The 60,948-nt window shown below is 41.6% G+C and overlaps 5 protein-coding genes across 5 annotated transcripts in view; 2 read left to right on the top strand and 3 right to left on the bottom strand.

Annotated features, from left to right (window-relative positions):
- The window catches only part of tmem88a (transmembrane protein 88 a), a 2,976-nt gene extending 353 nt beyond the window's left edge, over positions 1-2,623 (top strand). Inside the window, exons 1-3 of the mRNA XM_069700463.1 lie at positions 1-64; positions 1,215-1,541; positions 2,117-2,623. The exon at positions 1-64 is cut by the window's left edge and continues 353 nt beyond it. Coding sequence (XP_069556564.1) covers positions 1,233-1,541; positions 2,117-2,404 — 597 coding nt within the window. The 5' untranslated portion in view covers positions 1-64; positions 1,215-1,232 and the 3' untranslated portion in view covers positions 2,405-2,623. The remainder of the gene's footprint in view (positions 65-1,214; positions 1,542-2,116) is intronic.
- Positions 2,624-6,596: 3,973 nt separating this feature from the next.
- On the bottom strand, positions 6,597-12,829 carry pcolcea (procollagen C-endopeptidase enhancer a). Its single transcript, XM_069700639.1, has 9 exons — positions 12,668-12,829; positions 10,295-10,403; positions 9,945-10,203; positions 8,072-8,196; positions 7,843-7,979; positions 7,453-7,751; positions 7,301-7,378; positions 7,019-7,189; positions 6,597-6,921 (listed from the first exon to the last, which is right to left on the bottom strand). Exons 1-9 carry the CDS (start codon positions 12,757-12,759, stop codon positions 6,791-6,793), a joined length of 1,401 nt encoding a protein of 466 aa, XP_069556740.1. The 5' UTR covers positions 12,760-12,829; the 3' UTR covers positions 6,597-6,790.
- A 4,473-nt stretch (positions 12,830-17,302) lies between these two features.
- LOC138622114 (vesicle-associated membrane protein 2) lies at positions 17,303-29,265 on the bottom strand. Its single transcript, XM_069700647.1, has 5 exons — positions 28,846-29,265; positions 23,811-23,913; positions 23,329-23,487; positions 22,777-22,828; positions 17,303-22,554 (listed from the first exon to the last, which is right to left on the bottom strand). Coding segments are annotated over exons 1-5 (333 nt in total). The 5' UTR covers positions 28,848-29,265; the 3' UTR covers positions 17,303-22,537.
- Positions 29,266-34,251: 4,986 nt separating this feature from the next.
- Positions 34,252-43,529, bottom strand: mpp1 (MAGUK p55 scaffold protein 1). Its single transcript, XM_069700601.1, has 12 exons — positions 43,171-43,529; positions 39,207-39,335; positions 39,043-39,121; positions 38,625-38,710; positions 38,433-38,501; positions 36,643-36,839; positions 36,437-36,540; positions 36,272-36,352; positions 35,888-35,968; positions 35,595-35,797; positions 34,620-34,694; positions 34,252-34,525 (listed from the first exon to the last, which is right to left on the bottom strand). The coding sequence occupies exons 1-12, from the start codon at positions 43,291-43,293 to the stop codon at positions 34,349-34,351; spliced, it is 1,404 nt and encodes a 467-aa protein (XP_069556702.1). The 5' UTR covers positions 43,294-43,529; the 3' UTR covers positions 34,252-34,348.
- A 9,165-nt stretch (positions 43,530-52,694) lies between these two features.
- tmlhe (trimethyllysine hydroxylase, epsilon) lies at positions 52,695-60,709 on the top strand. Its single transcript, XM_069700602.1, has 7 exons — positions 52,695-53,158; positions 53,271-53,447; positions 57,254-57,533; positions 57,645-57,764; positions 57,952-58,188; positions 58,499-58,637; positions 58,771-60,709. Exons 1-7 carry the CDS (start codon positions 53,002-53,004, stop codon positions 58,906-58,908), a joined length of 1,248 nt encoding a protein of 415 aa, XP_069556703.1. The 5' UTR covers positions 52,695-53,001; the 3' UTR covers positions 58,909-60,709.
- Positions 60,710-60,948: the final 239 nt, after the last annotated feature.

Below are 60,948 nucleotides of genomic sequence, written 5' to 3' on the forward strand. Positions count from 1 at the left end.
AAATTCCCTTCATTGGCTGCCACCATCCAACTGCAGCAGGGCAGATCATCAGGTTTCCCACACCGTGAGTACAACACTGTCCAACATGTTATAGATAGACGCATGTTAAATGATCAGAATAGTGATAATTCTGACCTCAGGCAAATTAGTTCAGTTTACTTGAATGTGAAACACAACTCAAAACTTATGGAAAGTTCATTTCGATCTGGATACATATTGATGATGTCATCTACTAAAGGCAAGTGTTGGAGCTCCACGATTGAATGGAAGGTGCTGACACAAACTCACAAGAGGAAGCACTTTAAAATTTAAAAAAAATACAAATAAAATGTTCTTTTGGCTTTGGGATTGTGGGATAACCTACAAATAAAAATCCTCCACAAGATGAAGAAAATGTTTTATTGTCATTTATATAGTCTAAAGAAAAAAGTTACATCATTTCTTGGTTGTTTGTTCATGTTTAAATGTGTCTATAATCATATGATGTGCATGTAGAGTAGATTTTCTCTTTATGAAGCACCACAACTAAATTGACAGCTGATGGAAGGAGGTGGTTTAAGTGAAGGGCAGACTTCGCATGGTGCTAACACAGGGAAATGGTGGCACTGTCATTTTTTTAAATCAATTAATTTGTCACGTGGAAAATGTGTGTAAACAGAGGTCATGTAATGACATGAAGTGTGGAAATAAGGGCTCAACACACAACATGAAGTTCTTTCAAAAATCTAAGTCAGGGCATTGTTTGACACTTCAGTGATTGAGAGTTTTCCAGCTCAGCTCCGGGCTCTTTGTTCTGGGAGGTGGTTATCCTGGAGTTTGGAGGTGGAGTCAGTGGAGCCCATTTCCTCGCACTTAGAACAGTGCAGTTATCTGTGTGTTGACTTTCCACACCTTTCACCACATTATTTAAGGAACTCAGCGCTTAATGGTTTAACATTCTTGGGCTTTCCACCGTGAACGGACTGAAATATCAGGGCATGCAGGAAAGATTTTAGTGCAACAGAGAGTAGATAAGTTGCCCTATTTGATATTTTTCACCTTCAAACACAAGGGCAGACACTTAAAATGCTTGGCACACTCAAAAAAATAATGTCAGCATTGTGAAACACAAACTTTCATTTTAAATATCAAAGTTAAAATGACATAATAACCACATGATTGATTCATTTATCACATGAAGTTATTGGGCTAACACTGTTTTGCTTCCCCTGCAGTATAAACCACAATAGAAGATGAGTCTGTCACGGAACGGGACGCTGGAGAAGACGGTGTCCGAGCAGGCCCACTCTGAAGCACGCTCCCCGTCCAGAGCGGGGTCAGGGGTCGTGGTGCCCCCTCCTTACTCCCTTGGAGGCAGCGAGGCCCCGGACACCCCTCCAGAGTTAAGGGGCTCCCTGGACTGCTGGGCGTGTTCTGTCCTGGTCACTGCACAGAACCTGATCATCGCACTGATCAACACCGGGCTGGCCGGCATCGTGTTCGGCACCATCCTCACCCCGGCTCTTGCCATGATCATATTCGGCTTCCTCTGCCACTCCACAGTAAGACTTTCTTTTATTCATTGACACAGAGTGCAGTTTGTTAAGCTGCAGAACAGACCAGAGCAAACATACAGTAAAAACAGTGTCTACGAATAACTGCAATATATTTCTGAAGTTAAAAGCCTGTATAGCAGTGGATCAATAAACTTTTAACTCTTATACCAACAGAAAATGATGTACCCTGTCAATCAAACTGTCATTTTGGAATGCCACTACCAATTAAACTACACAGAGAGAAAGGAGAAATGTTTTTCCAGAGATTTGACACTGCTTTTCCAAGGTTTTCCTGGCGCTTAATTTTAATTTTTTGCAGCTGTGACTAAGCTGCTCTAGTTCCTAAGTGCAATGCATTGTGGGACTAAAGCATACAGCAAAAGCAAACTGAAAAATCCAGCAGATTTAGAACACCTACTGACTGTAAAATACCTCACTGTGCAACCATTGTAATGTGGACACCCTTTGTGCTACATGTGACCTAAGTAGCACAGTGGGGATATTGTTAAGAGCTGCAGGTAGTTTTTGTGTGTGTGTGTGTGTGTGTGTGCTTTATTTTTGCATCCATGCCATCTCTCCAGGTGCAGCCCCATGGAACATCCCTGTACTGCGCAGACCTGCTGGATGACGGCGGCTGCGTGGCTCTGCTGGTGGTGGGTTTCCTGCTCCTCACCCCTCTGCTGGTCCTGGCCCTCGCCGCCTACTGCCGCCTGGCCCGACACCTCCAGCTGGGAATGTGCTTCATCCCCTACAGCCGTGCCGTCTACAAGAACATGCCCGCCTCACGCCACCGGAGGGCCGGCACAGGAGGCTGCTGCGGCCAGCAGGGAGGCTCGGAGAGGGAGGGGAAAGGTAGCGTGTGGGTCTAGGAGAGGAGAGGAATAGTGTACGTGGATGTAATATGTAGCCAGGTTATTTTTTTAATTTTTTTTTAAAGCAAAGTATTTCTTTTTCCTAAAGCCATTGTAAAAATCCATCTTATGTCAGCATTTAAATTGATTGTTTGGAAGTCGGTGTTGCTTTCTGTATCCGGTATTTACCTTTTTATATTTTATACCTTTTTACAATAAAGTGTCTCTGGAACTGCTGACCTTTGTGTTTTACACAGAAACTGGACATGAAGTGAATATGAAAATTAAGGAGCAGGAGGTGGTTGAGGGTGCATGTGCTACCTTGTTCATAGATAAGAGTTATGGTCTCTTCATTCACGATGGACTGCTTCATAAGAAACCACAGACACACACTGCATCAGTGGAGGGGGAAGTACTCTCATCTGACTTGAATTTAAACAAGTAATAATGCAGTAGAAGTACTATGTTAAAAGTAAAAGTCACACAACAGAATTTAACTTAAGTAACAATACAAAAAGCATTGCAGAATATTATTAAGTAATAAAACTAATGCAGAACAGCTGAAGTTAACATGACTCGATATGTAATATTGTATAAGTATCACTTTACTTTTGCATCAAGAAAAACTGGATCTAATTTGACATCATCGTATGTCGTCCAAAATGTCATAAAAATGTATGTCGTCCAAAATATATTAAAAAAAAATCCATTTTTATATGTATGTTGTTCAAAATGTCATTAAAATGTCATACTATAGTATATAGTTCATAATGTAAAAAATTGCCATAATATAGTATGTCGTCCAAAATATCAAATAAAGTCATACTATAGCAAAGTCTGCATGTCCTCCAAAATATGAAAAAAAAAGTCATATTGCATGTCATCCAAAGAGTGATAAAAAAGTCATGGACATGTCATGGACATGTCGTCCAAAAAGTGAAAAGAAAGTCATACTTTATAGCATGTCATCCAAAATATGAAAAAAAAAATGTCGTACTTTGAACGACATGTATGACTTTTTTTTTTTTTTTATCACATTTTTGACGACATTAAAGAAGTATGACTTTTTGGTGCTATTTCTGACAACATGCTATAAGTATGACTTTCGTTCAAGTTTTGGAAGCCAGCATAGTGGTGCAGTTGTCAGCGTTGTCGTCTCAGTCTTGGGTTCGTTTCCCACCTGGGACTTTCTATGTGGAATTTGCATGTTCCTGCAAAACTAATAACCTGAAAGCAGTTTGTCGTCCATAATATGGATGACTAACTTATGCATGTAGTCCATAATGTAAAACATTACATTCAAGCAAGAACATGCAATCCTCCACACACTAAGTTCCAGGCACCCTGTTGAACCCAGAACCTCCTGATTGTGAGATGACAACGCTGGTTTGGAAGTGCACCATTTTGCTGCCTTTTGTTGCATGTTTGTCTGACTAATATGACTTTTAAACATCTTATGGAAGAGTGATCAACTTTGCAGTGGTTGGCATGGTTGCCTCCCAGTCAGAAGGTTCCAGGTTCGAGACTCACCCTGGAAAGGATGACATTTACATCACAGATGAAAAGCCACGTCAAGGGCAAGAATTGAACCTGGAACCTTCTGACTGGGAGTCACCAATGCACCACCGTGCTTTCTTCCATAATATGTTTGAAAGTTATATAAGTCAGACAAACATGCAATTAAGGCAGCACAATTTTGCAGTTGCTAGCGTTGTCATCTCACAATCAGGAAGTACTTGGTTCGATAGGGGGCCTGGAACTTTGTCTGTGGTGTCTGTGGAGGATTGCATGTTCTTGCTTGTGGTGTGACTTTGTCACATTTACAACTATATGACGCTTGTTTTACATTATGGACTACATTCATAGGTTAATCGTCCATATTTCACTTATGCAGGAACATGCAAATTCCACATAGAAAGTCCCAGGCGGGAATCAAACCCCAGACCTTTAGACTGTGAGACAACAACGCTGACAAATGCACCATTGTGTTGCCTACTATAACTTGAACGAAAGTCATCAGAAATAGGACAAAAAAGTCATACTTCTTTAATGTTGTCCAAAATGTGAAATAAAGTCATACTATAGCATTTTGTCGGAAATATGACAAAAAAGTCTTACTATAGCATGTCCGAAATATGAAAAACAAGTCATACTCTAGCGTGTCGTCCAAAATGTGACAAAAAGTCATACTATAGTCATACTATAGCATGACTTTCTTTTGTCCTTTTGAGGACATGCTATAGTAAGACTATTATTTCATATTTTGGACGACAATACAAAGTAATGCTATAGCATGTTGTCCGAAATATGAAAGAAAAAAAAAACGGAATATTTTGGACGACATACTTTGATATTTTGGATGACTTTTTCATCACTTTTTGGAGTATGACCTTTATCTGAACTGAAATGCATGCCTTAAGTTACTTCCTACTGTGAGGCAACTGCTCTAACCAGTGCCCCACTGTGTCGTACCATAGCATCTTGTCTGAAATATGAAAAGAGAAGTCTCTTTTGGGGGATTTGTATTTAAGTTTCGTATTGTGGTTGACCTTTGGTTTTGTGTGACCGCATGTACAAACCTGAACCTATGTGTCTTACCCTTAGAGGGACTCGCCCTCCATGAACCATGTGTAATACCTGAGCGGGGCTCGAACCCATGTCTTTGAGGTCTTTTCTAGCTCAGAAGTGGCATTGTAGACCGCTGGACTACCTTTGGCAACAGAGAGCACGTCGCGTGAGGAGAAAGTGTTGCACGGAGTTCACTCAGAGCTTTCCAGTGACTCAACCAACAGTCTGGTTAACTCAACAGGTAAAAGATTCCACTTCACCAAGGTTGCTATTAAAGGTTCAAATTCCACCTTGGCCTGTTGATGGTGGTTCAACTTTTACTGAAGTTGAAACGTTTGGATAGTTTTGTATACACAACACATTACAGGAAGATGTTTAATATCACTGCAGACCCCCTTGAAAACACATATATCTACTATCCAAAGAATGTCTGTGGCAATTTTGGTTGCATTTGAATGAATATTTATATTTATGGATGGTGGAGTTATAGGTTGCAGTGAGCCAAAGATTTGTCACAATGCTGTTTAACTCCTGGGAATAGATGGTGCAGTGGTTAGCACTGCTGCATCTCAGCTAGAAGGTTTGGGGTTTGATTCACAGCTCGGTAAATGTAACCTCCGGGGCATGTCCTTAGGGGGCACTAGCCAGCTATTTGGCCACCCCCACTTGTGACTCCACTAGAATAAGACATTTTCCACTGAGAGGCTTTAGAGAGGTGGTGTAAAATGGTGTTGAAATGTTTTTTGACACTGAAAACCACAAATATATCTTTTAATGAGGATGTCAGGACTATAAATAAAGCAGCAGAAGCGTTACAATATGGGACCTTTGAATTAATTTACTCTTACTATAATGTATATCTTCAGGCCAAAATACAAATACTGAAGTACCTTATATTTGAAAAAATTGTGACCTACAGAATAGCAGTAAATCTACTTAGTTACACTCCGCCAATGCACTCTAAGTGCATGAGATATTATTGGTTAATGTTAACAGCTTTTATTCTGACAAATTTAATTAATGACTGCTTGAGTTGAGTCATTAAGACGCACTCCCCTGTCCATGTCACATAATGTCTTTTTTTTTTAAGGTAATAATGTTTTCAAAGTTAGAGTAAACTATTGGTTTCAGTAAAAAAGATAATAAAAAGATGGGGGTGGGATATTTTACTTTGACCTTCCTCAGCCTCTGATGTTGGCTATTGGTGAACTTTGACCTTTGGACTGCACTGACCCACTATGTTGATTTCTGAGTCTTAGGTTCATTTTTGTGAAAATGACTTGAACAACATGTTTATACACATGACAGCCTTCTTATGTCAGGGTAAACTAAAATAAAAACTAAATATAAATGTATTTTATTATCATAATGTACAATTGGAATAGTATCAATAATGAGAAGTCTCTGCTGTAGTAATAATTGTAATTAGGCCCCTTTGTACAATCCAGGTGTGTATTTTCTGTCAGTTTGGACCACCATAAGAAAACCTGATGCAGTTTAAATGAGTAATTGTCAAAAATCTATCAGAAACCTTGGAAAAGGTAACGATCAGCTGTTACCCTTTAAATCCACTAGGTGGAGTCATAAACATCATTCTAACATTTAAGTCTCAGTTGTAGTAATAAGTATGAGGTCAGACATCTTCAAAGAGATATGAAACCTTTATTCAAATATAAATTAACAAGGTTTTGCAGGTGTTTGAATAAAACAATGATTTGTTTTCATGGTATTGGTATAAAACTGAAGTTATTTTTTTTTTCCTGTAATACTGTGCTTTAATAGATCTGAATTTCACATTTAAGTGTCTGGATTTGTGTGTTTGACAGACATGTGAGGTTAACATGGCTGGTTGTTGATATTCATTAATAATCTGTGGTGTTGCGCTTTGTATGGAGCTGTGAATGCACCAGGTTCCAGGGTACCACGTCCATCTCCATCCACTTGACCCATGATGATGAAGTTGACTCCTGTCAGAGAGGGAGAAATATGACCAGAAGGCTAAATCTGGGTTATGTTTTTTGAGGTTTATTATCTGTGGTGAGTGTGAGTTCAAGACGTTCATACCTCTGCGGAGCAACGGGCACTTCTTGCACTGTGACACCAGCTTCACCGACATGGTCTCTCCAACCTGTGTGATGGTTAGCCGACCAGCCTTGTAGGCCTTAATGAGGGAGACGCCAACGTGAAGAGTACCTCGGGGCCCCGGGGAAAGAGAGGTCACCTTCCCGGTTATCACTGGGAAAAAAGGAGAGCTTAGTCAGAACACAACATCTGATTGGTTGTTTTATGTGTGTGTGTGTGTGTGTGTGTGTGTGTGTGTGTGTGTGTGTGTGTGTACACGCTTACCAAATTCGCTGGCACAGAAACTGGTCTTGATGGTTCCATCTCTTTTACAGGCTTTGGCACAAAGCGGATTTTGAGGGACTAAAAAACATAGAGAAAGTGCATTAGATCCTGTAAAGACACCTTCTGACACACGTGTACACACTTTCACCCACCAGGCCTCTTTCCATTTGGTCTCGACACGGTCACCCTCCTGTCCTTGTCTGTAGTGCCCTGTCCTCGGCCTCTCGTGGGCTTGACCGGTCTGATTCTCTCGGTGGGCTTAGGGGGAGGAGGAGGTGCGTATTTGGTGGTGGGGACGGGCGGCTGTGCGTTGGTGTACCTCGTGCCGGCTCCTGGTTGCACGTGAGAACCGCGTCGAATGCTGGTGTAGTGGGCGAGGAAGCCGTCAGATGTCACGCTGAGGTCAGACACAAACTGGACCAGCAGCACGTTGCCGCTGGTAACGAACGGCCTAGACAAGACAAATAAAAATGATGAGGTGTAAAACTGAGAACACTTGTTTTAGAGGTATTTTAAAGGCTTTAGAAATATCTGCCACGTACAGCGGGGCCTGATCGCCACAGTGTCGTCCAATAATACGTGAGTCATCTTTCTCTCCACCATTGAAGAATGCCACGTAGTCAAACCGGCAGTAGGTGTCCGCCTCCAAGACAAACTTATCAAACTTCACTTGGATTACCTGTTGCCCAAATAGAAACAGAAATATGACTTTACAAGATCACTTAAAGTAGAATTAAATGTTTGCATGCAGGGAGTGAGTGTGCCACCAACCATCTCGGGTTCCACGGTGATAAGCCAGGAGCAGGTTGTTCCCGGTGGGTATTTCTTGTCAGGCCAGTTGGGCGTCTTGATCTCTCCCTGGGCCTTTGTCATCTTCCCTCCACAGAACTGTTGGTCTGAAACAAGTCACTGCATGAGGATAATGAATGAAGACAACATAATCACAGATTCACGCAAAGAACTGACCTTTCACCCAGAGTTCACTGTTTATTTTTCCTGATAAACTTTTGACTTGGAATCGGATGCATTTTTTTTAACATGTGTCAAATGAATCACACTTTCTTGGAAGTTAAAGCTCCTAGTTGCACAATGAATCTGTCCAGTTGGCAGAATCCAAAGTTTTCATTGGCAAAAGTCATTGTGAAAGCTCCTGGATTGTAGTATGAAATGTCCGAACCTGTGTGATTCTCCGCGCATTACATCAGTTTTCATGACTGTACTAATAACTTTCCTTTCCTTCTATCACAGTAGACTGTAGAAAGACAACAGGACATGTGAGGAGAGGGAGGTGGAACAAATGGGATCAGAGTTCATGGGTGGCACCTACATTTCTAGGACACCAAGCTGCAATCCATTCATCAGTCCACTTATTATGTATATAACTGCTTTATCCTAAACAGGACCACGGGGTCTGGAGCTCATCACAGCTGATACAGAAAGACGGATAACTTCTCACACTCATACTGACGCTAACAGCCAATCTAAAATCAACAAACATGCATTACTTTGGACTGTGGGAGGAACCTTATTGCTGTGAGACGACAGTCCTAATCACTCCCCACTGCCCCTACGTATAAATAACTTAAATCTGTTATTAATTAGGAGTATTAGTATGAACTTTTTGTATCACTTTTGAGTATAATCAAATCTGTGATATTTTCTTCATGGGTGTTTAGATCTCTGTCCTTCCAAGCAAAAGAAAAGGTGACAAAAAGCTATATTTCCTGGCCTCATAGAGAAAGCGTTATTGTGTTCAATGATAAAAGGAAACTCCACAAGATTTCATTACATTCACAGTGCTAGCAAGTTGTGTTTTCCTCTTGAAGCGGAATGCCTTTCAGATAAAACTTCAGCAGAAGTCTCAAATGGTTAACGACCAGCAAGTTAATCTAAACTAAGCTGTTGGGTAGCTTCAGTCAACTTTTGTAAAACAGGTACTTGCAAGTTGTGTAAACCAGATGCAGCCCCAAGAGGCTCCAAGATGTTTTGGTCACAAATAATCATCTGTCAGAAAGTTTATTTAGCTTTCATTAATAATTTGCTAAGGGAGACTAATAGTGTAAAAAGAGGGCGGTCTCCATGTTCGGCCTCTAGTTAGTTCCACTAGTCTCCTCACTACTACAGCTAACTGTGTGAGCTCGGAGAAGTAGAAAAATCCTTTTTTTTTTCTGCACTGTAAACACTTCAATGCTTCATTAACATTATTATAGGCCATTAATAAGAAAATATTTGGGGGTTGCCACATTGTGAAAAATCCCATTGGCTGGTATTTATCATTACTATCAGATAACAATGGAGTAATGAATATTGTTGAGGTATTAATTTATTCTAATAATTTGTTAATAAATTCAAATTTGGGTCCAGACTCAGCCTCTGCAGTCTTTTCCCAGAAGGAAAAAAAAACAACTTTTTAAGAACCTGGCGACCCAAAAGTTGCATTAAAAGCTTCTTTGAAAAGCTTTAGTAATTATAACTCATTTAAGCAATAAATCAGCATTTTGGGAAAGTAATTCACATAATGTAGAATCATACTATTTACATTAATAAAGCTGTTAGTTCAAAAGTGCAAACGCTCGGTGGACATGACACACTAATGGAAAAAAACAAAACAAGTTCATCATCAGTCTAAAATGTGGCCACATACCATCTACATAGGGTTTGGTTCCGCTGAAATAGGCCACAAAGCCTCGACTCTGCGCCGCCTCATCGGTCACCAGCTCCAGCATCATGGTGTTTGTGGTAGAAATTAGAGTACCAGGCCGGAAAGTTCCACAAAAACGACCCAGTTTTTGCACCAAGTTGGATTGGCCATTGTAAACATCCAGATAGTCATAGCGACATTGTGAGTCAGCCTCCAGGTCAAAAATGCGGAAGGAGAGCGTGACCACGTTTCCCTCTGGGACCTGTAAACCAGAGAGATCATCCGTGAGTCAGAAACACTGGAGGACTGAGTGATGAGGGAGTCGGGATTTCAGACAAGCTGCAGTGACTCACAGTGATGTGCCAGGTGCATTTGCTGTTGGGTTTGTAGAAGCTTGGGAAGCCTTCACTGCCAACAAAGCCTGAGTCTGAGACCAGGTCTCCTCCGCAGTAGAACACAGGCCTGTGATGAAGACAGTGGAGGAAGAGGAGTGAGCATTTCAGACAGGACTGAGGCAGTATAGGTCATAGAATCCGATCAATACAACTCCACTGAGACTTTCTGAACTCCCACAGATACGACAACCTTCCTGCCGGCTGCGTCTTAACAGAGATCTCACTGGGAAATTTACTGGGAGAATTGAGAGCACTGATAATAAACGGGGAATTTCATTATCTGGTGATTAAACCACAAGTTATTTGCTTGCAAAGGGAGTCGATTTATCCTGGCGCTTTATTTCCCTAATTAATATGAGCAGTTAAATTGCTAAAGACCAAAGCAGGAAAAAAAGGAAACAGTAATCAAACCATAACTAAGTCAGAGGCGACAGTTTAAGCTCTGCAGCAGGAACATACAGTTGATTTATTATGACAAACCCTTGTTTCCTCATACTCATCCATCTCAATCATGTCATGACATCGCCTAAGAGTAGATTTGGGGTCTCACTTTATTTAATGCTGATACTGGAGGCTATGCATGGAGCCCAAAAGGGTTCAATATTAAATACAAAATTAAATAACAGTTGATGGGGGAAAAAAATTAAACAATACTTTTACAAATATGAATAATTGGTGAAATAATATCAAATGCAACACATCACTCTTATTTTCATAACAACTGAGGTTCACAGGAGTTAATTTCTGGCTAACTAGCCTGGTAGGGTTTTTAGCTTTGTTTATTTCAGCTAATGTTAGTTACGTCTTTTTGATTCTGAAGATGTTCCTCTGAGCGGGTCACCTTGTTAGCCAGCTAGGTAACAGTACCAATGAAGATTTTAAAAACTAGAGGTTTAGTTTCTGAGTATTGTGTTTATTCATAGCATATAATTGGTTGATTCATGATGACTGACAGAAGCTAGATGGTTAAATTTGGTAGCGGTTGTTGAGCTTGCGAGATTAAGAGAGGCAGATGGTACATGATTGATTTAAAAGTGACTGTTAACACGACTGTCATCAAAACTGAGACTATGAACACAAACCTTTTAGAAGCAAAACTCTTACTATGAAAAGAAATGATTAAATAACATTTTATAGAAGTCAAACTGAGTTCTCTCGAGTTGCTTCATTCATATATTTACACATTTTCTGTTATAAATATTGCCATTGTACATTATAAAAAGAAAAGAAAATTTACCACACTACAATGAGGTCACATTTAACTACAATTTGATGACAAAAAAAATAAATAAAATGATACAAAATTATGTTCAAACTAATGTAGCAGGGTTTGAAACTAGCCATGAACTTCTGCTTTAGAGCCACAAAAAAAACAAAAACAAAGAAGAATGAACAAAATGGTGTCACGGCTCTTGAATTTTTTTTTACTGAGCTAACCGACGAGCACATTTTACAGCTGACTGACTATTTCAACCTCCTAGTTATGCTGTCACTTCACCTAATACATTTTGTTGCTTTCTAAGCCCTCACTGAGCTCACTGAATGTCAGGGCTCATTTCACAGAAAGGAAAATTTCCTATTTCAGGCCTGCTGCCAGCAGGGACACATAAAATCCATTTGTAAACATGTGAGCAGAGAAGAATGTGCTTGATATTATAAAGCTTTTTTTTTGGAGGGGTGGGGGGCTTTTACCGTCTGTTTGTGGTGTGCAGAGTTTTGCAGAGTTTTTGGCTCACCTGCAAAAATTGTGTTGTTTTTTTATGAGATTTATGAGATTTAAAAAAAAAAAAGTGGGAAAAAATTTTCTGCCATCCAACATTTGGAGAGTACACAAACTGTCGGAAGTAGTAAACAACAAAGTGGAAGACCAAACTTTGACGCAATGGAAAAATATTTTCTCTCAAAGTGAGCGCTCAGAAAGCAGAACCCCAGCAAAGTCAGACGGCTGCTGACTTGAGCCAAAATATCCAAAGACAGAGCCAAGTTTCTGTGATTCGACGCAACCGAAAGCATTAACATCTGTGGCAGCTCAGCCACCGCAGAGTCAGCGTGCCTCGTATCATGAGCCAGAAACCAACAGGATGACTTTGTGCCCAATCAAACGGCGAACTGGAAAGAATGTACTTCCAGCAACAGGACAGCCAGCCAGAACTAGACTGTAAAGAGTATTTTGTATCCTCAAGCTGCAGGCTGTTGTGAACTCAATTAGTTGATCTCTATTAAAACTAAGAAAAGTATCCTCACCTCAAGTGTCTACAAAGTCAAATAAAGGAGGACTACAATTCATTTAAAGAAGACACTTTCTACACGTGACACAAACTGCGAACTTACCTGCTGTGATTTGTCTGCTGAGCTTTCGTCCATCCTAAACTCAGAGACAGGAACACGGAGAGACCCCAGACGCAGCCCACATGCATCATCATGATGATATGCTCACAAAGCAGAGCAGGCTAAAGGGAGAAAAAGGGAGATGGCAACAGGAGGCAAGAGGTGAAAGACAGAGGAGGGGAGGAGGAGGAGGAGGAGGAGGAGGAGGAGGAGGAGGAATGAGGAGGAGGAGGAGGAGGAGGAGGAGGAGGAGGAGGAAGAGGCCATTCGCTCGGGATGGGCGGAGAGAATGAATGAGTGGGGAGGAATCAAAGACGGATGGAGGGGGGGTCGTGAAAGGATAAGGAGAGAGACAAAGATGCTGTAAGGACAACAGTGGTGAGACCGAGCCGGAGGGGGCGTGGGGGGAGGGAGGGCAAAAGGAGCTCTAATTAAAGCCAGATGTTTCCTTGAAAATAACCATCAGAGAAGTGGCATCGAGGCAATTAGGGCACAGGAGTCTGGCATCAGAGGTTCAGTTAAAAGAGTGTTTTTAAACAGCAGATGCCACTAGTTCTTCACATGCTTAAACCATCAGGTAAGAGAAGCTTGAAATTTGGTTTGAATGGCCGTTAATGTCCATCCTGTGTCTGGCTTGATCATTATGCGGGGTGCACGCACAGGTGGAGGCAGAGCCTGAGGCACTAGCACTCAAAAAGAAAGGGCCATAAATCTTTACATTCCTCAGCCGGCCGGAGGTGAGGCCTTTCATTTACTGCACACAATGTTTTTCTTCATAAAATCGTCAAGTCAGGCCATCTAGTTCAAACAAAATACGCACAGGATCCAAAAGAAGTTGTAAAACGATTTCTAAAGTGTCATAAAACTAATGATCTCTCTCCTCATGTTTCCTGAGCACCAGGAGCTCCTTTAGCTCCACAACTCAGAGAGCGTCTGTTTACCCTTCGCAATCCACCATAGCAAGAATAACACTCAAGATGGGGGAGTATTCTGTCTCTGTTAAGATTTGATGATGAGCCAACCCTCTGGCCTACATTACTGAGGCCTGTGGAGGGGATGCTGTCGCAATGATGCCATAAAATCTGCCACTTTCACAGAGAGGACACACCTTCGATGAAAGCCTGGAGCGAACAGGACAGACAAAGGACAGAGGTAAAAGCACAAAGCACAAAGAGAGTGTGTTTCCAGCTGCATGCGGCCCACTGTTTTAGTAAGGTCTGATGTTACATTCTCGTTTGGGCTCTCCTGCTTTGCTTGAAATTGTTTTGGTGCAGCAGGTAAAAGATCTGAGACAGCTTTCATCAAGGAGCAGGAGAAGTGAGCGTCCCCTGCTCCCGCCGCCTTGTGTTTTGCCGTTAACCCCAAAAGTCATGATAAGAATCAGCAGGAGCAGGAATGCACTGGTGTGCAAGAGTCTGCTGGGGGGCGGGGTGGAGGGTGGAGGAGGAGGAGGAGGAGGAGGAGGAGGAGGAGGGGGGGGGGGAGAGCGACTGAGCACAACTGTGCAGCCACCGCCATTATGTGTGGGAGCAGCAGTGACCTTTACACTCAGCTGTAATCCAAACCCAGAGTGTAGGTTTCTGCAATAACTCCCGACGAACCCTCCAAGCTGGACCCACATTCCTTTTCGTGGAGTCAAAAAGGGAAGAGCAGCGGGGGAGTGGATGACTGTTGTGGAGGGATGTGTAAGGGAGGAGAGGAGAGGAGGGGCCGGTTAGGTCAGTAGAAATGGAAGACAAACTTAAAACGATCGGACAGAACGACAGTCTGTAACGAAGTGAAAGCTGTTTTTGAATGCACCCCGGAGGCAGGTCATGTTCGTGCCTCCCGGAGCCAACACATGACGGTTATTGCTCCACACACTCCCCTCCGCAAATCACTCTCCTATTATGTCCGAGCTAATCTCTCTGGGATTCATGAAAAAACACAGTTCAGCTGTACAGTGACTGATGCCGGAGAGGAGGGAAACGAGATGAAAGTAAAAGTGTGCGGCCGTGTGAAGAAGGTGATGGTCGTACACGGATCGTTTCACAACAATCTTCGACCCGTCTGTTCTCTGTAAATTGCGGTTCCTCTCAAATCCTCTCTGCAGTTTAAAAAGAAAAAAAAAAAAGATCCGTCTTCCAATTATGCAGCGCGGCACAGTTACAAGCCAAATTTCACGTGGTCTCAACAATAAATAGAAACAGATGCACCGAGGTGAAGATGGTAACCTGCTTTGTCTGCTCCCACAGATTTAAGGAGGGGAGTCGATGAGGCGTCATAACTTTTTCCCGGATTCACTTCATGAGAAAAATATGATAGTGTACGAATAATGTGCCAAAAAAAAAAAAAAAAAACCACGCAGCACCTAATCTGGCACTAACAGGATGTCACACTGAAGTCCAATCGGACACCGAGGGACCCTGACAAAGCATCATACTTCTCTCACAGATGATGAGGCAACACATACTCTTTTGCCATTAAGTCCGGGGTAAAAGTAATGACAATATCACAGCTAGGAAAAAAAAAAAAAAGAACATCCCTTTCACAATGGAAACAGCAATGAAGCCTCTATTTTTCTAAATTTGCAAAAAAAAATGAAAAGGACAGTGGAAATGAGAGACATCCTCCAGTCATGCTTCGTGACTTTGTGTTCACTAATTGGCCAGAACATTGTGGTGGATGTAGTGGAATTGATGTTCCAGATGCTACTTGCAAATAAATATATTTTTTTAAAGCAACAGCTTTTCCCACTTTGTATACTTTCTCCGTGGATTTTATTGTATAAGTCAGACTAACAGATCTAGAAAGTATCGACCATCTCAATCTATATTTTTGATGAATGTTCATCATCGCCATCCTCACAAACGTTTGTGTTAAATATTGTGGTTTTTTTGGGAGTTTTATTTTTTGTTGCTGTTTGCATGGAGAGACCCGCACATGAAGACATACGCGGTTATATGTAGAGATGGTAAATAATGGAGGTGTTATGGGGATGTTTTGTGTGACAGAACTAAATCAACATCGGGCTCTGAACACTGGCAGGCAGTTTTAATATCAGTGGATTCATTACGCGACACGTCTGAAACCTGAAGTTTTTCCAGTGAAGTGGTGACACCTGGTGGTGAAAAATGTAAACATCTTGGACGGTGGGTTCGTGACTCCTGGCTCGTACGGTTGTATTAATGCTCATCCCCCTCACCCCCCACACCCCCACACACACAACCATTTAAATCATATAATATCGTTTAATACCAATATGTTCTATAACCAGACGTTGTAATGTCATTTCGTGCAATAGCAGTGTGTTAGTGTTGTGCTTTGGACCGGTCGACCGGATGTGGAGTTCGTTCGTTCATTCAGCCAATCAGAGAGTTTTGTTGCTGATCGAGCAAATGACCAATTGAGAGAAATGCCAGCGCTGCAGTCGATGTGTCAGCTGTTCTTCACCAATACGAATGAAAACTCGATACGTGTGCGAAATGAAACGTCACTTTTTGTGTGTGTGTGTGTGTGTGTGTGTGTGTGTGTGTGTGTGTGTGTGTGTGTGCCTATTTGCATTGCATTAGGGAGAGCTCGGCGGTGTGTGTCGGTTTAGACGGTCTATATGAAATGTACGCGTTACGGAGTAAAAGATCAAACGAAGGGAGAGCAGGAAACGTGGCTGTAGAGCTTGCCCGCGACGTGCGCTTCAAAATAAAAGTCGCCGGAAGTGACGCTTGAAGATGTTACGTTTTCATTAGACAGTTAAGGCCGTTGGGATGTGGTCTCATAACTGTTGTTGCAAGATCAATTTGGTTAATAGTAATGAAGTACAAAGGGATAAAACGGTTTATTTGTTGTTGTTGTTTTTTTTAAACCACTGCCTTTGTGGAGATGGGAGTCATTATAGGTCTGGCTCACACCGGTGTTTAACCAAGCTGTGACCTATCATAATGTATTTTCATGAGTGTTATGAAGAAAGGTTTCCCCTTTTGGTGTTCAAGGGCTCAAAAACCTGATTGCTATTAACGAAAATGGTTAAGACACAGAGGTGGTCACTAATGTAAACAGGGGTTATAGCACAGACTGCGGTGCACAGGTGGGTCTGTGATGCAACCCAGCTGGAGATATTAACGTAATCCTTTGGTGTCACAGAATCCGACAGGTTCAAGATTGTGGTTTATCGAGATACTGCGGAGGCACAGTTTTAGGCTACAGTACACTGTATCACTGCATTTAGCCTGATTTATACTGGATCACTTGGAATAGAGGTTTACTATCTCTCTGTAGTTGAAGTTTAAAACCTGCATAAACATTTAGATTACACACAGACACAGATCAGTTAAATACAACTATTGTGCGTGCTGTGAAGATTTCAGTCACACGAATTTAAGAATCGGTTATCGTGACCTCCATCACGTTATGGCTCTTCTTACTGTTTGAGAGAGGATTACAGTTTCAACAGCAGATAGATGGGACGTACCATTTGTGCGTTTGAGTGTGTGGCCTCATAACTGGTGTACGTGTCAGTCTGTGAGAGTGTGAGTTTTAGGGTGTGAGGGTCAGTGACGGACTATAAACAAGACTCTGGACGAATGCAGAAATGTGCACTTTTATGGCTCCAGGTCTTCATGTATTTTTGGCACACTTACAAGGATCAATTAAGGAAAGAGGTTTATGTTTGTAATAAATTTATGCTTATTCACACAGGTCAGATAAGGTCCCAGAATTGCAGTCAAAATTGCATCTTCCCATTGTTGCACACCCACAAAAGCACATGAAGCACACACAAAAGTACAAGTTGTCATAGTTACTGTTTTTCCAATATACATATATTTCATGATGTTCATCAATATAATAAGACATTGATAGATTTACACTACAATTATTTTATGTACTTTAGTTTTTCATTCAGTCTCCTCTCCTTTACGTTGAGTCAACCTTGTTTAGTTTCTAATCCCATAACCAAATGACAGCACAATAAATCTATCAATAAATAAAAGAAAAAATAAATAAATAAAACTTGAGCACATTGCCCGTGAGCCTCCAGTCCTGTCCCTCCTGTAAGACCAGATGAACAGGGGCAATATGGGCCTGCATCCCAAAACAAAAACAAAAACAAAAACAAAAACACTTCCCAAGAAGAAATCAAAGTCTTTCCTCAAAAATAAACAGATTTAAACAAAAAATAGATCTTGTAGATACAAACGGCAATTTGATGTAAACTGTAGAATCATTCCAAGCGTTCTGGACAATTGAAGGTAAAAATACTTTTCCCCCTCCCCCCCAATAACTTCCCTTTTTTTTAATTTTTTTTTTTACCTTTACCCATCAGTGCTGACACATAAATAATTCAGTGACATCTGGAGTTGTTACTGGACGGATGCAAAATAAAAACACAATATTCGGTTCAAAAAAATAAAACATGTTAACAGATGTTGAGCAGAATATTGTACGTTTATAGCCAGCCGGAGAACATTCAGAGACTCAAAAGGTTCCCTCCTGTTGCTGCGTTCATCCCTTTTGGGGGTGTTTGCTAAATGTTGGGAAGCATCCTGCACATATTACACTATACCTTTGGGTCTTCTGTCGGCCTCTTTCTTTCTGCTCGTTTCCTTTCAAGTTTGAATTACAAGTTCGCGAGTCATAACTCAAACCTGGATAAGACTTCTTCCGTGTTAGCGACCCCCCCAAACGACCTGAATGCGGCATTGAGATCGCTGAACAGTCCTCGAGGTTGACATAAGACAATATCCTCCATCGACACAAAGTTCCCATCCCTCCGAAATGAACGAATCACAACAGAAAAAAAAAAAAAAAAAAAAGTGCCACGGTGTTAAAATATATGCACTTCTTTTTCATACAGACAATAAAGCAACAGAAAATAAAAAGAGAGCACTCGCTTCATTTTCACTATTGTGACCGAACTCGGTTGAGCACTCACAGGACAACAGTTGGATTTATGGAGAACACAGAAGTCCTACCCCAATCAGTAGTGTTATTTCACTTCAGTCCACTGTGTGGTTAACCCCTGTAAGATGGCTAAAAGGACCACATTTATAACCCTTTAAGGATTTTATATTGCCTAAAAAAAAAAAAAAAATCTAAAAAAAAAAATCCAATTTTACAGTTTGCTTATATAGTTTTTGTCCTCATATATATTTTGGTAAATTGCTAAGACCTTAAACCTGAGGATATAGGACCCCCTACCCCCCAAAACACCCCCGTATTACAACACCAAACGATGCAGATTTGTTATGCTTTTCTTGGTTATGTCTAATAGCTATAGTTAGTTTGTATGTCTTTTCCTTTGAAAACATGGCAGCACTATGGAGACACAGAAAAAAGAAGACTTGTGCTATAATTAGTTACAGGATCATGTGTCTAAAAACTTGTTACGGATTAAAGAGGCTCCTCAGACCTGGGTACACTTGATGAGGGGAGACTGTATTTGAGATTTGAAGCATGCAGTCCTCATGTTTTGGTTTAACTTGCATATGTTCGAATGGCACACTCACAAGCCAAACTGACGCGCCACAGAAATAGTGTGTCGTCGTTAAAAGGTCCTACAGACAGGGTCACGGTGTAAGCTATTTAAAACAGACTGGGATAGGTCAGATAACCTGTTTCTCTTCGCTTGTTTTTGATGGCAATAATTGGCAGCGTAAGCATGGAAGTCTGGTCTTTGGTAATCTTCTGGAGTTTACTTTTGGAGAAAATACATGTCGGGGGAGGAAGGGGGGGGGGGAGCGAAGGAGGAGCAGGCTTTGTTAAGGTTGGATTCCTTTCTAATAGAACTGGCCGGCAGGACTGCAGCCTCTCTGCTTGTGTACTGCAGTGATCAAGGAAACAACACGCCCTCACTGAGATTTAAGCGGCCTAAGCTGTCGGGATAAACTGGGGATATTCCCAAGACAGAGCTATTCTAACACACACACACACACACACACACACACACATTGAAGCACCTGCACACACACACACACACACTGAATCACCTGCACACACACACACACACACACTGTAGGAATCTGAATCAGTGAGTTGAGCAAAGGGGGGCAGGTGTGTCTACTCAGCTGGTGGTGAAGATAAAAAGTCATGTTCAAAAGAGACGAGGCCACCAAGGCTTTACACACACTTTTTTTGTTGTTGTTGAAATATTGTAATTCTTCCTGTGTGACTTAAAAAGTACATTTATACAATTAAGGATTGTTAACAGTGGCATTAGTGGCCGTGAATCTTCCTGCACACTTAAGAAACCTCCATTTCACCAAACATAGATTTGACTGAGTAACTAAACTGCAACTATTTCAGAGCTTTGATTTACCACAACCACAAGAGAAACTTTGAAGTCCTGCTGTGGTTGGAAGCAAAGTGGTTTCAAATCCCCCCCAAAATGCCTTTTTCAGTTTGAAGGAATTTCATATTCATGCCTTCTCAAGCTCGTGTGAAAGGCCTTAGTTTGACGCTGCGTCCAAAAAGTCCAAACTTAAGTGCATCGTATCGCCCTGCTCTCCTGCTCATAAAGTAGCCAAAAGGGTATTATACACAGGAGAAGATGCCGAAATAAAAAAAGTCAGAGAATAGTTCAAGACCAAACCAGTGAGGGCACCAATGAGGGAAACAACTGCAATAAAGATAGAAGCCTCTCCCTTGATGCTTGGCAGTGTATAACGCACAGAGCTGAATTACAAAAAACACAGCAGACAAGCGGTAAAGAGGAGCTCGCTGCTGTCGGCAGCAACTGGTACTGATCGCCCCACTTCCTCTTTACCTGTCTGTTCCACACAAAAATATACTATAATTAAAAAATAGAATCTATTATATTTAAAAAAGAAAAAAGGCCTTAACTAGAGGGAGAAACACTGAGACAGAACCACTGCGCTAGCAAAACACTCTTCTTAGGAATGCTACCATTTTATGAACAATTGCTTCTTGTCGCCGAGCTTTGACGGCAAATTTCTGAACCTACCTCAAAGTTAGCAGACTGCTGGACTAAAACGCAAACTGTGAATTCTCGTCACTAGCCTCCGTCCCTGTTCCTGGATCTGCAGGGCTTAATTGTCTCTCTCTCTCTCTCTTTTTTTTAATTTTTTTTTAAATTTTTTTAAATGTGCTCTTCATGTGGAGAGGTTTTGCTGCACCAAGATCTCCTATGGCCAGGCTATGGACCAGCCAGACAGCGCCATCAAAAACAAGGTTGTTTGTGCATTTTAAACAGATTACTTTTCTGCAGTCAGCCACTCCCCCGACACCGACTAAAACGTGCGGAGGGGTGCTTGACTGGAAATAACCTACAGTAAGAAATGACTGAAGTCTAAGGCTTTTCAGTGTCCACAAAGGGGAATGGGTGAGATTTAGCCTTTGCTTCGCGGCAATTAATCAATCAGCAATTTATGCAACGGTACCGTTTCATCCCCTGGCCTTTTTCCAGCCCATATCCACAGTTTAATGTGAACACATCTCCACAGTATATTGTGTGTAAAGTGTAATGTTGAGATAACATCACTAATATTACAAAAGAAAATCCTTTGGACAGATTGAAAGGCTAATCCCGTCTATCCAAAATGTACCCTTACAGCTATATAACTAGGACTATTTTCTCCTATGGTTTGCATGACCGACGTTTTCGACACAAGTTTCATCGCATGTATTTTTTTTTTTTTTTCCCCTCAAAGATACTTACACTTACATGTGCTACAGTAAGAGCGTTTGCACTAGACTGCAATGAAGGAATGTTTTCGAAATAAGACACTACGTAATATTTAAATAAATTAAAAAAAAGAAACATCTACAGACATTGGTCCGACTGTACTATGGCAGTTTTGAAATTATCAGAAGAAATTGAGGTGTCCAAGCATGCCGAGAGACAGAGGAGGATCAGGGCGTTAAAGACACTACAGATGAATGGCGTTAAAGAGAGAAATGTCAAAAGACAAATGGAGGCAATCAGATGGACGGGGATGATGATTGCTAGAGATTAGTTTCACAATTCATGCAAAAAAATTTTTTTTATGTCTGATCATTATTAGGGAGCATTAACTCTCTCAAAAAGCCACAAAAGAAGCTAAAACTTGATTTTTTTTTTTTTTAATGGTATCAAGTTATAGAAAACTGGAGCTGAACTCAGGAGTAACCTGGGGAATTTTTAAGGGCAGTTCAGTCTGTAAAATAGCTCCAATTACTGTGGCTTGATACCGGAGTTTTTAGCACAAGTTTTAGTTCTCTGACTTATTATTTTGGACTGTCTTGGTGGGTACGAGTAACACAGATTAAAAAATATAATTGGTATTCCAATTAAGTTAAATGGAGACCGACTCCCCTGTGCAAAAGTACACCAAAAAGAGAGAATAAGCAGGAGACAGACGGATGATGAGAACATGCAAAATACACACTTCTATTAATAGGCAGTAGTTAACGCTGAAGCATACGTAAAATTAATACAAAAAATAAAAAGTACAAAATGCACACACACACACACACACACACGCACACACACCTACAAAACAGTATATATCAGAATAAAACTCTACAAATAACTATATATATATATCAGTTATGTAACAATTATCGCCAATCGTTGTTTCCTTTTCTGTTGTTGCGTCGTCACAAGTGTTTGGTTCTCAGTATGGCAGGTTAGAAAAGCCAAGAGTACCCAGAAAGGAGACAGGGCCACACACTCACAGGACAAATATTGACAGGGGTCCAGAGGCGAGGTGGTGGAAGTGGGAGAGCCATGGGGCCCTGAAGGGTTGAGGGGTGTTATATCGAGGCTAATCGGGGAGATATTTATCTATATATATATATCATAAATTAATTATCTGTGGTTAATTTCGTCATCAATTCGAGGTTTTTTTTTTCTTCTGCAGTAAGGAAGTTGGGATCAGACTGGGGTAGGAGCAACTCTTCTTAGGTGCTGAAGTACACTGTGGAAAGAAAGAGAAAAAAAAAGAAGAAGAAGAAGAGGAAAAGTGATTCAGTCTAGTTCATCATTTTGTATTTTTCTGCAAGTAAGAAAGTGAAAAGCCAGCGAGGCAAACGGTGTCAACAACATTGTTTCGAGAATTTAAAAAAAAGCTATTAAAGCAACATGTACTTTACCGAGTAATTCCGTTGAGGTAACTGCGTAAAAATCAATGTGTTCTTACCAATAATGACGATGAGGACAATCAGGCATATCACACCCAGGATAATCATCATCTGTAGTCGGTGAATGGTCAGAAAAGAAGTCATTAGAAACAAAGTCTCGACCACCACTTCAATCTACGTAAACAAAGTCTTAAAAGTACCAAAAACATGAAACCGAGTCAACCGTAAACTGTATGTAGTTCACTCCTTCATTACCATGAACACATCAACATCTCACCTGCCCGAGGGAATTCTTTTTCATGCTCATATATTCTCAATTTCTCTCATCTTTTTTGCTCCCTGGCATGAAGTGGCAGCACAGTGATTCTTAGCTCATGCCATTGTGTAATCCCACGATGATGTAGATGATATATTTCAACCTTCTACCCCACAACAAGTAGTTAAAACAAAAGCGATGCTTGTGATCGAAGCCGAGAGCAGAAATCGACATCGGCTACACATTCCTGGAGCCTCTGCTGTTTTGTTTTTTTTATATTATTATTTGTAAACAAGACAGTCTGAGGCGGCTTTAATAAACCCATATTCCTGTAAGCATGTCTGCATATCCTCACCTTGGCGTTCTTCCACCAGTATTTATTCTTCAGTTTCGCAGCGCTGGTCTCAAACTGAGAGGCTCCAGCCTGCAGGGCGTCAGCCCTGTCGTCCAGTTCTGACAGCTTCTGATCACGCTCCAGAACCTTGTCCACGTTTACACGCATGATGTCCACCACCTGGGGAACGACACGGGAAGCAATGTGGCGTACTCAGCGACCGAGACGGGATGACAGCGTGCGAGGGTTCGACAGGACGGAGCAGGACTGATCGACGCGAGCTGCGACTGGAAGTCGCGCCGATCGACAGTTTGAATCAAGACGCAAGCGATTTACAGTCGAACCCAGATGTGTGTGTTTATGTTCAGTTTGTTTAAGTACGTGGGGAAAGCAGAAGACTGAGTTACCTCAGGCTGTTACGTGACCATTGAACGGGGGTTGTGGAGGATCTATCCGGGATCCTGACTTGACAGAATATGACTTTGTGTTCGCCGCGTACTCACCTCGTCCACCTGTGCCTGCGTCTGCTGCAGACGGCGGTTGCTGGTGAGGTTGGGAGGGCCCTGACTCCCTCCCTCTGGTGCAGGAGCTCCGGCTGGGGCAGACCTGATCATAAACAAACAAACAAACAAATACAAATATTTAGTTATTCATATTGGATACAACATAAATGACTTAACGACGCAAACGAGAAGGACCGATGTTCTCCATTCACAAAAAAGGAAAGGCTGCAACAAAAGGAGAAAAAAAAAGAAAGAAGAAAACGTTTGTGCTTATTACAACATGTTACTTGATTGCAAAATTGTTTCAGTGTGCAATAGCATGTCTAATTCCGCCTGTCTCGATTAAACAAATAAACTTGAAATAATTTTAAAAAAAAAACCAGCTTTAACACAAAGTAACCTGATCAATAGTGGGAATACATATCAAACGTCTCAGATGGCTTTGCCCCAGTGTTGCGCTACATTACATCATATAGATGATACACCATACGTTATGTACTCCGGGAAAAGGTGAAGCACAAAAGGGGAGGTCACAAAACACATCACTTGAGACAGTCCTCATTTAATACTCTTCTAGTTGTTATTTAATTTGTCGACAGAGTGGGGAGTTTCTCTGTGAACTGAGCAGCACTGGGAGCTTTACAATAATGGTTCTGTAACTGAGACACGACTGTCACAGTAGCTGTATCAGAGGGAGGGAAGAGCGCTCACAGTAACATGGTGACATCGAGATTTAAGGCTGGATCAGGTCTAATTTGGAACATTTTGAGTCTTCACCGGGTCAAGCAAAGACATTCAGCAGGATTTCATCAATGTATTGGCAATATCATCAGGAATATGTGGCAGAGGGCGACAGAGTTACACTCTATTACAAAAAGAATCAACAAGGCTTTACAAAAGTCAAGTTGATTTGTCATGAGCTGTTGTATTGTGGCCTACATAGACCTATTCTTTCGGAAGCACTGTGCAGAGATAATGACCTCAGTGAGAGACAGAGTTTAAGTGAGAGTGTCATCTAACACTGGAGAGTGAAAGCTCCATGAAAAATGCCTTTCCCTCATGTTAACATGGTTCTAGTGCCAGACTGCTCTTTGCTGCAAGAGGAGCAAATACACCAGAACAATTAAGGACATCTACCATTCATGAATGGCTTTTATTTCTTTGTTCTTTTCTTTAGTGGATTTGAAGGTGAATCCTTTTTTCATCAAACATCTGTCTTTGATTGTGTAAATCGTACGTGAATGACTGAAAAACAGTAACTATAACTGTCATGATCCCAAACCAATGAAAAATACAGAGCACGTCATCATGTAGCAACTTAGCCACCATCTTCCTACACAAACAATACTGTTCTCCTGATTCTCTGCCAGGCTATCCTTTTTTTAAACATTAGAAATCATAGAAATGCACTTTTACTTTTATTTTTCTTCAGAAATGATTATTACCTGGATTCATATAATAATAAAATAAAAATAAAAATTCAAAGAGGTCACAAAATGGGTATATAAAAAAAAATACTATTCATAGCCATCCCTAAATATACGAGGATGTTTACCAGTGAACGTTATCTTCAAAATAACATCTCAGCTTTTGTTTTTGGAAAGGACTAGAATTTGTCCTTGATGATACCAAATGTGCACAACATGTATCTCTATTTCCAGGTAAGACTCTTTTCTGTACAGTCGTACGACTGCTGGTGGAAGCATTTTGTTTTTGTGGTAAATCAGTAGAGGCACAGTTGTCTAATTTAAAGATGGGAAATTTCAGCCTGCATATTATCAGCGAGCACAATTACAACCACACAAAGCAAGCATAAAAACATCAAATACATTTTCTATCAATAATAATATGAGTCCTTATCACATAAAACTCAATAGAGCAGCAGATACAAGTACAAGAAACCATTAAAAGCCTTAAAATACTTCCATTTTTTCATGGCGTGTGGAGCTCAACATGTTTAATCCGTCATATATTTGTATTGTTATCTATCAATCCAAATGAAATCAACAATCACAGAGTGAAACTGTAAACGTGCACTCTATGATAAAGCTATGGCCATCCTGATGAATATGCTGGAGTTGTAACTGAACCATTCTGGTAGCGCGAGACAAAACTCTGTATAAAGGTCACCTTTACACGCTCACACATTACTAATCCTCTAACAACAACAAATCCCTTCAAATAGTAGGCCTGATGGTGCTGGTGGTCTCGATCAGCTGCCAATCAGGCCAAAGAAAAGGACACAACAAAACACTCCAGGCTACTTTTGAGAGCTATATTACATTTTTATTTCTTAAAAGACTTTGTATATGTAGAAAACATATAGTGCAAAAAGCTAAAGATTTTTTTAATTTTTTATTATTCCATTCACTGCTTAATATTAAACTATATAACATCTATCTCATTAGTGTAATTCTTCTATCCACTTGCCAGCAACGAGTTTTACCATAAAGTGTGTGCAGAGGTTGACACCGTCATCACACGTGACCTGGCACCAGGAAGAGTTCCTAGTGGAGGTGACAAGGTTTCTCACCAGCTTCCAACATCCTGTGAAAACCGCCTATTGCATTCATTCCAGCCGGGTGGATTAACTGTGTCTGATTTGTGCCACTGATGAATAATCTTCACTTTTAATTGAGGATGATGTTGAAATGATACATTTCTTGCTTTGACATCTTGCATTCGAAATATGTTTAAAACAATTTTAAAAAAAGACACATTTAGGCCAGAAATTGCTCTATGTGCAATTGTTCAGGTTTTACCCCATTTTCCAGATAATGGAGAAAACAACAAAACAACAACGCAAACAAAATGCAACAGGAACTCTTCTCTTGCTAACCCTGACACGCTGGGTCTGTGGGGTTTCACATCTTTCTCTCTACAGTCCACTGCTCATGTCAGATTTGCCATGAAAGCTAAATATATTCAACCTTCTTCTTTCAAGACACAGCTTGTATAAATAGCCCTGGCCCGTGGTTTCCAGAGAGGGCTGCTCCAACATTGACGGTTCTATTTAAGAGTTTCAGGGGCCTCTGATGAAAAGAGTTTCAACAATCACTGTGTATCCTACAAGAATAGATAGATAGATAGATAGATGGATAGATGGATAGATAGATAGATAGATAGATAGATAGATAGATAGATAGATAGATAGATAGATGGATAGATAGATAGATAGATAGATAGATAGATAGATAGACAGACAGACAGACAGACAGACAGACAGACAGACAGACAGACAGACAGATAGATAGATAGATAGATAGATAGATAGATAGATAGATAGATAGATAGATAGATAGATAGATAGATAGATAGATAATAAAAGTCAAATCAAGCCCTCGGTCTAATGGATGTGGGTTTGGATGGTCACTGTCATGGAAAAGCATGCTGTCTGACTTTCAGGACTGGAGAGCGACATTTCAGCACTGGACAGCGCCACAGCAGCCCAGACAAGAAACTGTGCCATCCCAGCCTCTCTGGGCTTATTCTGTTTGATCCGAACCCACATGACTTTCATTTCTGACCATCTCCACACACACACACACACACACACACACACACACACACACACACACACACACATCACGTCTACATAATGACCTGTGAAACGGGACGAGCACGACGGGCCTGTAAAAAAAAAATACACCTAGCACATCGAGGGGCGGGGAGGTTCCTCTGGGGGGGGTTGGATTGGAAGCACTGGGATGTACAATCATAACCACATTTGGAGAGGATGTTCACAGACGTGAGGATGATGCCACCGTTGAATGGTATGTCGTGTCAGGCCGTTTCAACCCGCCTGCTATGAGAGGACTGACAAGACGAGGCTGTCACTGGCTACCTCTCCTTAGCCTTTATACATTTGCATCATGTCCAGTGGAAAACATAAAAGGTGTGTGTGTGGGGGGAGGGGGGAGGAGGTGAGAGAGAGAGAGGGGGGGGGCAAACAGGACAAAGGAAGAACGACATTTTACACAGTTCGTTTGGCCCTGAAGACGCAGCCAGCCTGAAATATGGTGAGATATATAGATGTCCGCCCTCGCACGACAATCGACGACATACAGTAGGAGGCTCGCTACCCTCCCTCCCCCTCCTCCCCCTCCCCCTCCCCCGCTGTATAGGGCTGCACATATCACTAGGCCTAAGCCTAATTCACGGCTAATAATATCAGCGTCCATACCCGACGTCGAATAATGGCGACGCTCTCCGTGTCCAACAGGCTGCGTTGGAGACAGAGACAAGACAGACAGACAGAGACAGACAGACGCTGCTGAAGCAGCTGGTGCGGCTCGTTCAACATGATGTCCTTGCTGTTTCTAACAATTAGCCTCTAATCGTCACCTGTGGTTCAGCACCACGAACACGAAGCTGTGGAAATGTTCGTCGAAGGTGTGTGTGTGTGTGTGTGTGTGGGGGGGGGGGGGGGGGGGGGGCTTCATTTCACACGACGTTTTCTGCCTGTAGTTTTAATTAGCCTGTGGGTAATCACACCGACGGTGTCCTTTTCAACTCGAACCAGTCCAAACTGGATCAACAACAAAATAAATAAATAAATAAATTAAATTATTAAAAAAAAGTGCGTGCGTGTTGCGCTGGCTCGAGTAGAAACCCACCTGACGACCAAACGATCGTGAAAATAAGGAGACGATCAATAAACACGGAGCTCGTTCACCGTGTTAAAACCCGCGAGACAAATAAGGCCAATAATGTGCACCGCGTCGGATGAAGCCTCCGTCTGCTCCAAGGTTAGGCCGACGCGCTAGCCTCACGTTCGGGTCACATTACGACACAAGACAGCTGTGAAATGATATCAACAGCGATATTTATTTGTATTTATTATTATTTATTTTTTTTAATTTACAATGATTTACAAGACAGCCGCGAAATAGCCGCAGTGTCCGAAGGGGTTTAGAAACACAACAGCCCCGTTCAGACGCGGCGAATCCAAAATAGCCCCGTCGAAGAGGACAACGCTCGTTCATAATTCAATTAAAAACACGAATAAAAGCTCTGAAAACAACGTCGCACTTACATGTTCCTGGTAGTGGGAGCTGGACAGCTGCGCTTTGAAATCCGGACTGGAAAATGTTAGCGCGGACTGAGCGGCTGGCAGATGGATGTGGATGTGGATGTGCGTCCTGCGCTCCTCTCTACCCTGTGGCAGCCTTCGGTTTGGTTATCGTGGCGTCTCCCTGCCTGTATATCATCCGAGGAGGAGCACTGGCTTGTATCTGCCTCTGAGATGCGTCCCCTCGCTATAAAAGCCTATTTATTTTCTTTTTTTTTTTTTTCCGGTACTCCTCCTATTTCTACGGCGATGCGGCACCTCGCAGGCTGATACTGGAGCCCGGCGCTGTCAGGAGTCCGTGCGGTAATGAAGGTGTAATAAACAGCCGCCTGGATTAGGTGGACAAAGATGGCTCGGTGACGTCAATCGCGGCGAGTTTCATGTTGAAGCGTGTGGCCGGAGATCTCCAACACACCGTTTTAAAGCGCGCTCTTTTATCTGGGGGATGGCAGCTACTGGGAGACAACTGTGGTTTTTTTGTTGTTGTTGTTGTTTTTTTTTTTTTCCCCCAGACATTACATGTCACGGTCATGCTTGGCTTTAATGCTTCCGCAAAAGGGGGATTATTTTGCATCCAAAATCTGTATGTCAACAAAATGGCGTTCCTCGAAAGGGGGTGTGGCGAACTCCGCAGTTGGGTGCCTGTTATTCCTCATAGTAAATATGGACGTGGACGGAGTGGAGAGTACACCCTGAACGCAATGTGCCAACCCTTCGTCCGAGGAACAAGGTTTCCCTGTTTTTACATTAAGACGAGCTCTTTTCAGGCATCGTGTTCTGGAGCTTGCCCCCCCTGCCCCCCCCTGGAGGCCCCGGGGAGCCGTCCTGCTTCCCCGGGAGGACTTCCAAGAGTTTCTCAAGAAAAGTAAAACAAAAATGATGAATGTTTTTTTTTCTGATACCCGTATAGATTTGTAACTAAATACTGGGAATCATTACAACTTATTTGGAGAATGGACACAATTAATTTAAAATAGAATTATTATATTTACATTCAGGGACTTTTTGCTTTTGAAACACCTCTTTTACAAAAAATTTTAAAATGTGTTTTAAAAATGATGACGATTGTTTAATGATGTGGTATATAATGATTTCTTTTTTTTTTATATATATTGATGTGTGTCCAATTGATACTAGAAGACATTGCACAAGGCCTATAGTCTTTAAGGAAGTTATCCAGACCAGCCAATAAAAAAAACATTACAAATATTCCTTTATGTCTCTATTTTACCATCGACCGAGTGTGATAACTAAATTCATTATCTTCAGAAATATCGCAGGGAAAATACAAATAAAATATGACAATGATTTTAAGAGGCAGCATTGTTCTCAACAGATTTTTTTTTTTTTTTTATCTTTGGCCAGTATCATGTGTGTTTACAGGAATAAATACACGAAGATACAAAACCGTTTTAAAAAGCCAGCACTGAGGCAGATGTTTGAATGCCGGAGTTGACGAGCCTAAATCAAAATGCAGATAGTGTAATTTGTTTTTGTACATCCAATTGTATGATGTAACAGGTAATTAACATGGGAGGATTCAGGTTAAATCCAGTAATCCAAACATCAAGTTACATCAAACCTACTCAACCTAACTTGACCCCAATTGTCACATCAGCTGCTTGTTCTGCAGCATGAGTCACATGGTGCGACTACACAGACTGAAATCTCTTGCAAGACTGAACATAAATGTCGGAGGTTTTCTGGAGGGGTTTCTAGTGTAGTTTGCATAGCGTCCATTAACCTTATGTGGTTACACATTACGGTTTACCTTATAATTTTACCTGATGTTTGTCTGTAATAAATGACAATTATTACTTTTCAAATTGTATTTCTTTAGAAAGAAAACGTAAGCTTCTCTGTATGGTAGAATCAAGATGAAAGCGTTACAGGTAGGTAGGTAGGTAGGTAGTTACTTTATTAATCCCCAAGGGGACATTTTTTTCGCTACAGCAGCATTTATAGATACAGGAAAGATGAAGATGAAGACTAGAACCCAAAGGAAGACAACAGTGTGTGTGTGTGTGTGTGTGTGTGTGTGTGTGTGTGTGTGTGTGTGTGTGTGTGTGTGTGTGTGTGTGTGTGTGTGTGTGTGTACTCTGTTGTCTGTGTAAACGTGGGCATGTAGCACATTTATTATTCCCAGGATTTTTAGAGCGGTGTTGTTTGGACAGAGAAATCAGAGGCTCCGCATGGTTTTTTACATCTAACAAATAGCCACTCAGTGAAACACATTGGATGAATGTAGGGTTATTAAAGGAGGCTTCGCTATATTGGAAAAATGACTGAATGTAACTAATGATTAAATATAGGCTGTCTTTTTTTAAACCTGTATTTTTAAGATTTGATTAATTCAGGGATCAATACAGTTAACTAATTTCATGATCATTAAACAAGCAAGTGAGATCAAATCAGACATTGGACCTTTGAAGAAGCAGCGCAGATTTGAAGCATTTCTACATTCAAATATGTACATGTGGCTAAAGATTAAGGAACAAGAGGGGCCTTGTTGCTTGAAGTCAGGCAGGTGGTGTTTTTGAGTTATATCTTGCGCTGCTGCGGGTTTTATTCATATTCACCTCATTTAATTGTCCATTTTTTGATAGCATACATAACCCAATTACATATGCTTCCTGCAACTACAACAGGTCACGACACATGTTGGTGGGTGTTTTTGCCACCAGTGACTAATGGCCTTTTAAACTGGCAATATATTCTCTGGGCAGCTGTGGGAGTGCAGACTCGACCACATGGTGGCACCAAAGGACAGCTTTATTCCACCGCCTCCTCCCTGAGAGTGGGCGGATGTTATGAGTAACCGCCCCCCTCACTGTGGTGACCTCAGCTGCACAGCATCCTCTACATCATCACATCTGCCACATCACAGACATTTAAGGTGCCTACAAATTTGAGCTGACTCAACTGGTTTTTAATCACGACTTTGTTCTGTTTGCATTTGTTTATGTAAAGAATCCTGAGACCTGAAGAGAAAATACAACACATATTTAAATCTTTGCAAATTAAGCTTAAATGTTTAAACTGTTGACGTTGATTGACGTTTGTAAAAATTGAACTTTAAGTTGCTTGCAATCATGGTTGTAGCTTTCCTCGTTCTCCATGCGTGTACAAGATTCTGGGCAAGAAATATAGACCACAATTGCCAATAACGATCAAATTTGAGGACTTCTAAGGGAATATCCCCTAATGTATTTACATCCAGTACATCATGTGCCTGTTCAAATGCATACTGAATATAATAAATTCTTCCAAACTAGACAATGTCATATGTATGTATGATATTTTCACACATTTACAAGGAATAATGTAGTTTCATTTCATTAAATATACATTTATGATATTTCAACTAGGTAATAGTGCAAAGCTGAACTGGATGGAAGCTGTGATATTGTCATGCATAACCTGTCACTATTTCTCACACTGTGAATGAGGGAAGAATTGCAATGTTGGAGATGCAGGTGTGCCACTTGTACCGTACACCTCGGACACGCACGTCGTGATCTATAATTGATCACAGCCGTGAGCCGTGTTGCTCTCTGAAAATTCAGGCAGATATGAAGCCCCTGCCTCCATATTTCTCCAGAGTGCAAGCAGAGATTTGAGGTATATTCTGCTCAGACGTGATAAACCAACATGGGCATGAAACGTAAAAAGTCTAGGTTATACAACACGTTGCCGAAAATAGAAGCCTTAATAGAAGCCTTTAGAATTCAGTGAAGTCTCCTCCTCCTCATTGACACTGCTATGTGTTTTCTTGTCTGATGTGGGACTAGCGGGGAAAAAAATGTGTGCACTTTGGAGATTTCCCCACAAAACAACCATAATAATTCCTTAAATTGTCTAAAGGACAGGCCTCAACATGGAACACATTCCAAGACGCAGCTGCCACAGACCTGGGACATTTATTTCTTTGTTTAAAAGTGCCTTTACAGTACCCCATGAGGTATACAATTTTGATGAATAAAGTGAGGTTGTCAATGACTGACAGGTTTTGTGCAGAGGTTATTATAGATGTACGGAGTTACACAGACTGCATGAACAACAAGGTTCAGAATCTCAGTTTCATGGGATGATCTCATGAGAATAGAAAAAAAAAAAGATAATTATTTCCAGAATCAATGTTGTGATAGATGTACATGATAGAAAATCCTGTAGGTTGATATTGCGGACTTCATTCACAGTTGTGGTCCTGTTTTGCATTTACTAATGTTCCAACAATCACAAGGATGTGCAGCACCAAAACTTAACCCTTAACCACTCAAAAATCCTGAAGCATAAACGTCTAAACAACCAAATATAACATCCCTGGAGAGGCGCTCGAATTTTCTCAAATAAACCTTCCTATATATTGCTTATTCTCTGAATGCTTTTGTGCAAAACAAAATAAAATCTCAGTGACAATTAACATACACCAAAAGGTAACACACACACACACACACACCCACACACCCACACCCACCCACACCCCCCCACACACACCTGGGACATCACTAACTCAGAGGTTTTGTTTTAGGAGTGATATTGCACTGCTTTCCTTTTTCTTTTCTTTTTTTGACAATTTTTTTTTTTTTTTGGCATTTATACTTTATCAGCGAGAGTAGAGAGAGAGGAAAGGGAGGGGAGAGGGGAGGACATGCAGCAAAGGGCCTGGGCTGGATTTGAACCCAGCTGCTGCTGCTGCAAGGACTCAGTCTTTATATGTGGTACAAATAGCAAGCTGTTTGATCATTCACAAAGCCAAGTTTGACTATTAATTATCAATGTCGCAGTTACTTTGTGACTTGTCAGAAATTATATTCAAAATCTGACATCAGTCTGACTGGTTAAAAACGACAATGTCCCTGAAAACAACACTCGACTCGTTGCACATATTAAATGACAATTGCAGATATGTGTAATTCAGTTTTGACTAGTCCAAAGATTTGTTATTGATATCTCAAACTCCATTATGACGTGTCTCCAGACTTGTGCATGGCGCTGCTCATAAGAGGCTTTCCACTGCATGTTGGGCCAGCAAATCTTTTGAGCAGCAGCAATGGCAACGGTGTGTATGATAGTTTGAAAATACCATGAAATCAAAAGAACTCATCATCAAAGAATTTGTGGCTGCTATCGTGCTCAGTCAAAAACCCTGTCAAAGACTTTAGGCTGCTCTGACATGGTGGCGATGTCATGTTAATATGAATAACAAGCCACTCCCACCTGTTGTAGCTTCTGCAATTGAACTGTAGACGACTGATGAGAAACCCCATGAACAGCAAAAGTGACATCATTAGTCCTAGGAAGAACGTCACCGTGGATATCTGCAATGTTCTTTGTGACTAGGAAGAATTGAATTCCAGATATCCTCAATACACATCCAGTGTAGCTCTTTAATGTTAAACAGCTTGCCATTAGTACGCCCTCTACCAGGTGAGCACTGCTTTTCAACAAACAAAATAAACACCTCTCAGTACACCCAAGATACAGGCACCCACTGTGGGGTGGAGGTGGCACACTCCATGGCCTCCTCCACTCCTTTTACACTTTCATCCACGTCGTTGTTGACGAGCACCACGTCAAAGAAGTGTCTGTACATGGCCAAAATGGCGTCCGACTCCTTCTGGATCATCTGCAAGTTTTCAGTCTAGGAGAGGAGGAGACACAGGAGGTTAGTTTGCAGCAGAAGCAGTTTGGTGTTATTAAGGTACTTAAAGTAGTTCCAGATGAAGATGTAGCACCTGAGGAGCTGTGTTGGTCGGAGCAATGAACACCACCAGCGGTGCAAAGTCAGCAGTCCGCACGATTTTCAAGATCTGCAGGAAGAATTAGTGTTAGATTGATAAACTACAGTCAAACAGCTGGTAGAAGGATCGTATCTGACATTTTAAACAAGAAAAAGTATTTTAGATGGGGTTTCAAATGTAATGAAAATATAGAGTATATAATACATATATTACATATGTATGTTGTAGATGTGTGTGAAAATCAAAGAGACAGCTAGTTTTATGCATTAAGTATGTGCACAAAAACTATAATATTTGATTATTTAAGTGGAATCAGTCTTGTCTTAATTACAGTTGGCTCAATAAATCATTTTGAAAAGATAACTAAAAGTGAGTTTTTGTGATATTTTATTTGCCCATCAGCCACTACTTTATTCTTGCAAATGGTCAGAAAAAAAAATCATGTTCAAGTTTGTTTATTAGTATTTTATTACATTCATGTGTATATGTTTTCTATTGTTATTGTGTGATGTACACTGTATTTTTGAGTGTCAGCTAAGAATCATCTTTACGAATCCATTTTCACCTTAAGTTGTGCATCTATTATTCTAACGGTATTGCTTTTTAAGTGAAATATTGAACAGAATAATTAATTTTGGGGAATCATCCTTCATAATTCCATCTTTACAAACATGTACCTTTGCTATGCAGTCCTCACTGCATGTATATGGGAACAATAGCAGCTCAGTGGAGGGGATTATTAGTGTTACAAGCATTGAAGGTGCACCTTCAAGGGGAACCATCAGTATACGCGTTTCTTTTTTTCTTTTTTTAGATGGTTTCAAATTCCTGAAGGAGGCATAAAAACATCGACTGACTTTATGTGACTCTGGCTGATATTGGAACAGTACTACAAGTGGAATAGCAGTGATATTTTCCTTGAGTCACATCTATTGCTTTGATGTTATGTGTCAACCTGTCAAAGCTAACCTGTGGTTCTATATCCAGCACAGCGATTTGGCCCTGCTCGTGGATCTTCTGGATGGTCTCAATTTTGGTACCAAACATAAATCCCTGGAAGCTGCCGTACTCCAGCAGCTCGTTCCGAGAGATGCACTTGGTCATGGCTTCATTGGAGATGAAATAATATTCCTGTCCGTCCTCCTCGTCCTTGCGCTGGGGTCTGGTCGTGTCTGTGCAGGAGGAGAGTTAAAGAATTAGCCTTTGGACAGTTTGGTAAACTCAGCTGCTCTTTGTGAAGAAAAGGCAGCGGGTCTACTTACGTGGTGCAGGGTAGGAAAACTGCTCGGGGTATTTTGTCAACAGTGCATTTTTAATATGGCTCCTTCCTACACCAGGTGCACCTAAAAACAGCAGAATTTTCAAAATAAAATTACAGTTTAAGGCCATTTTAATCAAACATTAACCTTAATGTCATTTGCAGAGAACAAAAAATTAAACCAGTTACACTGTCAGCAGCTTTGGTTAAATGTAAGTATAAAGGTCTGTTCTTATTTAGTTTGACCTTTGTAACGATTAGACCAAACTACATGTGCACTTTGAGATAAATTGTGAGACCAAAGTTCCACAAATGTACACATGGATCAGCGTTGATGATCAAAAATGTCACATAATGTTTTATAATGTAACAGAGTTATGAAACTTACCAATCAGCACCAGTGTTTTCCTTTTAAAAGCAGGGAGCTGAACAACCTCCTCATAAGAAATCACATCCAGCTGGTCAAAAACTGCAAGAGAAGATATATTGTTTTAGATAAAGTCATACTAGAACACAACTGTGTGAAAAGAACAAAAATCCTGATTATACTCACTGGAGCTGTGTTTAGCGAGGTACTTGTCTTTGCACTTCTTTTTCTTTCCAAATGGGCTGCAGGACGGAGTGCCCTCTCTGGCTTTGCTTTTACTGGCCACCCTCCTGCAGGAACACAGTTATTTAGGTTAAGCTGAGAACATTTAGCACAGTTCTTACATCTTTGGCGTGTGATGGTGACTTCATTCTGCAGAGGTTAATCTTCACCATTCTTGGAGCTCCGGGGAGGGTATCAGTCCGGCGAAGTCAGTGGCACTTCTATCCACTCTGCCCTGCCACCAGTTGGGATCTTGCTTGTTGATGATCTGAATGATGTCACCGGTTTGAAACTTCAGCCCTGCCTCTTTGCATGGGATGAGGTCGTCCTTGGCAGGATCATAGTCAAACTGGGCCCTCATGTACATCTGCAGAGGAAGAGCACATCTGGTGAACTCCCTCTAAACCAAACATCTGCAGTATGTATTTGTTACTGGACATTACTGATAACCCGTTGACCTGTTCAATAATCTCTCATCGCCTACTGTAGGTCAGCCATGAATATAATCTCTAACATCCACAAATTTGTTGCTGCTGAGCAAAAATTTTGACCCGACTTTTTATACTTAGTTTACAGTAAACAACTTCTACAGTTTCTCCGGATTTCATTCAATCTCGTCTAAATAATACCATCCTACTCTGCCAGTTGAATCACGGTCATCCTTTTGAAATGCTACAAATATACAAATACTTCACTTTTAAAACTTGAAATACTTTACAATTTGTTTTCCTTAAACATTCAAGCAAATTTAAGAAAACAGTTAGCCTGGAGTTGAGAAGCTTTTTGCCAGTGTCTGCAGAACATGTTGCTGTAATGGGGGCAAAATATTATGAACAATATGTACCTGCAAATGATGGACTCGTGTACATACACATGAATAGGATTCCCTGAGAATAAATATTCACAGTGGGACTTTAAACACGTGTATTAAATGTGAAATTCACCCTTAAGCATAATATACGAATTGATTATATGATCTTGGACAGCTCAACTGAAATGGTGTAAACAGTACGTTTTCAAGTCGAGACACAAGCTCTATTTGTGCGGACCACTATTTGGTGTCCGATTAAAATCCTAAAGTATCCTTGAATTCTAAGTCTTTAAGTACAAACCACGGCCAAGCTGTCAAAGACCACAGCAGGAACACGTGTATATTCTGCCCAGGGTGAATTATTACCAGTGTTAGTAGCATTCATGAACATTTGTGGATTCCCCAAAGCACTCCAGTGGCCGTAAACACAAAAACAATACAACAACTGGGAGCACTGGAGTGCTCTGGATCACCAAAAATGATCTTCTCTGAGCATTAGAGTGTGCAAAGCGTGTTAACTAAGCCTACATATTAATGGACTACAAGCTTTAGAGTAAGATTGCCATCACTGACCACAGCAAAGACAGAGCTTAATGGAAAGTAGCAACATCACTGAAGAAAATATAGTTTCTCTGTGCGGTTATCAAAAGCTCTTTTAAATTCATGTCTGCTGTACTTGATCGTATTTCACAGGCTTTTCTCTAGTATGTTGCTAAACCAAGAGCAGCCATTTATATTCCCCATGAGGTCCCTGATTGGCTGCTGGAGAAACATGTTGTGGCCAGTAGATAGCAGAATGAAACACACTGCCAATGTGTTTCAGGTCAAACTAGCAAAACTAAGGTGAGAGATGTTCTTTAGATTTAAACTAATTTCATAGTCACCTGGGTCGGGCACTGACTAACAGAAGAGTCACCTAAACAAAATCATTTTAAATAAGTGAGTGGTACAATAAAAGGCTGGTAGCAAAGTAATCAAACTAATCTTTGACTGGGACTCTGAATGGAAATGGAAAGTAGGGATTCCTGGTTTACTCATCCAATTTTAAAGGAATTTGGAAAGAATAAATGTGAAACACAAAATTCACTCTGAACAAAAAAAATTAAAAAGCACCGCAAAACCAACGTGTTCTGTTGGTCACGTCATTACCTCACAGACCCGCAAGGGACCCTGCATGTTGGGAATGATCTTCATTGTGACGACTCCATTGGTTTCTTTCTGTGTGTGAAGATGACACAAATAATGAGCAATGATAGGTAAAATGAAAATAAAAATGTACCATACATAAAATTGAATATAGCACCAAAATTATTTGCGATAAGTTATAATTTCTTAACTTACGAGGATCTTTTGGAGCTGATCCACAGTTTGGTTTGTCACACTTTTCCCGTTGATTTCTGCTATTTCGTCTCCTTCATGTAAAGATCCTGGAAAAAAAGAAGCCAGTAGAAGTGGAGTCAATCCAGATATGCTCTTCTGTGCTTTAGATCAGTTTATTATTATGGCTAAAATATGTGTTAGATAGCACATATTGGATGTGCAACATATCTCTATCTATCTTATCTATCTATCTAGTACATATCGTATTTATACAGTATATAGCAAGATGTTTTATTAAATGAGAAAGACTTCTTCCACTAAACATAAATGCTAATGGAATGAAGCGTTGACTCTCTGGGTACAGAAGTTTTCTTTCACCCCCCGCAGGTCATCACACTCCCCACCAACACTCAAACCAGATCAATATGTGATTAATTACCTTGTCTGTGGATCATCCCTCCATGCAATATTCTGGCCACCGTGCACCGCTGTTTGTCGTTCACTTTAAGAGTGACGCCCTACAGACAAAGATTTGGTCGGTGAGGAGGAATCAGCAGCATCAATTTTGAAATAGAGAAAGTTTAAAGGATGTTTTTGTTTTACCATTGGCTCAGAAGGATTCTTTTCAAATGCTACTTCTTTCATCTTGTCGAACTCTGTTCCGTTCATGTGTCGAGCACTACCATTGGTGTAGATATCAGCCCCCTTAATCTCATAGGTTTGCATAACCCCCTGTTGAAATAAAAAACAAACATTCATTGTTTAATCTCACATAAAATAAAATGAACTTTACTCAAAACAAACATAACTAAGTTTAAAGCTCCTATTAAACAAGTGATTTAATCCACTGTTCAGTTCATGTGCACAGTTTTGATCATTATCTCACTTATATTTCCAATAACTGCAGCAAACATGTTCTGCTCATGTGTGCCAACAGCCATGTTTCATTTGCAGTTTCAACATATGTTCAAGGTTGAAAATTAACCCGGCGTTATAACACCTCATTAACCATGACCAGTCATCTGGTCTGCCAGGTTCATGTGGTCATGGATACCACCTGGGCCATCAGGTGATCAAAGTCAGCAAAAGCATTAATGTAAGAAAACTAATTCTCCTTTAGAAAAATCCTACAATGTAAAGTGTTTGGATGAATTTTCAAAGTTTTACTTAGAGGTCAAAGATCTTTGGTGGGTTTTTTTAGTCTAAAAGCAGAAAACCATTTTTTGATGCTACTTCCATAGTATCAACAAAGATAGTCCACATCACTGTCAGAGAGGAGATCCACATACTTTTAAAACCCAACATGAAAGAGCTCCACTGGCGCATCAAGAAAACCGAGGAATCACACTAACTGTATGAGGTACGAGATAAGATAACCTGCAATGACTCCTGAGAGAGTAAAATGCTACTCTGTGAATGGAACAGAACAATGAGTGCACAATATCAAAAGGTTTATGAATTAAACGACCATCAGAGTTATCTGTATCAGCACAAACTTTCTGCAGGAAATTGACACATCAGCACTGCTTCAGCAAAAGTTTATCATCTATCTTCCAGCATCAGCACTACAATAAACCAATAAATATCATCATCGCCCGCTTCCTCATCTGTGAACCCACATGCATGAAGGCAGTTTGGTCTGTAACGCAGACAGGAACTTCTACAGTAATTCTTAGTTATAAATGTATGTTTCTGGTACATGTTTAACATATAAACATGTTCACGTTATTATTAATATTATCTGTTTTGGCAGAAGCAACGTCTGGAAAACTGATTTAGAAAATGATTGTCCTATTTTTACATTGGCGAGTCAGAAGATCTGACAGGACACAGGAGTTGTCACAACAGCCACCCGGTTGCTTTTCTGTGCAACATGATAGTTATTTACCAGCCTTCATGTGTCAGGACTGTACAGCAACAGGAGGGACTGCTCAGATTGTAAGAAAACTAATGAAATGACATCCTCTGAGAAAACATATCTGTACAGCAATAATAACAAAAAACTGAATCACCAAAAACGTATTATCTTACTTTTGGATTTTACTTTCAATCTGGAGCCGCCCCAAACGCAAAAAGAAATTAACCTTGAGAATACACGTTTGATTACTGCAAATGTAGTACATGAAATTGCATAAACGTGCCAGAAATTAAGACTATTTGGGTGATTGCCTAATGACAATTATTGTTTTTTATCTTGTGCCATAATAGGAGGTAATAACTGTTAAACCTACATTCAAAATTGTTTTGGATGTAGCCAGAGACTTTGTCCTCCCTCTCCTCTCATCAAAGCGCTGACCTTCAGCACAGAGTAGGAGGGAAACCGAAAGGGTAAATCTGAATGTCAAATATTATCTGCTTCAGCACAAAACAGCTGAAGAGCACTGGCAGGTAACAGAAGTGTTTCTTCGACCTGTAAAATATTTGCATGATTAGATTTATAGTCGCACTAAAAGGCTAATTAAACGTGTCTCATCAGGATGGCGACAGAGAGCTCTGTCACTGAAACCGCTCACATAATTGAACACATGATTAAATGTTATTCGTCTGGTTGATTGCCGTGTTCCTGTGACTGGTGGGAACGACAGTGCTACAATGAGTGGGGTCAGGAAGTCCTTTCAGAGACTTGAATGCCAGTTTTGGGTGTGGAGAAGTAGCAGGATAAACAAACAGCTGCTCAAAAGGCCAAATGCACTCAGGAGGAGAGCAGAGCGTCTCTCTGCTCGCGGTGGATTTGGCTTTATTTGAAGCAGATTAAGTGCGTCAAACAGAATCTGATGGGATGCTATCTCTGTGTAAAATAATTAAAATCCACAGCTATTCTTCCATTTGCTTTTACATGCAATCTGTCTTTAACTGCTATTGTTCTTGAAAGGATTTTGCCTTTCAAGTCAAAAAATATAATTAGAAATCCACCCTCAGTGTAAGATTTAGGATGGATCTCCTTTGTTTGCTATCGATCTCTTGAAGAAACACCGTATATTTGACCTCTATGTGGCACACTATGGGTAATGGGCTTATCACAAAAAAAAAAAAAAAAAACTCTAAGAGCTACAATGTCTTTGCACTCTGGCAGGAATTTGTACATATTGTACAGAAAGAGCTGGGAGGGCCACTGATGATAAAATGTTATCTTGACTCTCATCTGCCTGATGCCTGTCTTGCTCAAACCTGTGTGAGTCCAGATTTGGACTTTAATTTCCAGGCTGAAGCAGTGACGGTGATAAGTGTGGCTATAATAACAAGTTTTAAGGAGTTTATATGCATGACTGAGTGTGTATGTAGGGCAGTGCATAGTTCTGATGCCTAAAGTGTTTGCAGTGGTTTCCATGAGGAGCAGAACTCAACTAGAACATGTAGAGAGCAGAACAGACTTCTCTCACTTTACTCTTCAAGATAAACGAGTCCATAAAATATTATTAACTGCCCACGACACACACACACACACACACACACACACACACACACACACACACACACACACACACACACACACACACAAGTTTCCATAGGGAGATAATGGTCCATGTGACCTGACTTAAAGACACTGGTTTTACTAATCAGCACTGAGCACAATGCGTTGGCAAGATTGTAACGCAAGGCTATTGAACTGTAAATTGCTGATGTCAGGACAGGAGTTTCCTCCCTTTTCCCACTTCCCTCAGTTGCTCAATGCTGACTTTTCAAATTCAGAGAAGATGTTCAGCACAAAGAGTTCCCCCTCAGTATCACTGGCTGAGTCTGGTTTCACCCTAGCTGTCTCTCCTAATCATCCTAAATGTTTCACTTACACTGCATGTAGGGTGTTCAGCCGGCTAAAGGGCTAAGTCGCTGGTTTCACAACATTATCTGGCTTTATAGGTCAAAAGTAAACACGTTTAAACAAAAGCCAAGGACATTGTGATGTAGTAAACAACCTGGCTGGTTTCAACTGGCTGTTGACACCAGTTCCCCTATGGTGGCCCTTAAATAGCTGAAGGCTAAATTACACAGCACTGTTTACAATTGAACGCAACACCAATAAGTATTATCCATCTATCCTATTATATGTTGCATAACACTCTCCCAGAAACTAAAGTCGGCAAAGTGATGTTACTTTAAGATGACTTTACTGATGCAGTATACTGTACTATGTAATAATATTTGTATGGATCTATAACACTTTGCTTACAGGAACACTGACTTATGATCACAGCTAAAAATATAGATGCGATGTAACCTTGTTTCCCTTAAGTTGTCACATGACTTTCATATGTATATTAGGGGGGGGGGGGAATGCAGAAGTGAAAATTGTCAATGCAATGTCTACTAGATTCTAGCTGACATACTGATCAATGCAGGTGTTGCAACACAGTCTTGCTATTTTTACATTAACATCCAACTGTCTTTGGAAGGCAAGGTATTCCGCTGGATTATGAAAACATAACAGAGTCTATTTTTAGAGATATTACGGAGGCACAAACAACAGTCATGTGGCTCGTATCTGCTTCCCGGAAGCAAACATGTACACTGAAATGTGAGGGGGTCCAGAAAAATAAAAGGTAAAAACAAAAAAAACCGGACACCTTACCTTGTCAGACTTTGGTTTGTTTTGAAGGAGCTGCTCCAGGTAGAGATCGGAGAGGGCTGTCCGGACGCTGGTCGCAGGCTCCAGTATGACAGCAGCTTCGTTTTTATTGGATTTTAACGTCATCTTTCCGTTAGCTTGAAAAAAAAAAAAAAAAAAAAGTGAACCCGACGTGCCCCCGCTCAAGGTCCGCAAGAGGCTGGCCACACAAATGCTATAATAGAGGACTGCGCTGATAAGGAGCTCTGACGGTTTGATAAGACTTTCTCTGAGATAAAAGTCCAAGGTTTTTGATCAGCAGCAGGTGAGATACAGGAGATAACTGCAGCGGGGACACCGCTGACAAAGCAAGTAAACATGCAACTGACTGCTGCTGTGCTCATAGGGGTAGGCTCGTGCTGCGTTCAGGTCCCTCCTCTAAGCTCCCAAATCCCATCACTCGTGTTGTTTATGTGAGCACTCATTGGGCGGAAATCAAAGCACCAGGATGTAACACAGATGTTTTTCTTCATAAAAAAAAATATTGATACTAAACTTAAAATCGGCACCAACCAATTATATCATCGTATTTTTGTGTGAGCTGAATAGAAAAGAAAATAGGCCCTACTATTGATGATTTAAACTGTCCACAAGCCTGATTTAAATCGATGTCATTAATTACAATTATATTGTATTACCCTTTAACATCATAAACTTGTATACTAATTTTAATTTCTTTTAATTTTCAACCGTTTATGGACGCTCCCAACTTTCCGACCGTCATGGAATGCGGCATTACCGCAGCAGGGCTGCCCTGTCAAGACTACAAGGACGCAAAAATAACGTCGTCTATCAGACGGTGATTTCCGTTACAACCGTAAGCACCCAGCAGCGGTATGCTTGTCTGTATACTGATTTAAAACTTGACGAGGACAATCGGTGTGGGAGAGTAGTCCGATTACATTATAACGCTCGGCCGCTTCCGGCATACGGACGACAGACAGACGGCAACAGCGTTGCAACGTTCAGGTTGCATGTTTCAGAAGATGAATAAAGTGCAACATTGTATCAAGTCAACAGAGAGACGATAAAGGACACAGCAGCCTCTTCAACTCCTTATTTATACTGTATACTGTTGGTCCTGGGGCCCGTAGCAAACAATAGACTTTATTCTTCAATTTGAATGTGTACAGATGCAACAATTAAAAGCATGTATGCACTTTATGTTAATGACGAGACCCAAGTGTAACTGTATGAAGTCATATCTGAATTGATAACCTGGCTATTTCCCTAAAATGGCTGTGCCCCTTTCCCTGCATTTCCGATAGATTGAATTTGCGTACCGCAAGAAGAATCATTTTCAAATTGATCAATGACATGTATAATACGGAGAACGCCTAATCGTCTAGTACCTGATGAGAAAGAAAGAATATGTCTGGCAAAAGGCGTTCTTTACTTTGATTGCATGTTGTTGTTGTTGTTGTTTTTTAAAGATATACGGGCCCATTATGTGCTCTACAGACAGCTGAACGTCTCCACTCTTCATTGTGAGGAAGTGCAAACCACACTGGTAGTCATGGGAACAAGGAAAACCGGTATTCAGCTGGCTGAAGAGCCTAAACTCCCTGATGAGCTGTCAGTTTCTAAGGGAACTCCAGGGGGAGCTGTCGAGCAGGTTCATATCGGCCATCCACCACGAATATGACTCTTAATTTCTGCCTCTCGTGCTTAACAGCCATCAGCAAAGTGCTGATATCTCTGACCACACTGGACAACAGACATGAGCGGACTTGTCTCATCCTGGATAGTGTCAAATTGATGCTCCGGAGATATGCCCCTGAACAGTGGAAGCACATGAAAGTATGACAATGGCTAACCATGGCGATACGACATCATTCTTGCGTGTGTCCGTGTGTCTTGTTGCCCTCAGAGACTCCCACCTCTGCCCGTCACACGCCTTTCGTCTCAAGCCGCTCTTCCTACTCAGGAGTTCCTCTCCCTCTCTCTTGGTGGATTTGTGCTGTGATTACAGGGAGTAGATTCAGGGGCCGTGTTCATAAGGCGTCCTGTTACAAACAGTTGTTTCCTACAACAAAAATCTGAAAAAAAATTCTTAGAATTATTTAGTTTTCTTAAAGTTAAGACTAAATCCTGGTGAAGACCAGAGTTCTTCACGAAACATCTCGGCCCTTACGAGAGCCCCTAAGGTGAAAAACCTGTTCGAAGCAGGGAGGACTTTTAAGAGGCTACAGAATTTCTTAAGCAGAGAAAAAAAAAATGGGCAGAAAGACTAAGAAGTAGCAGAAATATACTTCAGATGCTGAATGAGATGGAGTTAAAGAACAGATTTAGATCGTGTGGTCAAACTCATTAGGGACATTCTCACATTTCACACTCAACAAAATAATACAATAACTCCAGAAGTGAAAGTGATCACAGCAGGAAGACGCAGAAGAGAACAATTCAACAGGGCAGCAGCGATGACTCGAGTCTGTCACAATCTTCCATCAGCAGAATGATCACACAAACAGTTACAGGGCTTTCACAGCCTCATACTGGGTCGCAGTTCATTTCATTGCCACTAGATGTCACTGTCCAGGCTGTGTCATTATCCCAACAGTGTTTTTTTTTTTTTTTTTAATTGTATCCACCAATCACATCTTTTAAAAAGGATGCGTCACACCATGCAACAAGGTCAACGACAGCTCCTCACCAAGGTAAAAGCTTCTGTTCCTTCCTTACTCAAAGTTGCTCTGAGAATTTTCGTAAATCCAGTTCAGACTCCTTGCCCAGCGGATCCTCAGGATGTTGGTGAACACGGCTCTGAGGTGTGCAGGTGTCGGGCAGCTGCTGCTAAACATCTCAGATCATTCCACTCCAAGTACCAGGCTTTAACTCCTGCGTGCCTTCAGATCGTAGACTCAACTAACCAGTTTGTCATGCTCCTGCTGTCTTTTGAAAAAAAAAAAAAAAATCCAGTTATTATTCCTGAGTCATCTCTTTTTCTTGCTGTACTCCCAAACCCAACTCCTGCCTCTGACCTACTCCTGCTGTGTCCCTGGAGACAAGTCAGGATAAGCTCTAACACGCCACAAATCTCTGCTAACTCCACTGCCTGGTTCTGCTCTGCTTCTCTCACGTGCCTCCACCTAGGACTCCCGCTGCCACCCTAAAATGCACCATCTCTCTGGACTCCTACTGCAACCCCCTCCAAACTCAAGACTGTCCTGCTCAAACTACAGCACTTGGTCAATAAAACTATTCTTGGTTTCTCTACTCGCTGTCTGTCTCTGTGTCAACATTTGAGGCTCTAAACTGGGTCCACAACACCACCTTTCTTATCTAACTGACTTTGGCTCCCTCGACAAACAAAGACCATCCCAGCGGACATTCAAAAACACTGATATACATGAGTATTAAATCATTGACTTTCAGGGCAAAATGGCTTAAGCACTATCTCATTGTGAGAATAGCAAATATTTAACATTGAAGATAAAAGGTTTAATGTCGAGTGCAGTTAAGGGACTTTTTCCACAGAGGAAACTAAAACTCCAACAAAAATCTATCATTTTAAGAAGGAAGATATTAAATTGAATGATTAATTCCATTTAGCTGCTTCAGTTTCAGTGTCCTGCTAATGTTCACACTGGTTCACTGCCACATGTTCCTGGCTCACTGTGAACATCTTCAATAACAACAGTGCATTTCCCGTTCTGAAAAAAGCCCCTGGCTTACACCGTCTTCGAATAAAATCGATCATGAGATGAGATGTGTCAAGTTGGCCATCAACAACTTCTTAAGCGGAAACCCTTCAGATGTGCGGTTAGGCTGCACCTCACAAGCTGAACACAATCTTTTGCAACTCAACTTCAGCGGGCGCTACAGAACCCTTCGCACCAACACATGCAGACACCGGAGCAGCAGCTGCCTTTTCCTCCAGGCCTTGCTCAAAGGCTTTGATACATTCTCTGTACTGCAACAGATCCTGTTCACATGTGGCAATATCTCAGGAATATCCCCGCTGCAGCTATTTCATTTTGCCTATGCATGACTGTAGTCTCCAGTTGAATTTTGATTGATTTGACGATGCCGTGTAGATGACCTTTCCTCGGCAATTACCCGAGCAGTTGTTGATCGGCACCGAAAGTGCTTGCAATGCCCCAAACACATTTCTTTTCTATCTTTGGTCACTGGGGCTGAATTGATGTTTAGTTCAGTTTGCTTTGGACACCGAAAGTGGTATGTAGGTTAGTAATGACCATTTTGTCCGATCGTTTTGTTGTTTATTTTCGTGACCCAGGCTTGTATTCCTCTGCCATGTCAGGTTTAACATATTGACTGATTCTATTTTCCATTTTAAAATAGGAATTCAATATCATTTCAGTGTTCAAATCAGAGTCCTGCAATACTGCTAACTTAGCCGTGGATACAGCAAGTTCAGCTTCCAAACCAAGAGGCTCCAAAACCATGCCTTTCTTTTAACCCTGCAACAAGTGCAGCTCTATTAGTCTCCGCTTTTTGAGGAAGTGGCACTTGATGGACTACCGTTAACACTCACCAGATTTGAAACATTGTCATTTGGAGTAACATCTTTAACATTTTCACGTGCGTGATCATCAGTGCATGAAAGCCACATTTTTGCATCAGCAATAATACGCCCATCATTAAACAGCACTTTCGCTTTAATCCACGTTTTTCCCTTTCGTCACAGAAGACCCAGCAGAGATGAACGCATACATTTTGCACATTCACACCATCATATTCACGCACCTCAATCATGCTCTTCAACCCTGCGCAATCACATTTCAACGAAAAACTCAAATAAACAATAGGCGTTATTGTTTATTTGAGTTTTTCTACCATTTTGCAACCCGTTTCTCAGCCAGCGAATCATTCAACACCACCCGTCAACACCGCTGTGTTTCCACTACGTGCCACACCACTTCATAAACAGTCAAATGCAAATTTTGTCCGACCACTTCGACATACAATACGTTGGCTATATAAATTTGGCGGTATAGCGGTCAAAAATCTTTGCCCTTCCGGGATCAAACACCTGACACCAACAATGACCTCCCTACATGTGCACCTGAGCTACATATTACTACAGCGACACCTAATAGAAGGTAGAAGATGGCGCCGCGCTAGCGGCAGCCTGTTGCGGCAGCTCCCCTCCCCTTGTTATTAGTATTTTTAAGCCTTTCTCCTCTCTTCGGAGTTGTTGTTTTTTTCTTTCTCTCGTGTTCTCTCGTAATGGACCGTAATTTTTCCACGTTTCTGGCTGGGGGCTCTGTTATTGTTTACTCGCGTGATCAGCTGATCGCGCTGAGTAGACCTCTACTGCTGCTGCCCGGAGCGAGGCCTGAGATCCCCGTTGAACTTCGGAGAAGACGGCAGGGTTGCAGAGCCGGAGCTCAGCTAAAGGCGGAAAGGAGGAAATACAAACCAGCGGTACCGGAGATCTTAATGGGGAACGTGAGGTCGTTGGCCAACAAGACGGACGAGCTCGGCGCGCTGGTAAAGACCCAGAGAGAGTACCGGGAGTGCAGCATCATGTGTTTCACCGAGACATGGCTGCACTCACATCTCCCGGACCACAGCGCGGCCGTACCCGGCTTCAGGACTGTTCGGGCGGACAGAGACGTTGTGCAGAGCGGCAAGAAGAAAGGTGGAGGGATTGCAGTCTATGTGAACAAGAGGTGGTGCAATCCCGACCATGTGTGTGTGAAGGAACGTTTTTGTAGCCCGGACATTGAACTGCTAGCCGTGGGGATGAGCCCCTATTATTTGCCGAGGGAGTTCTCGTCCACCATTGTTATCGTTGTTTACATTCCTCCATCAGCTGACATAGAGGCAGCAGTGGACACCATCCACTCCACTGTGGCTAAACTACAGACTAAGCATCCCGGTGCATTTTTGGCAGTTACTGGAGACTTTAACCACACCAGTCTGGATGAAGTACTGCCAACTTTGCACCAGTATGTTAACTTCCCCACAAGGAACAATAAAACTCTGGACTTACTGTGTGCTAATGCCATGGATGCATACAGTGCTACTGCCCTTCCTCCCCTCGGTAGATCAGACCACAACCTGGTCCTGCTGACACCAAAGTATGTTCCTCTGGTGCAGAGGCAGCCTGTGTCCACCAGGACTGTGAGGAGGTGGACACAGGAGGCTAAAGAAGCCCTGCAGGACTGCTTTGGGTCCACGGACTGGGATGTGCTGTTTGGACCACATGGGGAGGACATCAACAGCGTGACGGACTGTATCACAGAATACATTAAATCCTGTGAACACTCCACCGTACCATCCCGGACTGTAAAATGCTTCCCCAACAATAAACCGTGGATCACCAGTGACCTGAAAGTTCTTCTTAATCAGAAGAAAGCAGCCTTCAGGTCTGGGGACAGGGACGAGCTCAGGAGAGTGCAGCGCCACCTGAAGGAGAAGATGAGGGAGTGCAAGGACTCCTACAGGAGGAGGCTGGAGGCCAAACTCCAGCAGAACAACGTGAGGGAGGTGTGGACCGGTATGAAGGAGATTCCTGGGTTCAAAGGGAGAGAGAGACAACCAGGGGAACCTGGAGAGGAACAACCAGGGGGAACCTGGAGAGGAACAACCAGGGGGAACCTGGAGAGGAACAACCAGGGGGAACCTGGAGAGAGAGACAACCAGGGGGAACATAGAGAGGAACAACCAGGGGGAACCTGGAGATGAACAACCAGGGGGCTCCCTGGAGAGGTCAAATGAACTAAACTGTTTCTTCAACAGGTTTAGTTCACCACCCTCATCTGTCTCCTCCACACCTCACACCTCCAAAACACCTCTGCTGCCTCCCCCCCTTCCCCCTCTGCGCCCCCTGGTGAGCTGCATGGACACAGAGCCCTCAATCTCAAAGGGCTCTTCCTCCATCGACACCTCGACCCCCCCCACACACACACCCCTCACCCCCCTCTCTGTGATGACTGGCCAGGTTAGGAGACAGCTGGAGAGACTCCACCAGCGCAAGGCTGCGGGACCTGACGGCATCAGCCCCGTGGTCCTGAAGACCTGCGCCGTCCAGCTGGCTGAGGTCCTACAACACCTCTTCAACCTGAGCCTGAAGCAGGAGGAGGTCCCGGTGCTGTGGAAGACGTCCTGTCTGGTTCCTGTCCCCAAGAAGACGACTCCATCTGGCCTCAACGACTACCGACCGGTTGCCTTCACGTCTCGTGATGAAGGTGCTGGAGAGGCTGGTCTTGGCCCACCTCAGGCCGCTGGTGAAATCTTCTCTGGACCCTCTGCAATTTGCGTACCAGCCTCGTGTGGGAGTGGACGACGCCATCATCTACCTGCTGCAACGAGCTCAGTCTCACCTGGATAGAACCGGTGACTCTGTGAGAATCACTTTCTTTGATTTCTCCAGTGCATTCAACACCATCCAACACTGCTACTGAGTGAGAAGCTGCGGGTGGTGGGGGTGGACATGTCCACCGTCTCCTGGATCAATGACTACCTGACAGGCAGACCACAATTTGTCCGTCTGGGCAGTGTGCTGTCTGATACGGTGGTCAGTGGTACTGGAGCTCCTCAGGGAACTGTTCTGTCTCCCTTTCTGTTCACCTTATACACAACTGACTTCCAGTACAACTCAGTGTCCTGCCATCTGCAGAAGTTCTCTGATGACTCTGCAGTGGTGGGATGTATAAGGGACGGACAGGAGGATGAGTACAGGGCAGTAGTGGAGGACTTTGTGGAGTGGGCGGGTAGAAATCACCTGCTCCTGAACGTGGCTAAGACCAGAGAGATGGTGGTCGACTTCAGGAGGAAGACGACGGCTCCACAACCGCTGAGAGTTCTGGGAGAGGATGTGGACATGGTTGAGGTGTACAAGTACCTGGGTGTGTCCATCGACAACAGACTGAAATGGAAGACCAACATCAACGCTGTCTACAAGAAGGGGATGAGTCGACTCTTTTTCTTGAGGAAACTTCGATCCTTCAATGTGTGCAGCAAGATGTTGGAGATGTTCTACCAGTCTGTTGTGGCCAGTGCATTGTACTTCGCTGGGGTCTGCTGGGGGAGCAGCATTGGAGCCGGAGACACCAACAGACTTAACAAACTGGTGAAGAAGGCCGGCTCCATCATCGGCTGCAAACTAGATAGTCTGGAAAAGGTGGTGGAGAGGAGGACGCTGAACAAACTATTGTCCATCTTGGATAATCCTGTCCACCCTCTCAACCACCTGCTGCAGGGACAGCGGAGCACTTTCTCTAAAAGACTCCTCCAGCTCCGCTGTCACAAGGACAGATACAGGAGATCATTCCTGCCCACTGCCATAAGACTTTACAATAACTCACCTCTGGCAAAATCCATCACAGTACAATAACACTGTTGACTGTGTTTCTTGGTTGCTTGTATATTGTATGTATATTATATATATAGACATATACTGTACTGTATGTATATATAGACATATATATATATATATGTTGACTGTGTTTATTGGTTTGTTGTATATAATATATATAGATATATAATGTACTGTATATATACTGTATGTACTGTGCATTTTATATTTATATTTTTTACTGCTATTTACTACTATTTTATTTTATTGCTTTTCTGTTATATTATTCTATTCTATTATTATTTTATTCTATTGTTTCTATTATTGCTTCTGTATGTATGCTGCTGTGGCGAAAAAATGTCCCCTCAGGGATTAATAAAGTATATACCTACCTACCTACCTACCTAATGTACAAACAATGAATAGCAAGTCAACTCTGCATAGTCCGGGTTTAACTCCTAAAGCATTTGAGGGGAAGTAAATGGAAATCATTATGTAACGCAAATCATTCAAGTGCAGAACTTAAATAAACTACTTTTCCCCCCACTCCTAATTTATATCATGCTTATTTATAAAACGTGGATGCCGGTGTTGTTTTTTTAGTTTTTTTTTTAGCCTGTTTACATTTATAGGCAACTGTAAAGTGCCCAAAGCTGGTATATGTTGTGAGATGTGAAATGCTGTCGATTAAGAAAAACCTCATTCCCACTTTGAAATTACACGTGAAATCAGTGAAAGCCGAAATGTCCCAGTGGACATTGTCTATTTGTTGCCCTGTGTGTAGTTGGACCTTGAAGAGCCTCAAAACGTCACACACAAATTTAACCTTTAACCTCATCCGTGTATATGAGACAATCCGTGCATACACACTCAGTATCTGTAAATTTATGCCAAACAATACCATAAATAATTTTAGACATTTGTAAACACGGGAGCTTTTTTTTTTTTAAAGTGAAAATGATCAGATCTGATCTGTGAGGTTCAAATTAATTCAATCGGGGATGTTTGAATTTTGTTTAACGTGTGTTGTTTGTGTGTGAACTGGAAAACATTTGTGAGCAACCAAAATTATGCACAAATCCTAGAACACATTTCCATTTGGTTTTTCATTTGCAAATCATCTAGTACACATTTGTGACCATTTTGAGTCTATTTATCTCATTTCTCACATACGGGTACTATGGTCAGTTAAGCGCGCATGCGTGAGACAATGGCGGCGTAATACAGCATTAAACTCCAAACTCAGGAGGAGGAATGCAGTGTTTAATCATTAATCTCGGACCTTACTAAGCAATGTTGTGAGACTAACGACAAATTTATGCAAAGTGAAGTGCTAAAGGAGGGAAAAAAAAAACCACACACACACACACACACACACACACACACACACACACACACACACACACTGCTGCCTCCATATGATCCGCTCTGCGATTACACGGTGACTTCTCAGGGAATTACGGTGTAAAGTTTCGGATTTCTATTTGTATTTTATCGATCAAAACCCCGCTGTGTTTACACGTATAATGTTTGTCACGTTAAATAGGACCGTGCGAACAGCGCTGCGACAGTCTCAGCTGCTGTCCGGTGTCAGAAACGAGCAGATACCGTGGAAACACAAGACGCAGGTCCGTGCGTGTGCTGCCACTTCTGCAACTTTTCAGTTACTTGCTGACTGTCTCGGTAAGTTTAATGACACTAATTTATACCTGGCTGTTTTTTTTGTTTTTGTTTTTTTGTGTTTTTTTTTTTATCTTCTCACTAAACTGCCCCTCTCTACACATGAACTCTCCAGAGCTCCATCATGGAGGCACACAGATGCATTTTGACTACACCTGGCTCCGGGACCACTGCCGCTCCTCTTCTTCATACAACTCCACAACTAACCAGAGAAACCTGGACACAGCGAGTATAGACCTCACTATCCGTCCCGACAACACAAGAATGGAAGATGGTCATCTCATCCTCACATGTAAGTCCGTCATAAGCGCAGTGAATGTCGGGACCTACTCAAGTCATAATTCCTGAGTCCTGTGCATCTCTGGGTATAGATCGTGCAAAAATAAAAGCATGGCAATGACTCTAATGAAGGCATTATCACAAACTGCTCATTGCAATGGTTGAGGAATTAGCACAAGGACGACAAGGTTGGTCCTGCAGAATTGAACAATCTTCTGGTTTTGCATAAGAATCTACATTTACAGCTCCCTTTTATGTGCACATGCGGGTGATAATCTTTAACAAATTGTTTTTAAATAAATCTAAACCCATGGCCAAGTCATACTCCACTGTAATACTCATATACATTCTGCTGTGTGGATTGTTTTCAGAAAGCACTTTTTTTTTTTTTTTTTTTTAATAATTCATCTGTTCATGCATTTGCAGCTCTTATTCATTACCTGGGTTTTCAAAATCGTTCTGCATGGTTCTTATACTGCATCACAAAAAGTTGTAATCAGATGGAACAAAGAACCTGAAATGCAGTTTTTCAGGGAAAAAAAAACATAATGATACGTCAAATTAAGTGAGACATATCACATTTAGGGCCAGTCAAATGTGATGTATTTAAAAAGATGATGTCAACTTGGTTAGCTATTCCAATAAATCAAAACTTGTTAACAATCATTACACATCTGGAGTTCTCTCCACAGGTAGTGGTGAAGTGGTTTTTGGCCTTTGGCTTAATTATGTAAAGATTCACCTTGTTGGGTAATACTCAGGGTGTAGTCACGTAAAGGAACAACACCTTGGACTGTTTAAATTGTGTACCATAAAATATATATTCACATTTATGGAACTTGGATTGAGATATCAACCTTTATCTATTGTAACATTTTGAACAGACTTGCTCAATAAACATTCAGATACTGTCGCAACAAGATGAGACCCAAGTTATACCTTTACTGCTCATACATAACTGCTCATTTAATAGACACATAAAAGTTGCCAGTAGTTCAACAGAATGAAAAAGAAGCTCAGAACTTGCATGTGCTATTACACTGCATGCAACACAGCTGAGAAAAAGATGCAGGTTTCACTAAAGAAACACCTTTCATGGTCACTCTCCCCCTAATCCCCTCAGTCATCGCTCACTGTGCTGCTCCCCAGAGACGCCCCAGCAGGCGGAGATGAAATAACTTAACCACCTCAAAGCACCGGCTAGCTGAAACCATTCCTTATTCTGTCCGTCTCATCCTGTTCCTGCGTAGGAGGAATAAACAGTCCCACATGTAACCAGGTGTGGAACAGGAAACAGATGGTACCTGCGTTGTTCCTCCATAATGAAATCTACCTGCATAACGTGCAAAATGTGAATCTTCTCTCGCTTTAAAAGCCAAACTTAACCAAAAAAAAAAAAAAACCAGACTAAAACCCCAGACCAGCACCCACCCTCACACTTCCTCTGCCTTGTTACTGCACAGGTTCAATCTCAGTGACCTTCGGAACCCCGAAACAAGCAGGAGTATGTTTTTAGTGCTGGATTATCCGCTTTTTAAAACAAAGTATGGACAGGAGATACCGTCACTGGAAGCTTTTAACACCACAGCAGTGCAGTCAGAGTCTGGTCGCTCTGAGATGTCTGGGCTTTTTACCTCTAAGGCCGTTTGTCTGGATTATACGCTACAGTTCTGTCCTGAAGGCGGACTGATGCCTCCCTGTGGGTTCCTGGGCTCCACCGGTTTCTGTCGCTGTGTATTTTTGTGCACACATAAGAGTGACACTGTATCTTACATGAAGTGACAAATGGGGATCTGCCTGTCCCCGAAGCAGGGGGTGATGCACATGCTCCTGTAGGCTCTCTCCCTGTTAGTGGAGCATATTCAAGGTCAGCTGAGTCTGGGAGTGGATTTACCATCCATGAACACAAATCGTCACAGACATAGTTTAGCGAACACTCAAACTCAATGGTGGAAGTGCCAACATGGGTACTTGCTGCTCGGCTACTCATTTGCTGCATGCATACGTACAGATGGAAAGGCTTTATTGTCTGTTGCTGATGGACACAAATGTAGAAAGGTTACTCTTCCATTTATGTTTCTGTTCAGAGAAATTCAATTCAACTTTATTTATATGATGCTGAATCTCAACATAAGTCATCTCAGGGCATTTACAGCCTTATAGAGAGACACACAACAATTCAACCACTCCCACAGGTGTTTTAATATGCGGTATGAACGGACCCAAACGCAGCACGCACAACAGCAGGACTTCAGGTAAGAATGTTTATTCAAACACAGGACAGGAGATAAACAGTCTAATGAATTGTGCGTATGCACAGAACCAAGTCCGGGAAAACCAGAATTCCCATAATCCTCTCTAGAGGGAGTCGGACCGGAGCAGAAGCAGGCTGATGCAATGGCGGAGTGTGAGCGCCTACGTGCTCCACACCGTCGCAACTTGGATCCGGGTGGATTTGTACCAGCTACCGACATGCAGGCAGGTGGTCTCTTGAGGACCGACGCTGAGCGGGAGGGCAGGATCGACTGTGTGGTTCCCGTGGACCGACACAGGACATCAGGCTGGCAGGCACGCTGGTAGAACTGCGGCAGGCTGGAGACAGGCAGGAGGGTCAGAACCGGAATTGCAAGATATACAAACTGACTTACGGGACCGCAGCGTAGTACCAGGTGAGGTTATTGTACGGACTGACGCAGGTGGAGTGCAGGACCGGGGTTCATATACTGCCAGGTGGTGATTACTGGACCGAGAGACAGCTGTGCCAACCTGATTAGGTGTGATAGTGGGAGGTGCCAGGAGGCGGGCAGTAAACGAGTCCGCACCCTCCAGACACAGACTAAAACAAGAACACATGACAGACAATAACAAACAGGGAGAGACACAGGAACATGTGGAAGAGGAGATAGGGGAGGACATAGGGACAGACAGGGATCCTGACAACAGATAGTGAAGAGAAGGAACTCCCTTTTAACAGGAAGAAACCTCTTGGTGGTGAGATGTAACAAAGTAATACTAATTGGTTAAGTATTGTTTCATAGTGTCTGTACTTGAGTTTTACATTTCTGTCAACTTTTACTTTTACTTCGATAGATTTCCTAAATAAAATATATACTTTAACTCCAATACATTTCCCCTAAGCAGCTTAGTTAATTTTCTACTGCAAAATAAAATTGGATGAAAGTTGAAAGACCGATTATACAGACTGCACACAAGCAGGTCTGATGAATCAGTGGTCCTAGCTCGCAAGCTACATCATTGACAAATCACCTTCACGTGCAAGTACAAACAAAGTCCTCTCAAAGCCCTGGTTTAGTTTATTTTTCCACTCAAGTCAAGGCATGGCAGATGCAAGTTGATGCAACAATATCATGACAGCTGAATGACATCACTTGTAGCCACAGTGCTCCAGTTCAAGTGTTACTTTAAAAGAATAAACTACTTTCTTTTTTTTTAATATATAATAACAGCATTTACTTTCAATACCTAATTACATTTAATATCAAATAAATACATTTGATAACTTCAGTACTATAAATATCAGATACTTTAAGACTTTTACTCAAATAATTTCCAAATAGGTTTTAACTTAAACTTTTACCAAAGTAATTTTCTGGTAAGATATCTGCACTTTTACTCAAGTGTGACTTTCAGGTACTTTCTACTTTCTTTTCTATTGCCTCCAACAGAACCAGGCTCAGAGGTGAGCTAACATCTGCCTCGACTGGTGGCTCACTGTCATATATGCTTTTGCTTTTCATGAAGAATAATCAGATAGTATTAAATGCACTTACAATGATATTCTCCATGTCTGTCTTCCAGGGCCCGGTGGTCATGTGTCGAAGTTCAGCCTCAGCTGGCTGGCTGAGAACAGCTATGAAAGAAAGAAGCAGAGCACCGTACAGCCGCGCATCCTCTGGAACTCCGACATCTATAACAAGGCAAACGTATCGTCAGCTAAATGGGACAAGTTCATGAGCTGCGATGATGAGCTAAAGAAGTTTCTTCACAACTATCTTCTGTATGGGATCGCTTTTGTAGTGGACGTCCCAGCCACTGTGGAGGCCACAGAGGCAGTTACCCAGAGGGTCAGTCTCATCAGGTACTGAGTGCTACGTTTTGGCAAAACAACACATATCCAGCGGCAATGTATGGTCCAAGATGTTAATCTTTGTTCATTTATTCTCCTCATTTTTTGCGTGTTACTCACCAGAGAGACGACATATGGAAGAATGTGGTGCTTCACTTCAGATTTCTCCAGAGGAGACACTGCCTACAGCCAGCTGGCCCTGGACCGCCACACTGACACCTCGTACTTTCAGGAACCATGTGGGTAGGTGCAAGAGAGATGGGCTCATGTGGGATTTTAAAACAGAAAGAGTAACATTTGGAAAAGTCTGCAGCAGTTTGTCTTCCCAGAAACAATGTTACAGTTGCACTTAATAATCAGAAGACATCAGTGTCAATAGATTTCATTATACTGACTTATACTTACTTGATACAACTGATTGTCGTTGCAGAATCCAGGTTTTCCATTGTCTCCAGCATGAAGGAACAGGGGGAAGGACGCTGCTTGTTGATGGGTTCTATGCTGCAGAAAAGCTGCGGCAGAAGTCGCCTGAAAACTTCGAGCTGCTCTCACGTGTGCCCATCAGGCACGAGTACATCGAAAACACAGACAGCCACCGAAACCACATGACCGGCATCGGCCCTGTGCTCAATGTCTATCCGTGGAACAATGAAGTTTACTTGATGAGGTATGTTGGTGCTTATTTTGATGTAATTTCTTGCAGAGATTTTCACATTTTCAGTGTGCGTCTTTAAATTCTATCTAATTATCTTCACTGTTGTTTTAAATGTTGCACTATTTTCATTAAATGCCAAATTTTTCTTTTACATTGTTTTATACAAACATTCACCATGGCACACTGTAATAACTGCCTTTCTAAATCTCCTGTTTCTCCTGAGAAACATTATCGATGCACAGCAGTTAGAATAGTTACTTCATTGCTGTTTCTATAGTTTTACGGGATGATAAAATGTTTTTAACTTTTTTTTTTCCCACAGGTATAACAACTATGACCGATCAGTGATGAACACGATCCCCCATGACACTGTCCATCGATGGTATGTGGCGCATCGACAGTTGACCACAGAACTAAGGCGGCCAGAGAACGAGCTTTGGGTGAAACTCTCTCCAGGAAAAGTACGACTTCAATGGCGTGCCTTATAAATCTTAAATCTTAAAACATGTCCAGGCCAGAAAATGAGAATATAAATGCTTCTCCAATTTTCAGTTTCAGTGTAATCTAAGGATTTTACCCTCTTTCCTTCCTCAGGTGATTTTCCTAGACAACTGGCGTGTCTTGCACGGGAGGGAGTCTTTCACCGGCTTGAGGCAGCTCTGTGGATGCTATCTGACCAGAGACGACATCCTCAGCACTGCACGCCGCTTCGGTCTGGAGGCCTCGTCCTGAACACGAAGTTTTATTTACGCGCTTCTTCCTCCGGAGCAGACGTCGCATTTACGCTGTTTTTGAAGTAATTACTGGATTGATTAAAACAATTACAAAACATTTGTACTCATAAACCTCCATATTCTCATAGAAATGCAATTTATGTCTTTCTGTAATTTTCACACTTACCAAAGTCATCCGGCGGGCCGAGCTGGACCCCCTGGTGGGCCGGATCCGGCCCACGGGCCGTATGTTTTACACCCCTGGTCTACACCTTTCTACAGACACCAGCTGGTGTTTGCTGACAACTTGATTCTAAACTCATTCATTTATCTTTTACTTGGTGGATTAAAAATTATCTTTATACTCACAGCCAGTGTACAAAGCAACACACATGCTACTCTGTTTGGACTTTGATGGTATTCATTTTCTAATTACAGTATATCCAATTCACATGTCCCAAATTTAATTTGAATACATTTTGACCGATAAATGATACTTCTATTTTCTTAAGTTATGTTGCTACCTCTACAACTATAAAACCATTATTGAGGCCTGGGTCAGACTCAGCCCTGTCCATCATGAATAATACTGTGTGTGGATTACGATGGTTGACTTTATGTATTTGTTGGCAGGGTGATGACAACTTCATAAGTGTGAACTGTCCCAAAGAACCTCTTAATGATTTCTGCTGTGAGTGTTTTACAGCTGTTGTCCCACTGCAGCAATATGAAATCAGACTCCATTCAAATCACCTTGGCAAAAATCTGCTCTGAGCTCAGGTCTCATATGTGTAAACTATGAAGCCATAATCAAAATTAAGGTGGGGTTGTAAATTCTCTATTTGGGTCCATATAGACACCCAGCAGCTCTTTAATATTGCTCAGTTATAAAGGAAACATATCGGAGGTCTCTGTGCTGCCTTCAACACTTGCCAAATAATCATAAATTTATGGTTAACCAGTTTTGGCATTGGCAGAGAGCGGCCAGTTTGCTCTGTATTAGATTTACTGTTGGGCCAAAGAAGGAGCTGTTTAATATTTGCTTTTTCTAATGGGCAAATAAATAATGTTTGCATTACTTTATAGTACAAAATGCCCATAATTCATCTATTAATAGAGGTGGCGATCAAACCGATGACCCAACAATTTCAAGCTTACTCTTTTTTCCTATGAAAAAAATAGTTATAGTTGTCATCAGTGCATTTAAAAAAAATATATTATAATCTGTACAATAATCTGACGAATGCACATGCACAAGAGTCTATTATTAATATGTAAAAGTAGTGTCTATCAGGCTGGGCTGCTGCTACAGGTGTGTGGAAATAGTTTGTATACGGGGCACTGAAGGGTTGCCCCTGTTGTATTCATCTATTCAGTTAAACACACAGTTTAGCTTTAAATTAAACTTGATGCCATTTTAACCTTACAATACTTAATATAGAACGTTCCTGAAACCCATTAATGTTTAGATTTCATGGACTCTGATGGCGCTTCACTATGTTTATCTCTGTCGATTGCTTGTATGTTCCTAAAACATTACCTAACAGTTCATTAAAAAAAAAATGTTTAGATTTCATGGACTCTGATGGCGCTTCACTACGTTTATCTCTGTCGATTGCTTGTATGTTCCTAAAACATTACCTAACAGTTCATTAAAAAAAAAAAAATCTATCGTAGCTTTTAACATATTGGGTTTAAAGGTTTTCCATTCAAAAGAAACCACAACAACAACAACAACCAAAAACTAGATCACGCAATGAGGTTGCTGTGCCCAATATTAGTATACTATAACCCTCAGTATTAACAACCTGCCACACTGATTGTTTGTATGATGCATAACTATGATCATATCTTAATAATGTAGTCATGTTGCCTAGTGGCTCAGATATATAGTCTAATGTAACATACCCCTGCTGTATAAGAATGACAATTTCATTTTCACTCCATCCTCTTCAGTGGAAGATCTAAATCTGCAGTCCAGCATTGTTTAAGTAAAAAACAAACAAACAAAACAATAGTTTTTCAAATAAAAAAAGCAGTAAAAGTGATTAAATTATTG

The sequence above is a fragment of the Brachyistius frenatus genome, unplaced genomic scaffold (genome assembly GCF_029030835.1).
Source record: "Brachyistius frenatus isolate BFR_SWC_R1_liver_20210118 unplaced genomic scaffold, ASM2903083v1 Contig_34, whole genome shotgun sequence".
Classification (NCBI taxonomy): domain Eukaryota; kingdom Metazoa; phylum Chordata; class Actinopteri; family Embiotocidae; genus Brachyistius; species Brachyistius frenatus.

Bases quoted from the DNA above. Each gene is read 5' to 3' on its own strand.
- tmlhe (XM_069700602.1), top strand. From the start codon at position 53,002: ATGTTTGTCACGTTAAATAGGACCGTGCGAACAGCGCTGCGACAGTCT. The intron at 57,765-57,951 runs GTAGGTGCAAGA...TTGTCGTTGCAG, and splicing joins TACTTTCAGGAACCATGTGG to AATCCAGGTTTTCCATTGTC. The intron at 58,189-58,498 runs GTATGTTGGTGC...TTTTTCCCACAG, and splicing joins AATGAAGTTTACTTGATGAG to GTATAACAACTATGACCGAT.
- LOC138622114 (XM_069700647.1), bottom strand. The intron at 23,488-23,810 runs GTGAGTACGCGG...GTCGTTCCCCAG, and splicing joins CGCAGGCACAGGTGGACGAG to GTGGTGGACATCATGCGTGT. The intron at 22,829-23,328 runs GTGAGGATATGC...CACCGACTACAG, and splicing joins ACTGGTGGAAGAACGCCAAG to ATGATGATTATCCTGGGTGT.
- mpp1 (XM_069700601.1), bottom strand. From the start codon at position 43,293: ATGACGTTAAAATCCAATAAAAACGAAGCTGCTGTCATACTGGAGCCT. The intron at 39,122-39,206 runs GTAAAACAAAAA...CTTTGTCTGTAG, and splicing joins AGAATCCTTCTGAGCCAATG to GGCGTCACTCTTAAAGTGAA. The intron at 38,502-38,624 runs GTAAGTTAAGAA...CTTCACACACAG, and splicing joins ATCAGCTCCAAAAGATCCTC to AAAGAAACCAATGGAGTCGT.
- pcolcea (XM_069700639.1), bottom strand. From the start codon at position 12,759: ATGATGATGCATGTGGGCTGCGTCTGGGGTCTCTCCGTGTTCCTGTCT. The intron at 7,980-8,071 runs GTTGGTGGCACA...TTTGGGCAACAG, and splicing joins TCACCGTGGAACCCGAGATG to GTAATCCAAGTGAAGTTTGA. The intron at 6,922-7,018 runs GTATGAACGTCT...CCTCTCTGACAG, and splicing joins GTGCCCGTTGCTCCGCAGAG to GAGTCAACTTCATCATCATG.